At 29.6% G+C, this 54,060-nt stretch overlaps 4 protein-coding genes across 4 annotated transcripts; 3 read left to right on the top strand and 1 right to left on the bottom strand.

Annotated features, from left to right (window-relative positions):
• The first annotated feature begins 1,500 nt into the window (after positions 1 to 1,500).
• On the top strand, positions 1,501 to 6,614 carry LOC132944966 (SNW domain-containing protein 1-like). Its single transcript, XM_061014545.1, has 5 exons — positions 1,501 to 1,749; positions 2,824 to 2,977; positions 3,365 to 3,715; positions 3,782 to 4,671; positions 5,187 to 6,614. The coding sequence occupies exons 1-5, from the start codon at positions 1,736 to 1,738 to the stop codon at positions 5,383 to 5,385; spliced, it is 1,608 nt and encodes a 535-aa protein (XP_060870528.1). The 5' UTR covers positions 1,501 to 1,735; the 3' UTR covers positions 5,386 to 6,614.
• A 5,117-nt stretch (positions 6,615 to 11,731) lies between these two features.
• LOC132944967 (uncharacterized) lies at positions 11,732 to 16,126 on the top strand. Its single transcript, XM_061014546.1, has 4 exons — positions 11,732 to 12,224; positions 13,902 to 14,322; positions 14,409 to 14,905; positions 15,094 to 16,126. Exons 2-4 carry the CDS (start codon positions 13,903 to 13,905, stop codon positions 15,356 to 15,358), a joined length of 1,182 nt encoding a protein of 393 aa, XP_060870529.1. The 5' UTR covers positions 11,732 to 12,224; position 13,902; the 3' UTR covers positions 15,359 to 16,126.
• Positions 16,127 to 26,659: 10,533 nt separating this feature from the next.
• Positions 26,660 to 32,111, top strand: LOC132944965 (ring canal kelch protein-like). Its single transcript, XM_061014544.1, has 12 exons — positions 26,660 to 26,929; positions 26,990 to 27,118; positions 28,030 to 28,183; positions 28,251 to 28,479; positions 28,549 to 28,724; positions 28,797 to 28,893; positions 30,081 to 30,240; positions 30,317 to 30,429; positions 30,491 to 30,787; positions 30,856 to 30,996; positions 31,064 to 31,310; positions 31,384 to 32,111. Exons 3-12 carry the CDS (start codon positions 28,035 to 28,037, stop codon positions 31,545 to 31,547), a joined length of 1,773 nt encoding a protein of 590 aa, XP_060870527.1. The 5' UTR covers positions 26,660 to 26,929; positions 26,990 to 27,118; positions 28,030 to 28,034; the 3' UTR covers positions 31,548 to 32,111.
• A 5,143-nt stretch (positions 32,112 to 37,254) lies between these two features.
• On the bottom strand, positions 37,255 to 38,367 carry LOC132944969 (kelch-like protein 12). The gene is made up of 4 exons (XM_061014549.1): positions 38,101 to 38,367; positions 37,798 to 38,026; positions 37,600 to 37,726; positions 37,255 to 37,501 (listed from the first exon to the last, which is right to left on the bottom strand). Coding segments are annotated over exons 1-4 (498 nt in total). The 5' UTR covers positions 38,241 to 38,367; the 3' UTR covers positions 37,255 to 37,499.
• Positions 38,368 to 54,060: the final 15,693 nt, after the last annotated feature.

The raw sequence follows: 54,060 nt of genomic DNA on the forward strand, positions 1-54,060 counted from the left end.
ATTGTACAAAATTATTTATATTAACTTTTCGAATGATATAATACAGTAATAATTAGTAATATAAAATATTATTGTTAATTTTTGGAAAATTATCCATTAGTATAATAGGATCCAAAAATTGATAATGTGGAAATTATAGACACTAATAATGAACGTTTAAAAAATATTTGTTCGACCGTTTGCATGTATGGTCGTGAGTAATGTTCTATAATCTGGGGATTTTTCTTTTTCTACGATCGGATTTTTTTCTGCGGATTTTTATTCCGCAATTCGTATAAATATACAAAGCATAAAACAGTGTGTAACACTCACGTGGATCAACCGTTATTAGTATAATCATAGATCGGTCTTGTAAACGATACTTTTAAAATTGCATTTAAATACAGATACAAACACGTCCATTCAGAAAGTATTTAAAATACATTTCAAATACTTTTAAGAAAAAGTATACAGGAACAAAATATAATTACTTTTCAAATACTTTTTTTTATTTTACTTTTCCACTAGTTGGTTTGCTAAATTAATTTTTTAATTACTAATTTAAAACTGTCATGATACATTGAACATTCACCTAGGTATTACTAGTACTTTTTGTACCACTTTCGATTGTATACTGAAAAATGAAAATAAATAAAACTTGTTGTATTATAGAAATTCTTTAATAATAGGTACCTAATTAAACAGTTCTTAATGAAATATAAATGATGTGGATATTATACAGAGCTAGGGGACAGGAGTTCTCAACAATTATGAAAGAAAAATATTTTTATAATTTATAAATAAAAAAGTATAATAATTTTCAAAAAAAAAAAAAGAGACGACCGACGAATAATTTGTTTGAATTTTCAAAAGTATTTGATTTTCACGTACGAATACGTCCAAGACAGTATTTAAATACATTTACTCAAATGATTTTACACAAATACTTTACCAAGACTGTCATAGATTGAACACACACTGGCAGCACACTATTGGTGAACTGGTGAACGAAAATTTGCCATGTTGTACGCGTGTGCTAGATGGAGACAAACAAAAAAAAATTCTGGTTCTGGATCCTTGACGATTTTTTCCGGTTCGCGGTTCCTAGAAAATCTAGAATTTCCGTTTCTTTTTGGTTATTAAAAAAAATGAATACTCCGTTTCGGTTTCACGCCTATGTGTAAGAAAAATCTGGTTCCGTTTAAAAATGAAAATGAAAATATTGGTATCGTCCAATCGCCGCCGTCAATTATGGCGGGTCATTACCAACCTTCATACCTTTACATTCGCATAATGAGACTAAGTAAGTAAAAATTTACGCATCGCTGTCACTTGATGCACGACCTCGTTTCGAATCGAAATGAATCTTAAAAATACCTTTCCACAAAATTTGATTGCGCAAATAATTCGGACGAGGGGCATACCGTAGGCAACTCATCGTACGAATGGCCATTACGTGGATTTCCTTATCAAAGGCGCGGAACTTCCATTTTGTTGTTATCTATGGAAAATTGGTAAACAACATCAGCCTTGTTCATCGACGACAATCGTTGAAACTTGTGGATGTACGTAAGTCGCCACTCGCTTGTGATTGTGTCGGTGTCGTTCGCTCGTTGTACACAAATCTGTAAGTCGCCACTGCCTAAGGGTCACTATTATAGCCCTGTGAAGTGTGTGCTTCGAGTACTCACGTCGGACCGGACTGGTAACTTCGGGTTTTTTTGTTTTACAAGACATCAAACTACAACACTCCGCAATGTCACTATTTAGGTAAGCAAAACATGTTGTTGTCTATTAATTATGTATATCAGTAGACGCCACTTGGTAAGACTCGCGGATGTTATAATGTTCAGCCACTTGTTAGATTCAAAATCGTCCGCAACGGTCCAAGTACATTAAAAAAAATGTGGTTATAAAAATCGTAGAAAATAAACTTATTTGTTGGTTATTGTTTGTTACTGGATTCTAATCATGCCGCATTTACTATATATATTAAACACACAAATATTATTACATTCCAAATTTATCGCAATTGTTGTTGTGCTGATGTGAGTCTTATAAGCGACGTCTACCGTACCTAATATGTAGTGCGCAGATTTGTATGCATTTGCATATTTATTCTGGTTGATCGCTAAGTGTGTACAGAATTAATTTCATGACATAAAAATTTAAATTATGCAACTTTTATTTTTATTTTTTATAAATATACGCCAAACGGCGTTTGACATAGGTATAAACAAAAATAACAATGTATACACAATTGGTTATAACAACAAGGCATGCATAGGTTAGGTAATAATTAATATCGACAGAAAAAAACGTGTTTGATGGTATATATTTTGCATAATTCATCTTTTAGTGTATAGTTGGGTGTTTTTTGTTTTTTTAGACATTTTTAAAATAATCAACATTGTAGTATAGCATTTATATTTTTATAGTTTCTAAATAAGTGAATAGATATAGGTACTTGTAAGTATAAACGGTTTTCTCAAATATATTTGGGATTTTATTTTTTTCTTATAGATTAAAACGGGTTATAACTACCAACGAAACACAAAATATTATTTCTGTACTAAAGTAAATTTCTTTTAGGTTACAATTTATAAAGGTATTAATTGATTCCTATTTTTTCCTTATTGATTAACAATACCTACAAACACAGATATTTGAAAGCAAAGTGTTTTTAGTAGCGTTCCATAATTTTTAATGTATTATTTTAATTGAATCTTCAGAAAATAAATGTCTTTTGGCTAATTTTTGTGTGCATATTTGGTTGGTTTTTAATGTAGGTATCCAAATCTGCATTCTAGTAATATGTATATTAATTAATTTATAACTCCTCAGCGTGTTGCCAGCACCTACACAATTCCTTCAGGACTTGGAAGAAGATGACGAAACCAACGAAACACTTGCTGAGAAAACCAATACCTTTGAAGTATACGCTGTTAAAATCCCTCCATACGGGAACAGAACTGGATGGGTTCCGAGGACTGTTGAAGTAAATCTTAAAATATTGTAATGTAATTTTGCATTATAGGTACATAATAACGTGTGATCAATTCATTGATTATAAATGAGAAATAAATTCAAATAATCAATGCTCAAGTAACTAATTGCTGATAGATTTTAAAATCTTCCTTCTGCAATATATTCATTTTTTAACAAATTTGTGGTCTTAAAGCCTTGTGATATTTCAGTGAATTTATGGTAGCCGTGGTATCATACTAGGTACAATACGCTTGTTTTCAGCGAATTACAATATTTCTATATACTTTAGAATCCAATAAGATTTTTTTTGTGCTTAACAAAATATATATTTATACTTTGACAGAGAAGTGTAATTACATAGTACACTTTTGTTAAATTAACCATTCTTCTTATTTAGGATTTTGGAGATGGTGGTGCTTTTCCAGAAATCCAAGTTGCGCAATATCCATTGAATATGGGAAAAGAAAATAAAGAATCTGTTTCAAATGCTCTTGCACTGCAGTTAACTTCTGATGGTAAAGTTAAATATGATGTGATTGCTCGCCAAGGTCAGAGAAAAGATAAAGTGATTTATTCAAAACTATCTGACATGCTTCCATCTGAGGTGGTCAATGAAGATGATCCTTCCTTGCAAAAGCCTGATTCAGAAGAAGTTGCAGACATTACTGAAAAAACAAGAGCAGCACTGGAAAAGTTGACTAATTCTAAAGTTTCAGCTGCATTACCAGTACGAGCGGCCGATAAACCTGTAAGTTACAATGTTCTTAATGTTTATGAATATATTTATTTTTATTCATACAATGTTTATGTTTAGGCTCCGGTACAATGGTTCCGGTACACTCCTACCGAACAAGGGCAAGAATATAATTCCGGTTCGAAACAACGTGTTGTAAGATTGGTGGAGGCTCAAAAAGATCCAATGGAACCACCTAAATTTAAAATAAACAAAAAAATTCCCAGAGGTCCTCCATCGCCCCCTGCACCATTAATGCATTCACCAACCAGGAAGACATCTGTCAAGGAACAGAAAGAATGGAAAATTCCACCGTGTATATCCAATTGGAAGAATGCTAAAGGTTACACGATTCCATTAGATAAGAGATTAGCTGCTGATGGTCGGGGTTTACAACAAAACCATATAAATGAAAAATTTGCCAAGCTGGCCGAGGCTTTATACATAGCAGATCGTAAAGCCAGAGAAGCTGTTGAAATGAGAGCTCAGTTAGAAAAGAAAATGGCACAAAAAGAAAAGGAAAAGAAAGAGGAACATCTTAGAGCAATGGCTCAAAAAGCCAGAGAAGAAAGAGCAGGTATTCGGCTTCCTGGATCCGCAAAGAATGACGAATCTCGCGAACGTGATCAATTACGTCTGGAACGTCAAAAAGACAGAGCTCGTGATCGTAACCTTGCTAGAAATGCTGACAGCCGTAAAAACAAAGTATTGCGAGATCGAGACATCAGTGAACAAATTGCTCTTGGTCTCCCAGCGATCACTAGAAAAACTGGAGATACTCAGTACGATCAACGTTTGCTTAATACAACAGCTGGTATGGATACCGGATTTGGTGATGATGAAGAATATAATGTGTATGATAAACCTTGGCGCGGAAACAGCAATTTGGCTCAACATATTTATCGTCCATCTGCTAATATTGATAAGGAAGTATATGGAGATGATTTAGAAACAATTGCTAAGACAAATAGGTGAGTTTGGTATTATAAGGTCGGAATCATAGACCTATAAACTAATGGACAGCGCATAGAGAGATAAATCGCCAGACGGGATTGTTGAGATAGAAATAGAGGTTTTGGGTCGTTACAGTGTGCCAAAACACGTTTTTACTCTCTCATATGCTCATATGTTATGTTGTCTGGATTAAACAAGGACAGGGCGGTGTGGGAAGCGCTGTCCATTAATTTATAGGTCTGTGGTTGGAATACTTAATTTTTATTAATATTATTTATTGAATAGTGGTCTAATCAGTCCTCTAAACTGAAAAATGTATAGATGTTAGACAGTTTTGTGTGTTATATGGTACATGAATTTAAAGTATTTTACAATTTTTGATTTTAAATAGTGTAGGAAACCTTTTGTTACTCATAAATATTTTATTAAGAAATCTGATACTTTATAACTAATACCAATATTTATAATTTAACTTGTAATGTATATCTTTTATAAAAATATTTAATTAATTATGATTTTTGTTTTTAAATAGATTTGTGCCGAACAAAGAATTTAGCGGAACAGATCGTGATCCTAAAGCTAGTGGTCGGTCTGGTCCAGTTCAGTTTGAAAAACATCAACAAGAAGAGGATCCATTTGGTTTGGATCAGTTCTTGACTCAAGCTAAGCATGCATCTAAGAGGTCTCAACCACAACAACAAGATCGTGATAAACGTCGTAGAAAAGATTAATTAAGTTCTTTCCAATTTGGTTGAAAACGTTTTTCATCCATTGTTCTAGGAGTACCCATGATTTAATAAACTAGGTATGATGGCAACGAACCAATTTTTGTATTATATTTCGCAAAGATGGCAACGGTCTTTCGCCACTTTTCATTGGTTTGGATAATATTATCATAATAAGAAATTTAAAAACGGCGAAAGACCGTTTTTGTCAGTGTGATGGTCGGCAGGTGAGGAGGATGTGTATCACGATGTGTGCATCATACCTATATATATAGTTTATTATATCATGGGAGTACCTTTAGGTATGGAGCATACCATGTTTTAAGGGGTAGTGTTTAGGCATTTCATATTACATGTACAATGTACATTTTGGTTGTGTCGATGTGTGTAATCCGTTATCACACTTTTCACAACGAAATTTGAATTCACGGATTTACGATAATAATCAAAATAAACCATACAGGATGAGATTTCGTTGGAAAAAGATATATTATTATTTGTCTAATTAACTACTTTAATTAAGAGGACGCTACACCCGGATGTGTTGTCTCCGTCTTACAAATATACAACATAGAAAAAACTGTTTTGCGCGGGAAAGAACCGAGAAAGCTACAGTCATAACTAAGAAACGAGATTTTTACCTCATAAAAAGGAGAACTTTGGCTGTGAAACGTTGTTTTTATATTTTTGATATCACTTATATGAAAAAAGTTCTTACCATTTCAAAAACCATTATTGTTAGTGTTTTTTCAAACTTGAAAAACTTTTTTCATATCAATGATATAAAAAAAATAAAAACAACGTTGCACAGCCAAAATATTCCTTATTATGTGGTGAAAATCTCGTTTCTTAGTTATAACTATATCCTTTTCGGTTCTTTCCCGCGCAAACCAGTTTCTATGTTGTACATTTATAAGACAGAGACAACACATGCGAGTGTAGCGTCCTCTTAATATTCATTCATAATTTTATAGTCGCATCGTACCCGCATTATAAAACATATTAATTAAAAATTAAAAATAATTTACATAAAATAAAAATAATATAAAACTATCGATAAGTATATTAATTTGTAGTATTTATTTTTGATCACAAACCATGTGTCATTTTTAAAATTGAATAATATTCTATTTTACATAAATGTAAATTGTACTACTATAATAAATGAAAAATCAACAATTATTATTTACAAATTTATGATGAATATTAAAAATAAATACATTTTTTTTATATTATTTTAATTCTTGTTTTATCAACTTTTTTAAAAGATAATCCATGTAAAATGTTTTTAGTTGTACTTCCATGTTTGTTTTCCAAAAATGGGGTGCGTTTGAATATGAATAGTTAGAGTAGGTTAGAGTTAGAGTAGAGTAGAGTAGAGTTGATTTTGTTATCTTCGTAGATAAGCATTATTATCAGTGGAGTTAAAAGATGTCCATTTTTAATTACATAACTTTATTGTATACCTACCTATTTTTGGAGCTTCACAAAAATATTGACTGCAATTGCTATGATCTCCAAGGACATGACTTGGGCCATTTATAATATCTTTTTTTAATTCTATCAAATTATCTTCGTACGATACAGTTCCTACTTTCTAGCTGTTGTTGTCTTTATTGTATAGCTTTGGTTACCGCATAGCAAAGTCTCAATAATCGGTCATATAATTTATTTCAATAGCATCCTGGTACACATTCATCTTTTGAACTCTGATATAATTTCTGAAAAGATGATTTGTGCATTCGATTTTTTGAATTACTATATTTGAATCATAAGGATTTGCTTCACGCAATTGTTTCATAACCGAACTGTCGCCATTGCCTTAAATAAACAAAGTAAAAATAGAAGGTTGGAAAATTTAATATAAGATTCTTCTCAATTATTTCTACTTATATTTAAAAAAAAAATACTGTAAGGTTATATTAATTTGTTATAAGCATTTAAAGTTCAAATTTTGGTAAAATTTGTAAATACCCAAATATTAGGCATGTGAAATTTCTGATTTTTTTAGTTTTTTTTTTAACTACCGTCCATAAAAATGTTTTCGATATGTCAAAAAGTTTTTAATAAATGTTATGACGTTATTCACGTGTACACTAAAAATGAAAAAAAAACACAAAAATTCAGTAAAATATGAAATTAATTACAAATATTTAATCTACATACCAATGTTGATTTCTTTAGTAAAAAATTCTTTTGATTTAACCATTAAAACATTTTTTATTTCAATTTTCTATGGATTGTATATATTGTGTATCATCATAAACTTTATACGGTTTTTGGTAACATCGTGTTTTATTCCAAATAATAATAAGCACATCTACAACTTACTGACAAATCTGGTCAATCCCAGTATATACGCTCCTTCATATAGTTTATTGTCAACAAATAACTAAAACCATTAAAACAATGTTAGGAACTGAATGTTAACTATAGTCTTGAGGAAATTTGATATCACATTCAATGTCCAAAAATTAGTTTCTTCATTGAAGTTTTTAAAAGATTTGACTGGGAAAATAATACAAAATTCTTGAGTTAAATCAAGCACCCCACAATACAAATAAACATAAAATGTATATAAATATAAATATTTAATACCTTATTATTATACGTGTAGAAATTATAATTTTCAATTAACATATGTTTTAGGTTTTCTTATTTATGATATAAATAGAATTTCCAATACTTAAAATTTTCAAAATATTTTTACTTGTTTTGAGTTATTGATGGACATTTTCAAATTTTTTTTTTTTTTAAATTTCTATAAAATTGTATTTGTTGGGTCAATAAGCGAGAAACTTAGGCTCCTGTTATATTGTTACAACACCAGTTAAAAATATTAAAAATACGTTGGCACAATTTTTTGTATAAGCATTAAAAGTTTAAAATTTTACAAAATTTAAACTTAAAAAATGATTTTGTAGTTAAAAATGTTTAAAATGTTCAGCTTTTTTAGCTAGTAGCTACTATTGAAAATGCAAAACAAGATTCCACGTAAGTAGTTAATTTTGTAAAATCTTTTTGAAAAATCTAAAAATATACATAAACAAACATAGTTTTTTATGGTTATTTTAAGTTCAAGTTTAGTCGAAATTACATAAGAAATAATCAAGAATAATGATTTGTTATTTTATAATTAGTAACAACAATATGATAAGTAATAACTATATAAAATATCCTAGACTGATAAACCGTCAAAGCTCAGAATTGTTTTTTTGAATACAATGATATTATACCATATTATATATTATCATAGAATTTAAATTTAATGTCATCCATTAAAGTGACCCACTTGTACAGTAGAGAGACATCCACTTACCATCTTTTTTTATTGCTTATAAGTTATATAATTTTAGGACTTTGTGCATCCCATGAAAATTGGAAAACCCGACCCATGTTATTGTGTAGTTTGTACCATCATAAACTTTATCCGGTTTTTGGTAACATCATGTTTTGTTCCAAATAATAATAAACACATCTAAAACTTACTGACATATCTGTTCAGTCCTAGTTTGCGCTCCCTCGTGTAGTTTATTGTCAATAAATAACTAAAACCATTACAACAATATTAGGAACTGAAAGTTAATTATATGGTGCCAGTCTTGAGGAAATTTGATATCACGCTCTGCCTTGCATCCAATGTGCAAAAATTTAGTTTCTCGATTAAAGTTTGTAAAGGATATGGCTGGGAAAACAATACAAAATTCTTGAGTTAAGAAAAAATCAAAACTTTATTAACTCATCACTTAATTCTATTTTCAAGGAAATAATATTCAATTTTACACTTTTAAAGCATTATATTATATTGACAGATTTTGGTTCTACATAACTATGACCATAAGTGTTCATGTCATCTTGTTCAAACATATTTATCGGCAATGTCTTTCCATTGTTTCTGTAAAAAATAATAATTGAAATAAACAAATTAAAATAATACATGTTTTATTTAATTCAACACCTATTGTTTGTTTTTGTATATTAAACACTAATAGCAAAGAATTCTTGAGATAAACCAAGTTAGTCAAATAAAATATAATAGTAGTATTTAAAACTGTTAGTGTAAGCACAGAATATATGAAATATATATATTTCATATATTCTGTGGTGTAAGCTTACACTAAACAAAGATAAAAATGTATATCCAGTCATACTTGAACTTAAATTTCTTCTACAGAACAACTTATTAGAGACTAATATTATCCTGGGCTAAGAGTAGGTTTAACGTTTTATGTTTCTAAATGTCACTCCATCTCTTAATTGTTCGGTCTGGGATCTAGGATTCAACCCAGACTTAAGTCCTATTAGTCCTAAAATGGAAGTGCATACTATGTGGCTTTCAACACCTTAATTATCATTAAATGAGTAGTAAATTAATTAAAATTGACAATTTTAACAACATAACAGCCTCTGAAGACTGTATAATGTGCATTTATCAGAACAATATTGGAATACCACTCTGCCATTTGGGATCTTAAGAGGATGCTACCCGTGCATTTGTTGTCTCCGTCTTTGTTATCACATGTACGACATAGCTAATTTTCATTCACTATCTTTGATGTAACCTATAATCAAACTTGTATGTATGAACATTATCTGTGCTTAAGCGTCAGAGATTTTTCAATATTTTAATTTTCAAGCAAGATATGCGCATTTGAAATATTACAAATTGAAAATACTCATCTCTCTTGAAAATTAAAATATTGAAAAATCGCCAATGCCTAAGCATTAATCTTACCTAAAAGTTTGATAATAGGTAAATTCACTTTAATATCAACAAAACTAACAGCACACTATTGAAACCAGTGAATACAAATTTGCTATATCATAAGTGTGTAAGATGAAGACAACAAATGCATGGGTAGCATCCTCTTCTGCAGTTATGACTTCTTGTAAACTTGAAAGAGTTTGATGTAAATTGTTTAGGTTTACTAGCTATGTATTTAAAATTGATTGCTACTAATTTTGAACTCTCTTTTTCTTTTCTTAAATTATTCAATTATTTTGAATCTAATTATTGATTATTATAGTTATATTGTTATTAAATAAATAAATACATTTTCCTCTAATTATATAGATATAGATATAGATATCAATTAGGTAATCAATATTAATTGTATACCTATAGGTATACATATAACAAATTACTATTTTGAAATAACTAATCAAGATATCAATGCTATGTCTAAGTTTGAATTTGTTATAAATTATTTATGTTATTCATTTTACTGAATAACACTAATAATATATAAAAAATAATTTATAATGTTTACTTACACCACGGTTCATTCTATCATATAAATTTTCAATGCCGATATCGAGTGTTCTTTCAAAGAACAGAGACCCAACTGCTACCACGACAAAGAAGCGAGATGGCCTCCTCAAAACTGTTTGGTAAAATACTTTTATGACTGACATGGTGATTTTCTGAAAAATAATCTAATATTACAATAGTGATACATTTTATTTTTATTTATACAGAACTGCTTATTGAATTTATACCTAATACATATTGAACATAAAAAGTCTGAAAACAATTTAATTGATATAGGTATAGGTACATTATAGATATAAATTGTATAAAATAAAATATAAATACTTCTGATGACGGATCAATTTTAAGTCTTAATACAATGTAAGTAAAAATATTTCACTAACCACTCAACTAATAAATCATTGAGTGACCAAGTCTTATCATTAAGTGTGATTTTAAACGAATGCAACATTTTACCAAGGTACCTAAGTGACAAATTGATTAAAAATATTTTGACAGACTGCCAAAATTCTAGAAAGTACGTACTTAGGCAATACTATTTTGCATTAACTGAAAATGTCCCTAACTCATGAAACTGGCGACACATTATTTTAATAAGAGGAGAGTTCAGGATCACGTTTCCAACCTCATCAACTTTAAAGTAGATATTAAAATGAATGTTAAGCGAAGTGAAGAAACGATAGTGTCGTAGCCTCATTGTCGACCAATGTCTGTAACAACGTCCGAGTGTCCGACGACCCGGGCACACAACGGTCACCGGAGAAACTGGTCATAAGACATCGTTTCGACATACCCACACTCTTTCTCTCCCTCGTGCCCCGGGAACGTCAAGTGGACGACACCTTATTGGATGTATCGTCGGCCTCAGCGCGAAGACGCCGATACGATAAGTCGTTTTTCGGACGATGTCCGTTTGAAAAATAAAAGCGACTGTACTTACGATTGCGCTTACCTGCTATAGGTGGTCTCGACGAAGAGATCTATTGCCGTCGATCGGTCGTGAACAACAGAAAGTCGTACGCAAATTGTAAAAATTATGATGCAGATGACGATTTCGGACGTTCGGTGTTCGAGTTCGAGCAGCTGAAGGACGTGGTGATAGCAGTTATCAGCTGTGGCCTGTGGCCCACGATTAAAGATGTACATCTTAGCTGCGAGAGAAAAAGGCCACGGGACCAGTGACAGTGTGACCGGATCCGCATCCGAATTTATACCGTACGGGAATTATGATCGCGGGATTCGACGAAATGTTTTTAACGATCAGCTTAGTTACCGCCGTTATATTTTCGCGCGTGCGCCGGCGGACTTGTTTAGCGGAAAACGGTAAATCAAACAATTTAATGTTTCGCGAAAACACGATATCCCGATTTACGATCAAGCAACAATAAACGTCGACCGTCGTACCGATATTGAACAATTTGAACATATTTTAAGCGACGCTTTGTTTCGGCCATTGTCGATACACTCTCCTTTTCGCTTTCTCAGTTGTTGTACCGCACCGCCAGTCCGTCTTTCGGTGAACGATCCGATTGTTTATTTTGCACCGAAAAGAAGTAAAAAATCATCCGATCAAGTAAGCAAAACGCGTATTATAATATTGGGGTACGGTGCGGACTAAGGGGTCGGTTGCGACGCACTCCGGCGCTGGTTCGATACCTCGGTCGCGGGCGGCATTTTTCTTCTGGCAAGTCACGGTGTCCGGAGAACAAGACGTGCCGCCATCCCCCACTCGGGCATGGCAGATACCTACGGGTGCCAAAATCAAAAATTCTGCCAAAACAAACACACATGTGTACACAAATTTACAGTACCCTCCCCTACAGTACCGCAGACTAATGCCCTAGTAGTTGAAGCCTTAACCCTAATAAAGAATATTTTAATAATGTGGATTCGCTATGACACCTGACGGGTTCGTCGAAATCACACAAATTCAAATTGATGATATTTATCGTAGACAAATATAATGATCTCTTGAACATTAATTGAACGTGAAGTACTTATTGAATAAGTTCTTTTTTTGCTAATGGTATTGGGAGGATTTTACATTGTTAGGTTCCTACTGTGCCCGGCTTCGTAATTGTAAAAAAATTCGCTGATGAATCAATTTCATGGGTTTCACACATCGTTAATGTATTCCTACTCGTCAATATTTTTCTGGTCACATAGAGATTAATCGCGACAGTATCAAATGTCACAGATTCATGGTTGTTTATGCACTAGTTTGGTGTAACTGGATACTAGATTCGATAGTTGAGGGTTGCAGTTACCATAAAGTAGGTACCTGCCGACCGGGATATTTACCAATAACTTCTATGTATTGTATGTAATTGAATAAAAAAAAATATGAACAACTAGAGGAGTGGATGTACTTGCCCAACTCACTCACCAATAAAATTTTTATTTACAAATTCTATGTGGGTAATTTAAACATTTAATACATACCTGAGCAATACATAACCTATCTAGTTTCATAATTTTAATTGAAATTTCAGATATGTAATGTTGTGTATGTGTACAGTATACAGCCTATAGTTCATCTAGACATAAATCATAACCCTAAACAACGCTATCGAGATAAAATTTTGAAGTTGAAAACTCCCCCATTCAAAAAAAAGTAATAAACCTGGTTGTGCTACTGATTTAGACTTGGGCATATTAAGTTAGTCTTCCAAAAGTTTTTCATATTATAATATGTACCTAATAATTTTTTTATTATTATTGAATAACTATTGAGACACATATAAACATAGTTGAGAACCTTAAGATAGTTTCAACATTGAATCTACAAGCCAAACATATTTAAATTGGTCAAAATATTTTGAATTATATTATTGTGAACATAGGTACAGAAAATAATGTTTTTGGAAAAAAACAACAAAATAACAAAAATTATTTATTTATGTCATAAAAATTTGAACTATAAATATTTTATTGAACCTTTAAGTCTTTAGGTATTAAAATTAAAACTAAATTTAATTAAATAAAATAATTCTGATTTTGATAGTATGTAAAGAGTGATAATTTATTTATTTTAATACTTTTGTAAATTATCAGGGTAGTACCTACCTAAGACAAAATATCTTCAGTACGGCAGTACCTACTTTCTTTATCAAATGTCCAATGATTACATAACCCTTAAAAGTGTTGGTAAAAGACAGTTTTATAAAATATTTTACAACTTCTACGTCATGTTACCTACCATGATCGTATCACTGCTCTGAATATAACGGTTTTTTTTTTCATATTTCAGGATGCCAAAAATTAAGAAAAATGTTAATGATGAAAACAAATACCCAAATAAATTGACGGTCAAAAAAAGTAAACCAGTTTTCAAATTTGATATGAAAAGAATTCTAAAAGAAAGACAAGCTGAGTGTGAATTTTGGAAAAAAAATGCTGAAATTGATAAAGAGATGAAAATTGTAGATGATTTGTTTCAAAAAGAAGTGAACTATACTATTAACCAAAGTGATGATAAACTTGTATTACCGAAGTTTGGATATGTTATATTTGACCCCTCTAAGTTTAATGTAAGCTTTGAAGAGAATTCTGATATAACAGGATCATATTATTCACAACAGCTACTTCTAATGTCAATTGAGGGGAATGATCTTGAAGCCAACATAATTTTTAATAATCTGATGAATTCTAATTGGTCACCAGTATTTGAAGTATGTTTATATTAATTGTGTATACAATACTTATAATGTTTTAAATAAATATCAATATCTTTGTTTTTAATTCCAATTATTTATAGGATGTTCAACGTATTTTTTCAAACTGGGGAGCTGATTTGAATTCATTAACTAATAGTACACTATTAAAAAGTCAAATAAATGATTGCAAGAACTTTAAACGGCACAATTTTGAATTGGTAATGAATTTCATATCTTATAATATTGAGAAAAATAATAAGACATTTAGTGAAGATGAACTACTAACATTGGCACAGTATATTGCCAAAATATCCTTTGATCAGTATTGTGGACAAATGATAAATGTTATACAACAATTATTTAGTGCTTGTATTGAAACTGCATTACAAGATGACGATGATGCTTCTATTATTACATTTGCTCAAGAATTGTACTCTCAATATAATACTAAACTACTTAAAATGGTTGTTGATTTATTCCTTCCTTTAGAAGGAAAGATAATGAAAAAAGTATATACTTATATAACATTCAAGCTGTATAAGTCACTTTTAGAAAGAACCAACAACATGAGTGTATTTCCAACTAATATTAAAGAATGGCAAGTTATTTTATTTATGATTATTTTAATTTAAAACATGTTTGAAGGTATAAAATAAATACATCAAGTATACTTTTCTTTGGCAAGAACAATTTTCAATTAAACTTGTTTGTATTATACCTATTTTAATTTATTAAATCATAATACATTGTTGAATAACAAATCTAAAATTCTTACATTTTTTCCAGGTTTGTTCAAGACTTAGTGGATAAAGATTTTTTCAATAGACGACCTAAAAGAATATTACACCGTCTTATTCGGCTGTTGGAACATGTTGTAATTGTTTTTGATTTGTACAGAGATGAAAAAAAACTTAGTGAAATGTATGACTTTTTAAATGTCATGGTAAAACCAACTGGATTATCAGATTCTCTTAAACTGGTTAATATATTGGATCAATGGAGGTTACGATTATTCCGTTTACATGTAAATCGTAAGAATGCTTTATTCTAATAATCTCATGATATTATTCCTAAGTACAATAACATATTCAAGAGTCATGACTATGGTTTATTGTAGTACATCCATTATATATTATTTTCATTTATATTTGCATTATTTATTTTTATTATTAATGATTTATATTATATCGGGGAAGATATTTTTTTTATTTGTTTGAGTAACTAAACTTGGTTCCAAAGTTAACTTTAATAATGTAAAAGTAGATTTATTACAAGTCACATATATTATATTATAATGTTATTATTAACCAACTAAATTAATATATGTTTGTAAATTATTTAGTATTGTTTTTCTTAGTCATTATAATATGTTAAATAATGTTATACATAATATGTTAAAATTCTGTTGGTTGAATTTCTATTTAAAGTTAATGTACAAAATTATACTATAACAAAAGATTTGTTGTCACACACATTTTGTGCTTTGTAACTGTTTGTTAGTTCACTGTACTAAGAGTCAAATAAAACAAACTTATCGAACTCTTCTAGATCAGACGTCTTCTTATTAAGCCTTAAGTCTTGATGGTAAGTGCTGGTTTATTTTCATATGATATACTATAAATAAGGAATAGGTATTTTGTGGAATGGTGTTATTCTTATTTTACAGTATCCTTTTAAAAATTGTGTTAGTTATGTGTATAATGTCCATGAATTTCGATATGTTGATATATATTATGATTTTTTAAATACTAACACCAAAATTACATGTTTAAAGAATTGTTTTTATATTCAAATAAAAGTAGTTTAATGCCACATCATATATTAAGCTTTGATTTGAATTTCATAAAATTGATTATTTTGCTGTTAAATGAAAAAAAGTAAAAATGCTATGGATTATTAAAAAATAAGATAACAAAAATGATTTAGCTTAAATAAGGAGTGACTGTTTGATTTGTTCTTAAATATAATAATATGTTGTTTCTCTTTCAAATGATAATAGTTTTGAAAAATATTGGTAAATTCATTGGATTTAAAATCCCAAAGTCTCAATTAGAACAAAAGTAACAAAAATCTCTGTTAGTATTTTTCATCTTAAAAAAAAATCAAATATTATATTGTATTTCTGTCTTTGGCACAAAAAATGTCTTTATACTTCAAACAGCGAAACTAAAATGTTTAGATATGTAAATCATCTTGTAAGATAGTTTATTATGCTGAGATCAGCCCAGTGATATCAAGCGAATAAAAATTTAAAAAATCCATACTGATAAACCGTTTCCGCTCAGAATCGTTTTTCTTATACAATGATATTATATCATTGAATTCAAGTTTAATACAATTAATTATACATTAACTCACTTGTAACCTACTGTATAGCAGAGCGACATCCACTTCCCGGTTTTTTATTAATTCATTTTATGTTCAATATCTATTGGTTTGGATGTTTGTAAAATTTACTAGATACTCTATATTATAAATTATTATATTTCTGCATACATATCAGTAAATACAATTTTACAGTTTTAGTCCAACTTAGGCCACTATTATTCAACCATGGTCCAAGTTATAACTGGGTTAAATTTAAACAAGACTAACCTTAATAGTTAATACAATCTAGTCTTAAATATTACTATATTATGGTGTATAGGTAGGTACCTAGTGTCTATTATTTTTTTTAAATTTTAAATAGTGACCCATGTTGATTTAAGTGAATGATAATATACCTATTTATAGGTGTTTCATAAGAAATACATGGGGCAAGCAGAAAAATTAATAAAAAACATAGAAAGAATAATTTGTGCGGATCAGATGCAGCAGAAATAAATAAACCAAACCTCGAGTAAAATAATATGTAACTGAAAATTCATCTAAATTAATTAATTTTAAAGTTATTTACAATATAATTTCAGAACTGCCTCAAGTTGGCCCGTTTGATGTTAGGTATTTTATAATTTAAATTGCTAGGTAAAATATATTGGATAAACAAATTTAAATTCTTAGCGTTATATTGATACTTAGATCGATTATAATATAGGCCCACATTTCATTACCATACTACCACTAGCATACGTCCATTATACCTACCTATTGTCCTGCAGTATTGTCCATTATTACACTGATTTGAATTCAAACACGATAAATAAGCAAGAAAATACATTGATATTATTCTATAAATTGATTTTAATTCAATTTTATTTTCGATGTTTCTGAAGTTCTTGACGTCCAGCCATGGTCGAGGACATTATATTTTTACCTATCTTCCCTAGCATGGTCTAGACCAGTTGTTCTTAACGGGGGCTGTACCGCCCCCTTGGGGGCATTTCGGTCTCTCCGGGGATGGTAGTTTTGAAGGGGGCGGTGAGCTTTTTCAAACTAGGAGATTAAAAATAATACAATTTATTATTTACAATTCGTTTGAATCTGTGGAAGATCTCGAATCTCATTTACAAATGGAGTTTATCGATCTTAAACACGACTGTGAGGCACAACTTGTTAAAGCAGGTCGGTTATGAGCTTGCCTGGATCAAGCTTAAAGACACTTATCCACAACTATGGCAACAAGTTAAATTGTTGCTTCTCTCTTTCCCGTCAACTTATCTAGTTGAAAAAGGATTCAGCGTTTTTGTTCAGCTTTTGACGAAACAAAGACATCGGTTGGACATTTGCAACAGAGGTTATTTACGTTTAGCTTTGAACCAGACATCGCCACATTAGCAGCTACTCATCAGGCTCAGGGCAGTCATTGATAGGTACCTATAATTTTTATATTTTATAATTTTTTTTTTCATAGTTAATTAATCTTTTTGTATAGTAAAGTAAAATTGTTTTGTTAGGTGGTGTAAATATAACCATAACTATCTAAAAATAAGAGTTTTTACTTAAATTAATAAATGTTATAATATAGGTACTGATGAATAAATATATATATATATATATATTTATAAGAAGAAAATTTGATTTTGCATGAGGGGGGGGGGCGTTGGCAGTTAGTTATTACGATAAAGGGGGCGCTTAACTAAAAAAGGTTAAGAACCACTGGTCTAGACACATGCACACTGCAGCGTAATATTTTACTAGGAAACTAAAAAAACAATAACCTAACCAAATCTTTAAAGAATATTGTGATCATGATGTGAAATGACAAATTGTAAATTTGTTGTACATTTTTTGGAAATAATACTTTCTCAGTCAGTCTAGAATATTTGTCATTGCTTATTAATTATTATTAATACGGTATACCTAAGTTGAATTAATGTTAAAAAATAACAAATACATAACTAAAATACCTAGTTATTATCTTGGTTATTTAATATGTAATTTTATCCAAATTTTAACTTAAAATAACTTTAAAAAAAACGGTTTATATAGGTATATTTAAAAAAAAAAAGTTAGATAATACAAGTTCTCGGAGTATGCCACTTTTCTGTGAAGTGTAAAGCATAAATCAAAAATCTCAGAATCTAAAATTATTTTAAATAGGTACCATAATAATTGTAGGAATAATAATTTCAGAAAAACTATAATTAAATTAATTTAAAGAATTTTGATACTTAATAAGTGTCAGTGGCGTCGGCAGGGGGGGGGGCTAACGGGCTGAAGCCCCCCCCCATTTCCCGTATAGTTATTCCTTAAAAAATAAATAAATATTTATCAAGGTTCAACTGTCAACTATAGCAAGATGTAAATTTCATATACGTCTTATCAGAATGAATTCATTTTTGAAAAAACATTGTATTTGCATACCAATTTTCCTAAAATTATCTGTAATTTTTTCGGTAAAAGTATGAACGGCTTTGTATTAAATTATATAGCCTTAGCTATACACATTTAATATTTTATAAGTTTTGAACTACAAATTAACTGTGGTTTTGACGAAATTTGAACTTGAAATGCTTATAAAAAATAACCATGATGCCTATGTTAATATTTTTTTTTTTTTATTGAACTTAAACCCGGCGACTATGGCCATTAGCTGTTGTAGGGGTTATGAACTGTGGTAGGGGTAAGGTTGGTACGGTAGGTTGGTTTTACGATTGTTTTTTTTTTTTTTTTTTAACGGTTACGGTAGGTAGCAAACACGTGTATGTGTGGCAAGGTTTTTAACTACTATGAACCCGGGTGGTCACCCATCCGGGAGCTAGTAGCTGTGGCCGTTACTTACTCCCAGTCGCATCCCGCGACTGGTAGCAGCCAACGCGCCACGCCAAGCCACTGTTAATATCTTAGCTATAATAAAAACTTACGTACCTATTACATTTTTAAACTTTTTGACCGGATAAATTATTATTTATTGACATTTATAGAAAAAAAAATTTTAACTAATCAAATACAATCCAAGTGAGGTCGGTATAACCAAGCTGGTTACCAAACATTTTTAATTAATTTTAATTTTTTTTCTCCATTTATTTTAAAAAACAGCATTTTTTTCTACCAGAAAAGTTGAGAAGTTACAAACATTTTAAAATACCTCAAAATAGATATCAAATAAATATCTGAAATTATTAGAATGGACAAAATAAAAATTAAAGAAAAACGGGAATTTTTAAACAAAATCGGGTTTCTACAAAATCATTTTCAGTTTTCAATTTTTAAAAAATAGGTATATTAATATATATTAATAATTTTCCAAATATGATAATAAACAAATAGGTAATAATAATTTAACTTAACCGGCTACTGTATTAATAATAACAATATAAATATACTAAAAAATATCCTAGGCTGACAAACCGTCTTTCTGGTGGAAAATGAATGGTAGGTCAGTAAGTATAATATTACTTAGTATATTAGATGTAAGACATAAATCTGATAATTGCTAAATGATAATTGCAATTATTACTCATAAACATTACTAATTACTACACAATGTTAATGAAAAATGTTTTTAATGTTGTACACATAAATGACATGAGAATATCTTTAAATGTGATTTTGTATAATAAATGACAACTTAGGTAACCTGTGTATTAATGATTTTTTATAAGTATACTATACACTATACAGTATGAATAACTGTGTTAAAAATCAAAAATTAAATATTTGAATTTATATTATTTAAATATTATAATATTATTTTTTTTTTATATATATATATATATATATATATACGTATTTATTAATTTCTTATTTGACTTTTTTTTCTTGGCTTTTTTCTGACTACCGCTGCAGTCTGCAGGTATACTGTGTCCAAATCGTCCAGACATGAATACCTTCATAGAATAATTTTTACTGTTTTTTGGGGGGTGGCTCACTGCTATGGTGTTTTTTAGTGCCTCTGTCAACACCTGTTTTATCGAAGGAGCAAAGTTGTTTTAATGCGTGTTTGGGTCTTACTCTAACTTTCACTTTATCCTTAAATTCCAGTGGTAATCGTCGGGTTAGATCAAGAGGCTTGCTTTCGTCTTCAAAGGTGGTCGATGTCCCCTCACTATTGTTATCGTCGTTCAATGCTTGTTGTACTGGAGGCTCGAAAGATTTAGGAACTAACATTCGAAGCAAATATAGAATTTTTTGTGATGAAAGTTTCTTGACAAATTTACTTTGAAATACACGGCTAATCTGACTGACTTTACAGTTCGCGGCGTGAAGATCCGTCAACACGTTTGTTTGTTCACCAGTGGGCAATAATAAGTTTCATTCTTGTCGTTCCAAACGCAGTCCTGCTTATTTCGTGATTGTGTTCTAAACTTACACTCGAAATCTTGACCCGAGTAGAGTTGGAAGGCTTGAAACAGGTAATTTTAGCTTTCCACCCTATATAATTGTAGTGTAGTATAGTTCGTTTACCTGTACTTTTTGAAGGCCTGTTGTAACCATGTCGGCAAAGGATTGTAACTTGACGCTTATTGTTGTTGATAAAGTTTCAAAAATTTGTTCATAACTATTGAATATTTGGCCAACTTGAATATCGTTCTTATTATCATTCATGATGATGAAAGAATTAAAAAAACCGAACAAATAACGATGCACTATAATAGACACGCAACATTAAACACAGAAAGAACCGCGGATAATCACGGAGCATACAATACAATACTGACAATTAGTAACAATAGTGTCTGCGACTGCGAGAACTGGTTTAATATAATAATAAACTGTTGTACTTTGACAATCTCGTATCACCTTATCGAAGCAGCGATAATCTTAGTCCTATGAAATAATCAGCCAATATTACTCTAATCAAGTTGTATACCAGGCGTGTACATTTTTCAACTTGCGGGCCACATTCGAAATTTATATTTATATTAGTCCACAAAATTACGCAAATCATCTACAAAATGATGGTATAGTAAAAAGTAAAGCAAGTGGTTTTTTTAATTTTCTGTAGTTTTTTTTTTAAATGCTAAAAATCTAGCTGTCCACAAAAAATGAAAATTATCCGCAAAATGATTGTATACCAAAAAATGAAGTAGGTGAATTTTTTTAGTTTTTGCAACATTTCACCAGCATGTCATCCGTATTTTTTGATATGCTAAAAAACTTTGTACGCAAAAATTGAAAATTAGTCCGCAAAATAACGCATATATTCAAATTTGAAAAATCGGAAATGTATAATATGATGGAAATGGAGCTTACTGTGGGCAGTATATACTATATATTTCACGTTTTTTTTTTTGTTCATTGTGATAAAAATATAAAATGTACATTAGACATATTATATTTTTTCACTTATCGAATTGATTACTCTAATCGTGTGCGTTTCAACTTTCAAAGTACCTGTTGTATATAATATCTATATGATTGTCAAGGAAACTACGATCTGCTTTTTTTTTTTAAATTTTTATTTTTATTACGAATGTACGGTACCTGGCACCTGCATACAACGTTTTATACGTAGGTATCATAGTATTAATATATATCAATATATTATATATTAACTATTAACATATATTATCTATGGTAGGTATGGTACCTGCATATAAACACATCCATTTATTATAGGTGAATGTTAACCACGGGCTACGTGCGATTATCAAAAAATATGTAAAGATAATATTATAATTATTTAAATACTCTTAAAATATTCGTACCTACGTAAATAGGGAAATGCGAGAAAATTCCAATAGAATAATAATTATATTATTAAATATATTAAGGTCGTAATATCTAAATTCCTATACGCTCAAAAGCGAAAAAACAACATCCACGCGGACACGATGACGTGCTGTATCAAAATAATTAATTTTTTCTTGCGATAAATTATTTACCGGGCCTTGATTTGATTTATAAAATATTATAGGGGTTCGATTAAATATTGTTATTGATTCTAACCATTCGCTTATCAATTATAGATTGCCGTTTCGTTCAATGACTTGCATTCTATACTTTATTGGTCAATATAACATTTTTGTAGTAATATAATTTATAATATATTAAATTATAAATTGCTTAATAAATTAAAAACCTGTTAAATGACTATACCAATAGTTCGCGATAAATGAATCGTGTCCTATACAATGGTGGAAAACGTGAAATTATATTTCTCGAATCGCGTGCCACAGGCATGACAAGATATGTAGTATGTATATTGTATAATATCATCCATTTCCCAGATATAGGTAAATCATCAAACCATAAAAAATACGTCGTTATAACAATATTCAAAATTTTGTTTTTAAAAGTCGAAAATAACTTGAATATATTGGATGATAACTTCACGTCGAGTGTTACTGCCGGGTAACTACTCCCCTCACGTTTTTTCAAAGTCGATTGTAATCCAGCTCATATGCTTATTGTAACTATTATTTACAGATTGTATATATCCAAATAAATGTTAAAAAAAAAAAAAAATATTGGATGAAACTACAAATACCTCGAATAACTGGGCGTCAACTTTCTCGTAGTAATACGCCAGGTGAATCACCATTCACCGCACAGTGGCGCCGAAGTCCACAATTTTACCTACGACGTTAGATACCTCCACATAAAATTTTGACACCCACCGATTTCTTATAATTACTTAACCATACACCAAGCATAGTTTTTATGTTATCTATCAAACAAATTTTCTTAAAATAACTAAAGAATGACATCACCTATGACAATTGTCATATAGATAAATATATATTTTGGCACCACTGAATCACCGGAACAGTATTATAAACGAACGATATTTATACCATTTACTGATTATTTTAAAAATCAATTAATAAAACGATTTCCTAAACACATTAAAATAATTTATGTATTACAAAAGTTGATTCCAAATCTACTCAACAAACTTAAAACTAGTTAAAATGATTTTTAAAAATGTTTTACCCAGTCAATATACATTTGAATCAGAATTTAAAGTATGGATAGAAAAATAGAAAAAAGTTCCTCAGAATGAATGTCTAACGCCGGGCTATTGATAATTTGAATAAAGTATCCGTTGATTTTTTTTTTATATTTTATGGTACCTACCTAATTGATGACAATGTTAGTAAATTTAGTCTTTATTCTAGCATAGTCATCAGAAAGAACAATTTCGGCATTAAAACAATTGAAGTCGTATACTTGAAAAATAGTACAAGCATTGATTACAGAACAGACTTGTATCGAATTTTTAATGTTTCTAAAATAAAATTTTTTTGACATTTATAAATTTTATAAATTGTATTATGTATAGAAAATTATAAAATAAGCATTTGGTGTAAATTTCAAGTATCTACTGTTATTTATTTTTGAATTACAATAAAATAAGAAATTCGTTCCATGCGAAATCGAATATCCGATGTTGTATAATTATGAACTTCAAACGCTCATAAAAATGTAATTTAACTTTCCGTTAGACAGTTTTTTTAAAGGTAGACAAACTTATAATGAATCTTGTATTAAATTTTCAAACCTTAGATAGGTATACAAAGATAATTAATTTCAAACTCAAAATAATTTGAAAATGTTCTTAATTTTTAAGAATTTCGTCAAAATTCTAACTTCAGACGCTCATAAAAAATTATTGTGAATTTACGTTCAACTTTTCTTTTAATTTCCACGAACATCTACTTATGAGGAACCTTGTATTACATTTAAAAATGTTTTGACAGAGCGAAACATTTTTTAGCAACATTACTTAAAATAAAATTAATAATAATCATTAATTTCATACGCCTATAAAAAGCTCAACGCATGATATAGAAAATTCTAATATAAACATTCAGTAAATGTATCTATACGGTAATTTATTTTAGAGTTACAACAAAAACCAAAATCGATTTTGTCGTAAATAGATTTTGCGTAAAAATTCCTGTTTTCCTTAATTTTTTTTTTTGTTCTTCCGGGTGATTTTGAAAATTATTAGGAATTCTAAAAAATTAACCTACTGAATGCACCAACTAGATTCACTTTCCCATCGGAGAAGATACTGAAAATCGAAGAATTATTATTTTCAACTACTTATTGTGTACACAGACACAAAAAGAAACACATTATTGTAAAACCAATATACACTCATCTCTCTGCTCAGAATATAAAATGTAATCAAAAGGTTAATATAGGTTTTTTCAAAAATATATTAGTTTTTTTTTAAGATTTAGCAATTAAATGCTTAAATTTAAAAAAAAAACATTTATAAAATAAAATCGTATATCATGTCAAAATTTTATCGTGTACAGAAAATGCTAGTATAAACATTCAGTGAAATTTTCAAGTATCTAGAGTAATTTGTTTTTTAATTACAACAAAATAAGAAAATCGTTATATGAGAAATCGTGTGAATATCAAATGTTGTAAAAATATGAATTTACAACGCTCATTAATATTTAATTTGACTTTCTTGTAGACATTTTTTTTTTGATAAAAGTAGACAAACTTATGAGGAATCTTGTATTACATTTTCAAATCTTAAATTTAAAAAAAAAATTTTCCATGAATTTCTTCTTTAATTAAAAAAAAAAAAAAATAATTTGCAAAATGTCTGTAATTTTTACGTATTTTGTCAATATTTGAACTTGAGATGCTTATAAAAAAAAATTGTAACTGGATTTTTAATTTTTTTTATTTGCCTTTGAAACAATAACTTAGGAGCCTTCTATTCAATTTTTAAGCTTTTTTAATCAACAAATAAAATTATATTGATATTTATAGAAAAAAAATTAAAAAAATGGAAACTGAAAATGTCCGTTAACAGCTCAAAATAAGTCAAAATATTTGGAAAATGTTATGGTGTATAGAAAATGCTAATTTTTTATTTTCCGTTTTTTCTTAATTTTTCTTTTGTTTTTCACGTCGCGTTTGAGAAATGTTTGACCCCCCAAAGTACCAACTAGATTCATTTTCCTATCAGAAAAGTTACTGTTGAAGAAAATCCAAGCACTTTTACTGTCCTAAAAGGTGATGACAGACACAAAAAAAAAAAACACATATCATTGTAAAATCAATACCTACATTCATCGCTCCGCAGAGAATCTAAAATTAAATGAATATGAACAAAGGCTAAAAAATATAAGTTAAAAAATAATAAAAGAATCAGAAATCTAATGTTTTTTACAAAATGCATAATTTTTTGTCGGAGTTTTTAGCCATTTTATTAATTAATAACTATATTTTATTTAATACTTATTTTTTTTAAATGTTCAGGGCCGGATAGGTTAGGCGAGCTACCGAGAAAATCTCGGTGGGCCGCTTAAAGTTTGGGCCAGTCGTATGAGTGATTGAGTGAAAATAAATTCATGTTTTAAATACGATTGGCCGCCTATAATAGCTAATAATAATTTTAGACGTAATTTTGAGCCAGTGAATGGGCCGCTTAGAAGTGTAAATTCCGATACATACCAATCCGGCCCTGTAAATGTTTATTGTTTCAAGTAGTTCAGTTGATCAAACATTTTATTAGGTACATAGGTATACATTTATAATCTATTATATTTATGTAAATAAAAACTATTTTATATTTTATTTAAAAAAAATCATTTTATATTAAATAATAAATAAAATTGGGTAAATTATTAAATTTAATATAGTCAATAATAAACTTTAAAAAAAATGGAGGGAAAATGTCGGCATCAAAAATATATCCGGAGGAAAATGTCTTATACTAGTCTGAAAACAGTCTGGGAAGGGGGGGGGGGGGAGGGAAACGTCCATTTACCATTTGCCTAGATGGTAGTAGCCAGTAGGTACATTGGACATTTGGACGTTGATTCGTTATGACCGCGGACCACGAATTAAAATAATTTATACGTATTATTATTCGTGACACGGACTTAGATTTACTAATGAGTCATGACTGATAAAACCGACATTTAATAGTAATATTATAAACAATGTCACATCATATTAAGTGGTACTATTGTACCAAGTACCCAAGTACTAACCTAATTACTGATATTGACTATAAATACTATGTAATCAACGCTATACTAACATACACTACTATAACTTATAAATAAATGAGTTCGATAATCTCTTACTACGTAAACAACGTAACATAATATTATTTTAAATACCTGTATAAAGGGTGGGATGCACGACAACATTAAAACGTACCTAATATTTTTGTATATTTTTCTTCGGCCTAGCAAGACGGCAGCAAGAGCCAAGAAGACACCATCAAATCTATCTCCGAGGCACAGACGCGACACCGCCACAGTCAGTACCATAGTCCGTGTGCTGTGGGAATGAAAATTCGGCATCAGTTAGATAGGTATTTTGTATATTAAATTGCGTTGTACAATATATTAGACAGATCAATTTAAATTTTTAGCGTTATATGGGTACCTACATTGATTACCATACGCATATTATTGTCCTGCAGTATTGTCCTGCAGTATTGTCCTGCAGTATTGTCCATTATTGCAACGGATTGTATTCAACTACAAATTACAATACATAGGTAAGTAAGTCCAATATTATTTTTATTTTTACAAGATGTTTACAATCTGTTCAAAGAACAATAAGCAAGTTTGATAAAAGAATATATAACATGAGTAGTATGACGGAAGACGCCACCCAATGATGGCACTACCTACCTATTTTGAGTAGAAAATACAATATACCTAGTCTATAAATTAATTTAAATTCAATAATATTTGTGCCGAGTCTAAACGCCTGACAATGGTTGAGCATACATTATCTTACCTACAATGATTTGGCGTCTAGACACAGACTGCACACAGTGTAATATTTTACTAACAATAAAAATATACCAAATGCTTTAGACTTTAAATAATATTGTGACCAAAATGTGAAGTGGCAAATAATAAAGGTGAAGTACATTTTTTTGGGCAATAATACTTAATAAAAACACATAATAGGTATAGAATCAGTAAATTTTATTATTTAAATAAATTCTTTATAGACAATGAGTACATAACTATCCATACAAAATTATTAAAAGTAATATTGTAAAGAACAATTAATAATAAAAATAATAACATACCTTGTTTTTATTTATATTGTATCGCCTGCTTGCTGCAATAGATATTTAGGTACATAAACTAAATAGAAGAAGTATATAATTGTGGCCTGACAATCATTTTAAAATGGCCTGTAAAAGTTTTAGAGCCAACAATAATTAAAGAACTGAAAGTACACGCCATTATACATAAAATCTACAATCTAGGAACAATCAACATTATTAATTGCTTATTATTATTTATTTCAACAATTATTTAATTTTCTTATAACTTAGTAATTTTTTAACAGCAGTATTTTGTTGATTTTTACTGCTTCTATGCTTAAATGTATTATTAAGTTTTAATCATGATACAAAAATGTATCACAATTTTTTAAATAATTTCAAAGGTGTAATGTCAGTAAAAGAAATGGATGCCTCACAGACTTCATCGTGTGAAAATGATCTAAAGCCAGTTTTGAAAACCAATAAATGTGCACAAACACATTTCAGAAATAACCTTCACTCTGTTAGAATACTAGAAGAATTACAATCTCAACGCAAGTATGTTGTCAATGATTTTAGTTTCATTCAAAATAAATATTAGTACCTAACACATTTTTGTTTTTAGAAATGAAATTTTATGTGATATCAGATTTGTAACAGATGATGGATGTATAACGTTTGGTCATAAAAATGTTCTAACGGCAGCTAGTCCATATTTCCGAGCGATGTTAAATAATTTTGATAAGAACAATAAAGATCTTGTTAATATAAGAGAATTAGACTCTATCATTTTACAACTATTAATAGATTATATTTATACTGGTGAATTTATAGTGACAAATGAAAATGTACAGGTAAAATTAACAATTCAATTTGTCATTGACTAATATAAAATTGTTTTAAATGTATTGTTGATTTTCAAGGTTTTATTACCAGCTGCTAACATCTTACAGTTAGATTATGTAAGTGCTGCATGTGCTGAGTTTTTACAAAAACAACTGGATGCATCGAATTGTCTTGGTATCAGAGCGTTTGCTGACTTGCATAACTGTACGGAATTGTTGTCAAGTTCTGATGCATTAATAAAAAAACAGTTTCTGTATGATATATATAACTTCATTCTCTATATTTTTCAGTGATAAGTTATCCATATAATGACAATTAATTTCAGGGACGTGGTTAAAACGAGTGAGTTCCTATCTTTACCTTTTGAAGATGTGGTTAAGATTATTTCCTATAATGACCTTGCTGTTCCATTTGAAGAAAAAGTAAGCAAACCCAAATCATAATATTATTGTATGGAAAATCAACTTAATACAAGAGCTAACATACACATGCAATATAATATTGTACTATCTAGTAATGATTTTTATGTGGTGTAACTATTCTTGAATAATCATAATTTCATCCATGAAAAAAAATTGTTATCCTGTGAATTAATTATGTCAATAATTATTGATAGATAAATATAGATATCGCATAGTTATAGAAAAATAAGGTTCACTGCTACGGCCTATAGCCCTGAATGTTTATGTAAATCCATGAGTATCAAATCTCTATTAACTATGAATCTAAAAATAATAAAACAGAAAAAATCAACTAAAAGATGACAAGGGTAAAAATCACAAATATCAGTTTTAGGACGATATTATCAAATTAAAATATCAAAAATATAAATTGTAAATAATAACAATAATAATTAACCACAAATATTGTATAGTTTATGCTATACCTAGCTGTTAAAGAATTTGGTATGTCTATCCTTAAATATTATTTAAATATTATTATACTTAAAATCACAAAATCAATTTTTTTTTCAAAATAATGTGAAAATAATAATCTTGACGTCTATTGTTATTGGCAATAAAACCAATGTATAAAAAAAAATATTTTGCAATATAATAATATTACATAATGCTGAAATAAATTACAACTGTAGTTGTTGTGTACATTTAAAATTATATTTTTATTGTTTTTTTCATGAACATTTTTACTTGCAATTTTTTACCCTAATTAACCCAACTAACCTAACTAACTATAGTTACAGCGGAAAAATATTTCTATTTCACCCAACTAAGAACAATAAACAATAATCTGTAGCTATAGGCATGTACAGACTAACCATAGATAAACAAAACCTTTCAGAATAAAGCAGCACATTTTTAACAATTGCCCAAAATGTCCTCATAATCCACTTAAAACAATTATTACACATATTTTAATAATAATGATACATGTTTAATGATTATTAAAAACATTAAAAATATGCTTCGACTGATGCAAAGTAAACTTGTATACCAATTCAAACATCTTTACATTTTTTAAATCGAACAACTAGGAGTACCTTAACTTCTGCCAGTCGCATAGGTTGTTATTCTTATGTTCCTCGTGTGTTAGACAAAGACAGAAAATCACCGCATTCGATGCCCTTAACATTAATTATTTGTTATTATAGGTATTTCAAGGTGTTATTAAATGGGTAAAAAATAGTTTGGATTTGAGAAAAAATTATTTACCAGAATTAATGGAACATATACGTTTGCCAATATTAGCATCCAGGCCTGATATATTATTTAATATAATAAACGAACCTCTTCTAAAGAATAATCCTAAATGTTTGTTATTTCTATAAATACTAGTATGCATTCATTATTAATTCATTTATTTTATTAATTATTATTATGTTTTTAGGTAAAGATCATATAATTGAAGCATTAAGTTTTAATCTACAAAAATCATTTCATAATTTTGCCATTCCACAATCAATACGATGTAAACCTAGACAGTTAAATGGTTCTCAAAAAGTATGATTCCGAGTAGATTAAGTTATCGTCACAATTATTTTGTCAATTTATATTCTATTAGGTTATTCTAATGTTCAATCGGTCTAAAACATTGCCAATGTGTTATACAGAATGGTATGACCCAGCAACCAATCTACGAGAGAAGGCACCAGGGATAAGTAATTGTCGTCAGTTAGCTGGTCTCGGCGTGATAAAAGAACAGTTGGTTTTTGCTGTAGGAGGTGTAGATCAAAAAAGTTCTAAATCTGTTATTATGCTAGATGTATCTCAACAATCTCCATTTTGGGTTCCAATGGTTGATATGTTAGTTAGACGACATAGATTAGGGGTTGGCGTATTAGATAATTGTATATATGCAGTAAGTTAAACAAATATTTTAATTATTATTTTATACTGTATAATATATATATAATTTTGTAATTATAGGTTGGTGGACGTTTATTCAACCTTATATTGAAGAGTGTAGAGGTATTCGATGTTAGTATTCAAAAATGGCGAATGATGTCTAATATGACAATTGAGAGATATGATTTGGGTGTTGGTGTTCTCAATAATCGTTTATATGCGGTGATTAATATTATATTATTTCTTTATTTTTATTTTGTAATACATTTCATTTAGTTAAATTGTGTAGGTTGGAGGTGTTAATAGTGAAGTTTTGAAATCTGTGGAATATTATGATCCCAGTCTTGACAAATGGATGCCAGTTGCAGAAATGTCTGTATGTCGTCAAGGTGTTAGTGTAGGAGTCTTGGACGGTCTTTTGTATGCTATTGGTGGCTATGATACAAGAGGGATTCTTAAAAGTGTTGAGGTTTATAGACCAAGTGACGGAGTTTGGTCTTTTATAGCTGATATGCAATTCCCTCGATACAGGCCTGGTGACTAAAATAATAATTTTTTTTTGAGTGTTAACTTTAAAAATATATTGAATTTAAATTACATTTGTTATAGGAGTAGCTGTATTAGATGGTTTATTGTATGTCATGGGTGGAGAATTTAATGGTACTGTAGAAATTTACAACCCAATCACCAAAACTTGGACCATGGATAGACTGCAGTCAAAACATGAATTTTTTGGTGGAGTAGTTGTCAATAGACCATCACATCATAAATAATCAGCATAAAACAGAATGTTCTCACTGTTGTTAATAATTTGAACATATTTATAAATAATTCATGATGATACGTGTATTGTTCTATACATTTTTGTTTTTGTGAATGTTTTATAATTTAAATTTGCAAATTAATTAAATAAGCTATACAGTTAATTAGGTTGCACTGTTGCAGTATACCAGCAAAGAATTATATTATTTACATTACAATATTTTATAGATTCTGAGTGGAGTAATCAATGTATTGATTTTACAATGACCTATGTTTTTTTTTTGTGTATATCTGTAAACAAGAATTAATTAGAAAAACCATTTAGATTTTCAATTTTAGAGCTGTTTTCTGTAAGGAAATTTATTATAATCTGTACTTTTTAAATCAACTTTAAAAATTGAAAATTTCTAGGAAAAACATAACAAAAAAATGTGATAAGTGGGTATTGTTTTGTTTCACAATAGGTGCTTAGAAGGGTCACCGTAATGTATTGTTTAAATTAGAATTTATTGATAAAAATCATTGTATACGAAAGGATACTGAGCAAAGACAGTCTGCCTATATTACTAAGTATATTTTATGATATTGCTATTAAAGTAAATTTTAAAAAACTATACCAGAAAACTAAAGCTACTGTCATCAGTATTGAGGGAAGTTTCTTGAAGCAAATTGGATACTCCATGTACTTTATTATTGGAGGGGAGTGATGTCCAAATGTCATTATATACTTTTTACATGAGGCAAATTAAACTAATGGCTATGCGTTTTCATATTTTGATATTATATAAGAAAACTTACTTTGTAGAAAAAAAAAAAATTAAAATAAGTAACTGAAACATTAAAGAAAAACCAAGCCTGAGCATAAATGAGTTAAAAAGTTAAATTAGTTTTAATTTTTAACATTTAACTGTAGCATTGACATCATTTTTAATTTAACTGATTTTTACAATTAAGATTTATATAACAAGTTACTTTTAATCAAATCCAAGCTACGTTAATTTATAAACAATTGAATAATAAATATAATAACATTTTTATAACTGGCTAATATATATATATTATATATTAAAAAAAATAATTAATTAACCAAGTTTCCATATAACTTTATTCAGTTAAAAAAAAATAGGATAACTTTTAACTTTAAACTTTTTAAAATGTTACACAATTAAAATTTATCACTAACTTGCCCAAAAAATTTAATTTTTATATATTTTATTTAAATCGAAATAATAAATACATCGTATAAGTTTATGACAATAGAATAGTATAATAATATGAAAATATATGGACAGAAGACATTTCTATGATATATAACTATATAAATGATTTGTTTGATCATTATGACTAAGGCCCGGATTTTTATGCAAATGCATATTCTTCTACATTTGACTTCAAATAATTCTGATTAATATCTTGACGTTTTGTAATACGTAGATTTTGATAATAATTTTTTTTTGCATATTTTTGTTTAATAATGGATATTAAATGGATATTAAAAATACTAAATAAAATATTTTACATTTTACTCAAAGTTTGATAATATATATTCGTACATGTCGACATATCTGACCGGATTTTTATGCAAATGGATATTCTTCTACAGTTCACCTAGAAATTATTTTGATTCAAAATGTTGACGATTTTTAATGTGTACCTTCAATGATTACCTTTTTTATTGCATATTTTTGCATATTTGAGTAAAAATGACTATAAATTGCATATTTCTATATAGTTGAATAGAAGTTTCATTTTTTATAGATAGTCAATAAAATTTTTATTTTTTCTTTAATTCACAAATTTTTTTTTTCAAATTGAATTTCCCGCTCAGATAATTGATGAAGCAAGTACGAGGCAACACTCCTGTCCCGAAATATAAATCTATGCTACGTGACAATCCCAGAAATTTCCACATTTTGTAACTTCATATTGGTAGTTGGTACCTACTCGTCGCTAAATTACTATTACATTTCCATTTCTCATTAATTTTGCATTGACATTTTAACAATTGTAAGAAATACACTGATATTTCAATGGAATTTTTTTTTCACCTAATATATTTTGTAATTGTTTTAGTTTTTTTTATTACGCAACAAAGGATTTTGCATATTTTTAAAAATATTTTTGAATTTTTGAGTGCATAAATATGTGCATATTTAACAATAATTTTTGCATAAAAATCCGGGCCCTGTATAGGCTTATAGTGACGATAATAGACGTCAGACAAAAAAAATATACTCATCATTGTAAAATCAATACATTCTTTTCTCCGTCCGGCGTCCAGAATCTAAAATTATTAGACAACTTATTACTATTTTGTGTCGATTTTGGCATGCCGGTCACTCGGTAAGACACACATACAAAAATATTTCACTAGTAAATTAACGAGTTTTTGTCAATCGATTTTTGATATTTTGTTGTAATTAAAAAACGAATAACCCTGCCTGAAAGGGTAACTCTGGGCACTTGAATTTTTCCCCTAATGTTAAAATGCCAACTTCCCATACATTGCAAAATTTTCAAATTATTTTGACTCTTTTTGAACTATTTATTATAGCCATGAGAAGTTTTTAAAATTTTTAAAATCTATTGTAATAGTATATTGTGCGGCAAGAGCGGAAATTGCCTTCCCGCACGAGCCACACATACTATTTTTTGTCACGCCTCTGCATTCATCAATCACGGCAAAGGTAATGCAGGGATCTATGCAACAACTAGTCCATAATTCTACCATTCTACGTCAACAATACTTCACGAAATAAACGATTTGGTTTTACTTATTTAAGCGTCGCGCATGGAGGTTATAGTCTTGTAATATGAATATAAATAATAAATATGTAACCAAATGTTTACGTTTTGTGAGGACCGTGGTATAGATTTCAGCGACTGGTTATACAGGGGATACGCACTGATACGTGCGGCCAGCACTTTTTGGGATTTCCACTTTACCGCACGGCACTTTTTGGGTTTTCCACTTTACCGACCGGCACTTTTTGGGATTTCCACTTTTCCACCCGGCACTTCTAGGGATTCCCACTTTACCGCCCGCTGGACGGAAAAAGAACGCTTTCCAACTCTTCAACGGCTATCAAAAACCAAACTTTCGGTGCAAGCGTGACAATAATTAAAAATTTAAACAAACAAAATAGATATTAAAGAAAAACTGAGATTTTTACGCAAAACCAGTTTTCGAAAAAAATCGATTTTGTTTTTTGTGCAACTCTAAAAAAAATACTGAATATAGTCATATAGATGACATTTTCGCTGAATGTTTATATTAGCATTTTCTATACTGTAACCAAACAATCTAAAAAATATAAAAACACAGTTATTGCGTTGACGTACATTTTCAAAGTTTGACAAAATTACAAAATCACAAAATTACCAAGCTTAACCAAGCAAATAAGTAGTTATTTCGCTGTGATTTAAAAATATTATTCGCGGGTGTATTAAACTTCTAGAGTATATTATTAATATATTTTAAACACACGCAGTGAAATTTCCAAATGTAATTTTTTGGCAAAAATTAATTTAACCAACTTAACTGTTATACTACCTATGATAATAAAATAAATGAAATTACTTTAATCACAATAATATCATCAAAATAATTACTTAGTAATATTATAGGCTGACAGTCCGTTTTCGCTCAGGATCGTTTCGCGTGCAATAAATATATTATTATAGCCAATTATTAACCTAACCGTCAAGGTTAGCGGTGAAAACTAGAGAGCCTATATAAGAATATTAATAATAATATATTATACGTATATAATATTCTTATATAGGCTGTCTATCGCAAACTATACCCGGGTCTTATAGGTACTTTTAAGCATAAAACTTCTTTACTTAAACTAAATACTGTTAAGGGGGTCGGAGTCGGTGCGTTTCTTGGTACAAAAACACGTCTTACGGGAAAAACTCCCATGCACTGTAGAATATATTCGGATTTCGTTGATTTTTTTTTTTATTTGAAAGTAGAGAACATATATTTTGTAGATCGGATTAAAGCCCGATTTTGAAAAATATAATCATAGAAGCTGGAATATGCATTTGAAAAATGCGCAATATGTATATGTTCTTTTACAAACGTATTTTTCCACTACTATTTAAAGTAAAATAAAAATTCGAGTTTTAATCCGACCTGAAAAAACTTCTGATCTTTCAGATAAAAAAAAATAAATGACCAAAATCCGACATATCAACGAGGCGTGAGAGTTTTTCCCGTAAAAGCATTTTTGTTCATCAAAATAGTGCTTCGATAATAGTCATCGAAGTCAACCACTGACATGTGAATGCGTGTGCGTAAATATCTCTGTCTGAGAGTGTAATATTATAGCTCACTCAACTAATATCGATTTACATACTTACACACATGCACGTTCCGCGCAAGGCCGATACAACATGTGAATTTAATTGCCCAAATTTTACTCCTCAATAAATGACAGGCACCGACACCTTTGTAACTAATAAATTATTATTTTAGATTCTGAGCGAAGCGATAAATGTATTGATTTTTCAATGATGTGTTTTTTTTTAAATTTTATTTTTCTGTCTGTCATCACCTTTTAGGACAGTAAAAGTGCTTGGATTTTCTTCAACAGTAACTTTTCTGATAGGAAAGTGAATCTAGTTGGTACTTTGGGGGGTCAAAAGTAAAAATGTTCTAGTAGTTTTCACAAGCGACGTGAAAAACAAAAGAAAAATTAAGGAAAAACGGGAATTTTTACGCAAAATCTGTTTTCGAGAAAAATGATTTTGGTTTTTGGTGTAACTCTAAAATAAATGACCGTAGGAACACTACTTGAAAATTTCACTGAATGTTTATATTAGCATTTTCTATACACCATGAAATTTTGAAAATATTTTGACTCTTTTTGAGCTGTTTACGGACATTGTCAGTTTTCAATTTTTTTAGTTTTTTTTTTCTATAACTATCAATAAAATTTTATCTGTTGAGTAAAAAAGCTTGACAATTTAATATAAGTCTCCTGATATATCGTTCTTATAGCAATTGAAAAATATTAAAAATACATAAGCACAATTTTTTTTTATAAGCATTTAAAGTTCAAATGTTGACAAAATTTATCAAATTTATAATTTAATAATTATTTTGTAGTTGAAAATGTATAAAATGTTCAACTTTTATAGCTAAGGATTGAAAATTTAAAACAAGGCTCCACGTAAATAGGTTATATATAAATTACTTTATTCACAATAATAATATCATCAAATATACTTGGTAATATCATAGGCTGACTGACTGTTTTCCTTATACAATATTATATCATTGAATTCAAATTTAACACCATCTATTACAGTGCCCCACTTGTAACCTACTGTACAGCAGAGCGACATCCACTTGCCCACTTTTTTTGTTATGTTTTCCTAGAAATTTTGAAAAGTTCTAGGAATTTTCAATTTTTAAAGTTGATTTAAAAAGTACAGATTATAATAAATTTCCTTACAGAAAACAGCTCTAAAATTGAAAATCTAAATGGTTTTTCTAATTAATTCTTGTTTACAGATATACACAAAAAAAAAACATAGGTCATTGTAAAATCAATACATTGATTACTCCACTCAGAATCTATAAAATATTGTAATGTAAATAATATAATTCTTTGCTGGTATACTGCAACAGTGCAACCTAATTAACTGTATAGCTTATTTAATTAATTTGCAAATTTAAATTATAAAACATTCACAAAAACAAAAATGTATAGAACAATACACGTATCATCATGAATTATTTATAAATATGTTCAAATTATTAACAACAGTGAGAACATTCTGTTTTATGCTGATTATTTATGATGTGATGGTCTATTGAAAACTACTCCACCAAAAATTTCATGTTTTGACAATATTTTCATGGTCCAAGTTTTGGTAATTGGGTTGTAAATTTTTACAGTACCATTAAATTTTCCGCCCATAACATACAATAAACCATCTAAAACAGCTAATCCTATAACAAATGTAATTTAAATTCAATATATTTTTAAAGTTGACACTTAAAAAAAATTTTTTTTATTAATGCATAAGAACTTGATAACAATTTCGTACAGTTATGTAAGTCAGCTAACGCTCTGACACCAAGACAATTCGATGCATCCAGTGGTTTTTGTAAAAACTTTGCACACGCAGCACTTACAAAATCTAACTGCAAGATGTTTGCAGCTGGTAATAAGTCCTTGAAAATCAACAATAATAAATTTAAAATAATTAAATTTAGTCTATGACTAATCAAATTATTGATTGTACCTGTACATTTTCTTTTGTCACTATAATCTCTCCAGTATAAATATAATCTACTAATAGTTGTAAGACGGTGGAGTCTAATTCTCTTATATTAACAACATCTTTATTGCTTTCATCAAAATTACTTAACATTGCACGGAAATATGAACTAGCTACCATTAGAACAATTTTATGTCCGTATACTATAGTACCGTCATCTGTTTCAAATCTAACATCACATAGAACTTCATTTCTAAAAAGTAAAAACAAAAATGTGTTAGGTACTAATATTTCTTTTGAATGAAGCTAAATTCATTGACCACATACTTGCGTTGAGATTGTAATTCTTCTAGTATTCTAACAGAGTGAAGGTTATTTATGATAAGTGTTGGTGTTGGTGCACATTTATTGTTTTTCAAAACTGGCTTTGGATCATTTTCACACGATGAAGTTTGTACGGCATCCATTTCTTTTACTGAAGTTACAACTTTGAAATTATTTTAAAAATTAGGATACTGTCTGTTTCAATCAGTTAAATGTAAAATGATTTTAATAATTTTTCTAGTCACATTATTATCAATTTTGTGTTGTCCACTCTAACCTCACATTAGGTAATGTAACAATTTCGTTATCAATAGAGTATTTGTAATCCACAATAATTTATTCTCTACATAGTGTTATAATCATGAAGATTTTAATATCTCTATTCTCTAATCATAGAAAAAAGATTAAAGTTTTTGAGTTAATACCACGAATTAAGGTATATCATAATTCGTGGTTAATACAGATGTTTTTACAGAAAATATTGTGCGACCCACAAATAATATACCAATAATTCTATGATAAAAACCAATGGGTAAATACCTGACAGAAATTTTGTACACCAGATTACTGATTTCAATGATTATCCATGATTTACTACAAAGATTACCTATGATTACCTATGATTACCCATGAATACCCATGATTACGATCACCTTGTTCACTGATTACCCTCAAGGTGTTTACCCCTCGATAAAAACGAACATATTTTATGTTATAGGTAGGTATTATTATAATATAATAAATATAAAAAAATGTGTCTTTACCTGGTAAATTTAAAGTTGGCACAGCATTGTTATTCAGTCTCTGTAATCCAAAGCTTTTATAACAAGGATCAAAATGATGTACGTGTCCCCAACCCCCCATCCAAAGAAAATCTCGAAAATTTCTATCCAAATATTTTGTACGTCATTTGTATGAATTTGTATGACCATTTTTGGAATTTGTACGACACCAGAATTCGAGCAATATCGGAAATATGGAAGGGGGGCTGGAGACACATGTCTCCAGCCCCCCCCTAATATAAGTAATTAAGTATTCATACATTTTATACTGTAAGATTCAAGAACGCTATTTGTATGAATTTGTATGACCATTTTCGGAATTTGTATGCGACCCCCTCCCGAGTTATAATCGAAAAACCAATTTTCCCGTGTCCCCCGCCCACCATCATCGGAATTTTCAACTTTTTCCTACGCGAAACAATTAAACGCTATTTGTATGAATTTGTATGACCATTTTTAGAATTTGTTTGCGACCCCCTCCCGAGTTACAATCGAAAAACCAATTTTCCCGTGTCCCCCGCCCCCCATCATCGGAATTTTCTACTTTTTCCAACGCGAAACAATTAAACGCTATTTGTATGAATTTGTATGACCATTTTTGGAATTTGTATGCGACCCCCTCCCGAGTTATAATCGAAAAACCAATTTTCCCGTGTCCCCCGCCCCCCATCATCGGAATTTTCTACTTTTTCCAACGCGAAACAATTAAACGCTATTTGTATGAATTTGTATGACCATTTTTAGAATTTGTATGCAACCCCCTCCCGAGTTACAATCGAAAAACCAATTTTCCCGTGTCCCCCGCCCCCCATCATCGGAATTTTCTACTTTTTCCAACGCGAAACAATTAAACGCTATTTGTATGAATTTGTATGACCATTTTTGGAATTTGTATGCGACCCCCTCCCGAGTTATAATCGAAAAACCAATTTTCCCGTGTCCCCCGCCCCCCATCATCGGAATTTTCAACTTTTTCCTACGCGAAACAATTAAACGCTATTTGTATGAATTTGTATGACCATTTTTAGAATTTGTATGCGACCCCCTCCCGAGTTGTAATCGAAAGCATACACACGAATAGCATACACAATATATCGTGCATAACCTAATTACTTGAAATACAACAATATTTATATTAGTAAAATTCGTTTGTGACGTTTATGACCCATTCCGCGTAATATGTAATGAATCGAATATCTTGGATTGTCATTATTTAATTATGATTGATATACATCTCAATTTTAAGACCTATGCATTTCTACTATATGGAAATAAGATTTGTCTTTTCCAAGATAAATCTTGTTATACTTGAACTAATATGTTGTTATAATCACTTACCTGTGTATCTAAAATAGTTTATACATTTTCGGGAATTTTGTCAAATTTTAACTTCTTAATTTTATGAAAATATTTTTACAATTTAAATCCATGAATGGCTCACTACACACACTAAAAGAAAAGTATAAATGGATTTTTGTATTAATTTTCCAAGCTTTTTGATATGAGATCATTTTAGTTTTCGAGTGTAGTGGTGAATGACTTTATAATGACTTTTATCTTTTATGATAAAAAAAAATCTATACTCAATAAAAAAAAAACCTTGATTGAATAAAAAAAATCTAAATGAAAATAAAAATGATTAAAAAATGTAGTAATGTTTAGTTAATTATTTGTTCTACTAATTAACACATAATTTTATTAATTATTTTTAAATATTATATAATTTGTTTTAACGGGTTAATTTAATTTTTAATTTTTAAATATTATAGTTTTATTAATTATTAATATACATAATTTGTTTTAATTATACTTTTAATCATTTACTATTTTTATTAATAATGTTAATAAGTTTTTTTAATTAATTGTTTTATTTACCTGTGTTTTTCACCAATTTTTTTTTATATAATTATAAATATAATATTATTAGGTATAAGTCAGTATAAGTAGGTACCTACGTTTTACGTTGTTGACAATAATATTGTGACATTAAAATATTATTAATTTTATATTTTCTACCCGCTAAAATGGTCAAAACAAGAATCCAAAAATACCACTGAAAAGTAACTGTAGATTCTAATATTCTATTAAATAACGTTATACAAAAATATCGAAAATAAAACAATTTTATTATAAATAAATTTCTAAAGTTTTAAATCAGTAAAGGGAAAAACGGGACAAAATGCGTTCCGCATAACTTTTGTCTGGACAACAGATTACGAAAATTACGAAACGTATTTATTTTTCACACAATGTACCCGTACTATCAATTACCATACATTTTGTTATCATAAAACTATCATACAATAATTATTATTTTTATTTCTAATAACAGTTTGGGTAAAATTTTATTACTTATTCTAAATTAAATAAATAAAAAAAATATCTTATAATATAATAGCCCATTATAGGTAGGTATAATCCAAAACGTCGGGGACTCCGGAGGGGGGTTGGGTCACTGATTCCAATATAACTTCATTATTATTATTTGGTACATGCACGACAATTTTTTTCACTAAAACTACAAATATTACTAATTTATGGTAAGTATTAAAAAATACTTACTTCTGTTATCATCATCGTCATTCATCACTACCCTCTCTTTAAATTGCATTACAGCTGCAACAATTTCACTAGGCTCTATTGCAGGTTTTCTTCCAACCATTTTGAAAATGCACTTTAATGTAGCCGTTAAAAAAATAGCTCAGACAGTCACAATATTCAAATAGTATAAACTACAGAAAAGAGTAGTTATACGATTGACTGGTTAACTGTAATTTAACTGGTTTAAGCAAAATGAAATAAACCCGAAACGAAAATTAATTAAATGGATATAAAAATAGACACAATGTTGTAAAGCAAGAATCTAAAAATAATATTTACGACAAAAATATACTAATATCAATATACTATAATAAATCTTATTAACGTTTAATTTTCCAACACAAACATCACGTAGGTATTCTACTAATATAGATATTGTTGTACTTCAAGTAAGAAAGTTATGCACGTTCTACTGTGTATATAGTTAAAAACAACTGGGTAAGTTAACTATAGTTTTTAACTTATATAATTTAAGTAAAGTATTATTTTTTCAATTAAATTAAAAGTTATGTTATTACACATCTTTAATACATAAATTAAGTTAAATTTAAAAAAAAATGCATTGAAAAGGTATTAATATTTAAAATAAGTGATAATCACTTGGATAATAATATACCTATGGATATATAGGATACATATTATATTATTATGGATGTAATTTAAAACCTGTATGGTTGTACCGTACTATCATTTTAGAATTATATTAATATTCACCGCGATGGGTTCATTTAAATTTAAATTTAAGTATAAAGGGTGATTAATGCTTATATTGTATTGTTTAACATTTATAATGGAAAAAAATAAATTAATCGAACATTCAAAAATTATAAAAAAACTACTATACTTCTACATGTACTCCAGACATGTGTCTCCAGCCCCCCTTCCATATTTCCGATATTGCTCGAATTCTGGTGTCGTACAAATTCCAGAAATGATCATACAAATTCATACAAATGGCGTTTAATTGTTACGCGTAGGTAAAACTAGAATATTCCAAATAGGAGGGGCAGGGGAAATGGGAAAATTGGTTTTTCTATTATAACTCGGGAGGGGGTCGCATACAAATTCCGAAAATGGTCACACAAATTCATACAAATAGTGTTTAATTGTTTCGCGTAGGAAAAAGTAGAAAATTCCGATGATGGTGGGCGGGGGACAGGGGAAAATTGGTTTTTCGATTATAACTCGGGAGGGGGTCGCATACAAATTCCGAAAATGGTCATATAAATTCATACAAATAGCGTTTAATTGTTTCGCGTAGGAAAAAGTTGAAAATTCCGATGATGGGGGGCGGGGGACACGGGAAAATTGGTTTTTTGATTATAACTCGGGAGGGGGTCGCATACAAATTCCGAAAATGGTCATACAAATTCATACAAATAGCGTTCTTGAATCTTGCAGTATAAAATGTATGAATACTTAATTACTTATATTAGGGGGGGGGGAGGCTGGAGACATGTGTCTCCAGCCCCCCTTCCATATTTCCAATATTGCTCGAATTCTGGTGTCGTACAAATTCCAAAAATGGTCATACAAATTCATACAAATGACGTACAAAATATTTGGATAGACATTTTCGAGATTTTCTTTGGATGGGGGGTTGGGGACACGTGCGTATCAAAATGTTTGTCACACATTACAAATGATTTATAAACATCATCAACAGTTTTGTTCAATAATTTGTTGTTGCCAGACCTCTGTACCCAAATGTTAAGCCCGAGTGTATCATTAGGGAAACGATGTCGTCGTGTTACTTTATCAGTGAATTTTTTACAATTTAAATTACAAAAATTAAAAATGTGGCTCGGCCGTTCCCTTGTATATATTACGGAAAATCCGAATATTTTTTCACAATGAAAATCATGATAATTGTCGATGCGTATTGTTGGAATTAGAAACGGTAGTTTTTGACAAAAAAAGACGTGGTAGTGAGGCCCCTTAAAGAACTGATAATACACGCTATTATAATACAATCTAGGAACACAGTGGCGTCATTTGGGGGGGGGGTGGCAAGGTGGGCATTTGCCCCTGTCTGATTTTAAAAGCAGCCCTATGGGCCGGCGTCCAGTTGTTGCCGTTTTACTATTATTATATTTTATTAGTGCAAAAACGTGCCTATATTAATGTTATAATAATATTTTTAGTCAAACATTTGCTGTCTGGGAATTTTATGATATTTTCAGAAAATATTATAGTATGTACTAAGAAATTATTGTCACAATGATACATTTTTACTAATTGATAGTTGGAATATATTTAGACGTATGCGGGGACGTACACATTGTATGTATGGGTATGTATTTATGTATGTTTGTTTGTGTGAGTGTGTTTTGTGAAGGAAAATGAACAGTTAGTATCATAATCTCGTATAGTTTAATTTCTAAAATCTAAAATGATTACAAATTCTAAAAACAACAACCGATTGACGCTCTTATCATTGATCACGGACTTCATAACTTGCGACAGTCGTGTATGATTCAACTATTCTGCGTATTGTGTTAATTTAGTTGAGTACCTAAATTAAAATTAATTTTTTTCGTGACGCATGTTTACATTAATCTTTTAATTTGGGTAAAATATGATCTAAAAAGAATAGATGGGTGGTTAGGTGGTGCGACTAAAAATATAAAATTATCGCAAACTGCTCGAAAAGTATCGAAAATAATTTCTAGCATGTTAATAAACAGACAAAACTTGAGCCGGTAAGCAAGCAATAAAAAAAAAATATATTATAATTTAAGATAATATTTATTTGTAAATATATCATATACTTATATAAGATATATATATATATATACTTATATACTTATAATGAATCAGGTAAAATTGATTTATAGATAATGCAGTTAATAGATTTTCCAAAATAAAAAAAAGAAGATATCTTAATAAACTACTAATATTTTTGCGGTTTTTTTTTACCCATTCGGGCTGGTCTAAACCTTTGCCCCCTTCTATTGAAAACTGAAATGACGTCACTGTAGGAACAATCAACACGATGAATTGCTTATTATTATTTATGTCAACAATTGTTTATCTTTCTTAAAACTTGGTAATTTCTTAAGGGTTCCGGTGACCCGGTGCCAGTTTTTCAAATTTTCCGCAATTCTATAATATTATTTGAAAATTAAATTTTATATTTTAGTCGTCACCTCAATATTATAAGACTTTTCCACTAATCCCGATACCTATTTAGGGGGGGAGGGTTGATAGGGTGTATTATATCGAAAAAAATTACTTTTCGGGAATAACTCTCAAGCTTTGTAGAATTGTCGGATTTTGATGACTATTTTTTTATCTGAAAGAAGATAGCCCGATCTCTGATTTTGTATTTTATTTCAAATAATTGTATTAAAAAAATTGTAAAAAAATAATGCAAATTACTATTATAAATAAGGGAATTTCAAATAATCACAATCTTCATGTAAAAATTAACTGCACATGATAAAATCTGACAAATATTAAAACAAGGTTTTTCTTATTTTTATGGAATAGGCGGCCTAGTGATGGGCACTGGGTAAATACCCGATGGGTAAGTAATGTATTTCGGGTATATACCTGGGTAAATACCCATGACATAAATACCTTTCCAAAATCGGGTATTTATTTTTTTTTACTTATCGCACCGGCGGCCGTCACACTGCATTGATAAATTATGTTGAAAATCAAATAGATTTAATTTTTTCATAATCAATGCTAAATCCTTTATTTTCTGTAGCTGAAGAAATTAAAATTGTAGCTGATATTAAAAAAAGAAAACTATTTATATTAGGTATAGTTCATTTAGCTACTGAATTACTAGATCCGAAAACTCAGTAAACTAAGTAAACTAAGTAGTAATGAAAGAATAGATGCTTTAGAATTCATTTATGAATTAGGAATTTCAATAGGAGTAAATATTATGGAAGACCTGTCAAATTATCAATCAAAAAATGACAAATTTGCGAAAAAATTTATTTGGGAAATTTCACTTTTATCTAAACCCTTAAAATGGTGGCAGTTTCTCAATCATATATCACCACTATCTAAAGTTGCTGTTAGAATTTTGTCTGCTCCTTGCACTTCAGCTGTTACGGAGAGAACGTTTAGTACATTTTCTTGGATACACAATAAAAAGAGAAATAAATTAATATCTTCCTCAGATGAAGATGATTAAAGAGTAAAGATTAAATAGTTGTATACTTATTACTTATAATATATTATATAATATAATTTGACTACAAAGCATTACTTTTTTTTATGTTTTAGAGTGAGAATTGTATTGACTTTATTTTACATTATGTTTTGACATTTTATGTCTTGGTTTTGGCACATTAAAATAAAAAACCAACAAGTTACAAGTTACAACTTAAGAAAAATAAGATTAGATATTTATCTATCTATTTTAATATTAATCAAACCATTGCATTATTTATTTTTTATTTAAAGAATTTTGTTGATTTTGTTATGTTTTATTTTTTTATAGCATGATAATGTATGTATGTTATAAAAATTATAATTTGTTTTTATTTTATTTCAAATAATTAAAGCTCTAACACTACATAAGTTTTTAGCCTGATTTTATCTTAATGTTTAGTTACATTATATTGGTAAAAGGTTTTACAATTGATTTAACATTGAAGAAATAAAATAAAAAAAACGCAATTAAAAATAAATACCCAAAATACCGGGTATTTTTTTTAAATACCGGGTAAATAAATACCTTGGTACTAACCCATCACTAGGAATAGCTAAAATACGACACTATCAGATACCACGTAGGTACCCAATTCTCCCATTCGGTGCCTAGATTAGGTTATTGAAATGTCTTTATTTAATTAACTGGATTCAGGTTCAAGCAATAATTGTATTTTTACAATGCAAAAAAGCAGTTTGTGATTTAATGCATAAAAACATAATCTTTATTAATTTAGACACTACCTAATTACCTAAATAAGGACTAGTATATTAATAAAAAACGAGTACTGATATTTTTTTATTTTTTTATATACATAAAAATGGAGCGTGAAAAATTTACGTTACCTCATCAATCGAGAACGGCTTGTTCCGATTTGGCTCAAATTTTTTTTAAGATGTTCGTAATTGCTAGGATAAGGTTTTTGCGAAAGAAAATTATAGGAAAATTTATCGGAAAAGTACGAAATCTGGATGTAAAAAATACAACAGTGGCGCAACAGTGTATTATATATTGGTTGCTATTGGTTTATCAATAATCGGGCACAGCATTAATAAAAAGTGTTTGTTGATTTGTATTATTATTTTTTGTCAATATATCTATACTATTTTATAAAGAGGAGTCGTTACCGTAGTTGAGGGTAATCTCTGGAACTACTGGACCGATTTCGAAAATTCTTTCACCAATAGAAAGCCTCATTCTTTATGAGTGTAAAAGGCTAATTTAAAAAGGGGATTGATCACCCCCGGTAGGTGATCAAACCGGAATTTTGAGATTTACGATAGAAATTGTTGTTCATTAATGGTTGCTATGGGTTATAGGAGTTGAGAATAATATTTATTTATTATTATTTTTTTTTAATTTTAATATTAACGGAGCGTTTTAATATTAATATTAATGGTGTTTGGCTCTTTTGCTCATAATCAAAACATAATGCAACGAGTACAATTTGGTGCTTCTAACTCAGTATCTACCGAGGACTGTATGAACAGCATAAGCTTCATCTAACTATTTTCTACATATACCAACATAATATATTTTGAAAAAATAAGAAAATCAAATATAAAAATATTATATAGTTCCAATTATTATTTAACTTCAAAAGTGGTTCTTTATCAACAGTACACTCAAAATATTCATGGGAAAACCGAAAGTTTTCCATTAAGTCTGATAAATGTTTATTCAGATTTTCTCTATCATACTTGATCCATTTCATTAGAGATTTATACACCTATTAATAATTGAAAAATTATTTAGTTTCGGTAAAACCGTTTCGAAGGAGTTCAATAACAAACACGGTGGCACGAAGTTTTTATATTATATTAGATCTACTTGATATGCTGTCGCACAATGTCTGCGATCCGACGTGGTCGGATTGGGTACCAGGGTGGCTGAATTGCACATACTGCTGCGAGGATTTGAACAATCACAATTTTTAAAGGGTTGTCATTTTTTAAGGGCAACGAAGTGCACAGGGTCAGCTAGTATATATATAAAAATGAATGTTTGTGTGTAGATTAGACCTCTGGGAAGAAGACAGGCTAATTTAAAAATGGTTAAATTTGTTTTTTTTTATTCATCTGATATTAGTACGGTATATTATTATATTATTAGTAGTTATATTTATATTTCAAATCGAAAGCCCACCAAAAATTCACCGTCTCAAGAGAGGAAGCCCCCACGACCGAATCAAATGTCCAACCACTAATCACTGACACATCGAATACATCAAGCCAGAAAAATTCTAGTTCTTAACTTAATTAATAATTAATACTTAGTATTTTTATATCGCACTTATGTAAGTAAGAAAATTGTATGTATATATTATAAATAGGCCTAGATAGCTACTCTAGCTAGGAATGCCTTAATATAAATAATAATAAAAAAAAAAAGGTGGGTAAGTGGATGTCGCTTTGCTGTACAGTAGGTTAACTTTAAATGCTCATAAATAAAAACTGTGACTAAGGATTTTTAATTTTTTTCATCTGCCTTTGAAACAATAACCTAGGAGCCTTCTATTAAATTTTCAAGCTTTTTTACTCAACAGATAAAATTTTATTGATATTTAAAGAAAAAAAAATTTAAAAAAATGGAAATTATGTGGCGACCCCTGCCTTAAAATATGGCGTTACTTTTGCGTCGATGAGACTGTAGGTTCAAGACGTTTTGCTAAGCTGATATTTTGTTTTTCATAGACGACGGTACTAAAAAAGTTACTATAGGTATTATATAATATGTATAACAATCGGCAGTATTTTGATTTCTAAATCAGTAAACTCTTAAATATTGTCATGTGCGTACCTATATAATCGAAGTCAGTGGAAATAAGGAAAACAAGGAGTTCTACTTTTCCTTACTTACTTATTACTTATCCACTTATATTTTTAATTTTTCATAACATAGAAAACTATTAATAGTGTCATCCTCCGTAATTACTGATTAAGAAATCAAATGAATACTGCAGACTGCCGACGACCCATTCTCGTTTTTACTATCAAAATTATAACCTAAGAAAATCTAGGAAAATAGTTTTTAATAAGTCGTATAATTTGTGACAGCTCTCTGTTATTAAGAAAATGCTGACTGATAGTTACGAAAAATTCAAAGGGTGAGGGGGAGTGACGACCCACCATACCCCCATTGCCGCCAGCCCTGTCGACTATGGAAAACAAAATATCAGCTATTTTATTTTACTAACCTAACTATGTGCATAGAACTGTTCAAAATGTTTTAGTTCAATTTTTTAAAATTTTTTTTATAATGTTTTTAATATAATATTTATCAAATTTTAATTATTAAGGGAAATTATACAGATATAATATTATAACCTATTATATAGAAAAACCAGGTATTTTTATAGGTACTTCACATAGTTTGTTTTAAGAAATTTATTACGGGTCGACATTTTTACAGTCGGCATAAATTATAATATTTCAGTCGACAAATACCTACTTGATCTGGTAGCTGTTTGTGGACAACAAGTACGACGATTAGAAAGTTTAGAAAGTTTTAAGCAGTTTATTTAAATTATTTTTCCAAATGTATATAGGGCATGGGACGTAATTTATACATATTGAGATTTTCATAACAATAATATTTTGTGAATGCAGTTCTATAAAAAACAAAGACTTTATAAATTAAGCGATAATATCGTTTGTTATAATAATATATTAACTGGCTTAATTGTTTAAACATCAAAACATAACATGATATAAATTATACATGCTACGGATTACATATAAACAAAGTGCTCATAATATTTTTTTGAAAGTTGAACCTTCATTTTGTTGAACCTTCGCTGAAAAATATATTGCTTAAAAGAATTTTCGTACAGAATATCGTTTTCTTGCATCAATTTAGCTGCAATGTCATTCTTTTTATCAAGATGGACAAACCCAACCACCAATAAACGTGATCCAAGAAATATAGAAGAAGTCATGGAGGTAAACAAAATATAATACATATTATGTAGATTATTATTATTTGCATATGACATATTCGACTTTAGATAACGTGGGAAATGTTATAGATAAAGTTAGTAAAATTAAAACAAATAAATAAATATGATACTTAAGATAACTAGTCAACTATTTAAAAACAAGTAATAAAATATATAAAATGTTAGTATGGTAGGTTATAGTAGGTATAGTAAATTATAATAAATTATAATAACATCAATACTAATAGCAATAAAAATCACAGACGAGTATTTAGTTCTTCAAGCCATTTTATAGCTGTTGGTCCACCCTCGTGTAGTTTTGTTAATCCTTTTTTGAACATTGTAATGGGGCACGACTCAACCATATGTTTGATTGTCTGCGTTTCTCCACATTCGCAAAGTGGAGAGTCTACCATTCCCCATTTGTGAAGTAGGTAGTTGCATCTTCCTTGTTCCGTTCTTATGTAGATTAATATTATAATAATGAAAAAGCTCGGCGTATCTTAGCTACTTAGCGTAGCCAAGTTTGAGGCAACCTGTAGATATAACGGATACGAGGGTGATTAAATTTCTTTAAATCTGTATTAAAATATATTATGATTCAGTATTAAATAAAAAAATTTTTTATTTTTTGTTCAAATAGTTATTTCCGTATTTTTTAATTTGTAAGTTACAATACAAACCAAGTAGTACATATTATATTATAAAAATACTTATTTATATTAATAGGACGAAACTGATGAGTTTTTCTACGCAGAAACTAGTAATTCTACTAGGAATGAAAGCTTGAATAAAACAACACAGACGAAATCAATAGAAGGTTATAGTCTTGCACATAATTAAATTATATTGTTGAGTATTATTTTTTAAATATTTCATATAATTCCATTCTTTCTAGAACTGCAGTCTATGAACGCTGTAGATAAAAAGGCATTCGAAGATATACAAGTATGAAACGAATAACGACTTAAGAACAATCGATTAATATCGCGGTACTGATAAACGGTTTTGATTTGATTTTCAGCATAATTTCAAAGTATGTGAAATGAATTGCCTGGCATTAAAACATCACGTGGCCGACGCCATATACACTTTGAAACAAACGGTCGACGAGCAGCGCCTATCTTTCAACAGGTTGAGATTGGAAGTATCTCACGTTAAAAAAGATTTAAACCATTTGGTAGAAAGCGTCGACCAGATGAAAAACGCAGAGACGACGTCCGCAGAAAGTAATATTATATAATATATCGACCTGACTATATCCATAACAGTGTAACACATAAGTCGTTTCCGTTCGTTTAGGAAACACAGAAAACTCGGAGGAAAAAACAGACGGCTGCAAGCTTCGCAGACTGAAAATGCGGGTCTCAATTCTCGAAAGTAAAATATAGAAAAATATCGGTTAATAGATAATAAAAATTACTAATGCCGTGTGCCCGTGTAGGAGATGTGACAAAACACTCATCAGAAATTGTTGGAATGAACAACACGATGATGTTACGGAGCTTGGTCTCGGGCACGACGGCCGCCGCTGCTGTGACGTCGGCTGGGGTAAACAGTTTCGAGCGAAACACGCCGAATGCGTTATACCACCAACCTACCGCGCCGACGTCCGGCTTTACACCAGCTTCAGGGCCGCCACCGGCACTTCCGGTCCCGAGGCCACCGCCCTCTCCTCCAACAGTAACCGCTGCATATTTCGGGCCACCTCCGCCGATGACGACCGGCACGGCGGTGTTCCCCAGTAACCCCGTGCAGAAGCCGCGCACTCCCGAGGTGGCCGGAGCTCGGGGAGCCGTGAGGAAAGCGGTGAAAACCTTCTGCCGCCGTATACCCAAACTTGAGGATTTTTTCAGCGATGGTATTTTGCGCCAATTTAATTACTTATAATTTGCACCACCAATAGGTACATTGAAGCGCGTATGTAATTTGCACCAACATTTTAAGCGCGTATGTAATTTGTGCCACCTCTAAATATTTATTTTGGTAATTTGCAGTACGACGGAAAACGAAATGGAATATGTAATCTGCGACACACTTTCAATTTTAATAGTTAGAATTTATTAGCAGGTAAATTTACTGCCATCGCATCGAAAATACGATAATATCAATGCGTGCTGGACATAATATAATTGTTGTGTTCTACTAATAATATAAGTAGAGGAGAGATCGAATACGTCTAATCTAATAAAAATTATCAACTGTCAAAATATCGAACAATAACGAACAGCAGTATATTATCCAAGCCTAACCCATAATCATTAAATATTTTCGCCATAAATAAGTTATTTCTTAATTAAAATCAATTAAGGTTATGCTCATATATTGGTTATTTCATGTATGCAACAATATTTATGATTTTTATTATTTTAAACCAAATGAATGGGTATTTTTAAATATATTTAAAAAAAAATAATAATAATACTTAACTTAAGTTAATAAGTTAATTGAAAATGTTCATAATTTTCTTTTACTTTTAACTTTAAACTTTTTAAAATGTTTACTATCAATTAAACTTAACTCAGTAAAAAAATTATCATGAACTTGCCCAGGCTTGAGTATATTATGATATTTATAGTAGTCAAATATTAAAAATATATTTATTTAATATACATAGCGAGTACTTATATACATTTATTTATAATTATTATATTATTACTGATTTTCTATTAAAATGAACTTGATTGTTTAGTGTCGCAAATTATAATTTTTGTAAGTAAACGATGGCGCCGATTACTTAATGCCCTTTTATTAAGTTTTGTGTGGCGCAAACTACAACCTTAAAAAATTGCACAAATTACCAAAATTAATTTTTAGATGTGGCGCAAATTACATAAATATTTTGTTGGAGAGGTTGTTTTTGGCATAAATTACATACGCCTGAGATTTTGAAGTCCGTCGTCCTCAAGCCTGTAGCGCGGCGGACTTGAGGATCTCTTTCGTTATCTGTATAATATGCGGTAGGTAGTAGGTACGTTGACGTGACTTTTCCGTCCGGCCTTAGTAATGTATTAGTTATGTTCAGTTGAACCATGTAATAATTTGTATTCCATTTGTATTAATTGTATTTGTGTGCATAAAATAAACGCGTTTACTAAAAAACCTGCTGGCGTATTTGTTTTAAAATGTAGGCTTTCAAATTACCCTTACAATATTGTTACGAGTTATTAAAGTCTCACTATAAGACTATAATCATTTTTTAAGTCCTGAAAACCTAAATGCATAATAGGTGTAACCAATACTCAATATGTGGCGATACCGGTGCGCTACTGTGATAATAATATAGTAGGTAATCACGAGTTTGGCTGCAGGCCATTAATATTATATTATGTATTCGCGAGCATAATACACATGTACAGCTACGACCGCGGTCTCGCCGTTATTTAAACAAAGCTCTCGTATACGGGGTGTTTCAAATGCTGCACGCCGAAAGACTGCGAGGTCTCGGTCAAGTGGCATTTACAACACCCCATCATTAACCCATATCAATATGACGATGTCACTATGTTAGCACACTATTGGTTTTCTCTCGCTGACCCATGCGCAACACAGCAAATTTGTGTTTACCAGAATCAACCCTGTGTAAATGTTGTTAAGTACATATAATATTGGAGCGACTTCACCTATTATCAAACTCTTAGCTAAGAACATTACCCGTATCCCTGCGTTGGCTTTTCATCGGTGTTGTAATTCTTATACAATTTGAACGGTCATAACTCGCATAATATTATATAAACTAAAATATCATAAAATAGCCAATGCCATATGGACACAACTGTTGTTCTTAACTTAAAATTTAGCAACAGGTGAATTCACTATAATATTAAATGTAATAAAACAGAGATCGTTCTGCTTAACGTAAAATATTTGCTATGTTGCGTGTGGATCAGAGAGAAAGAAAACCAATAGTGTGCTAACATAGTGACATCTTCATAATGATATGGGTTAATGATGGGGTGTTTTAAATGCCGCGTGACCGAGACCGCGCAGTATTGTCTCCGTTGTAATATTATGTAAAACTTAATACGTCTCTTGTTTTTAGATATCCCATATGCTGTGAAGTCCATTATCTTCATGATTCTACTTGTGATAGTCGTTTATCTGGAAAATAATAAAATAAGTGAGTTTTCCCAACCGTTCTAAGGAGACGAAATTAATAAATAAAATAAAAATTAGATTACCAGAGACAACTTGGATATTGCAAAGAGATAGACGGTTTTAAGTGTGAAAACGGCGGAATCAGGATGTACACCGAGGAAAATGGATTATCGTGCTGGTGCACTTCAGACTACGTCGGCGAACGCTGCCGTGAGTTTTATAGCGCAGTGGTTTATTAAATTATATAATATTATTATTATACATTCGGGTAGGTTTGTTATATTATCGCAACATTTGTACCGATAATTTTACTGATTTACTGGGTATCGAATAGAAAACTAATAAATATCGTTGCCTACAAAATGCAACAA

The sequence above is a fragment of the Metopolophium dirhodum genome, chromosome 5 (assembly GCF_019925205.1).
Source record: "Metopolophium dirhodum isolate CAU chromosome 5, ASM1992520v1, whole genome shotgun sequence".
In the NCBI taxonomy this organism is placed as follows: Eukaryota; Metazoa; Arthropoda; class Insecta; order Hemiptera; family Aphididae; genus Metopolophium; species Metopolophium dirhodum.

What these genes read in the sequence shown, in the direction of transcription:
- LOC132944966 (XM_061014545.1), top strand. An exon ending in TACGAGCGGCCGATAAACCT is followed by an intron (nt 3,716 to 3,781) that starts GTAAGTTACAAT and finishes GTTTATGTTTAG; the next exon opens with GCTCCGGTACAATGGTTCCG. An exon ending in ACAATTGCTAAGACAAATAG is followed by an intron (nt 4,672 to 5,186) that starts GTGAGTTTGGTA and finishes GTTTTTAAATAG; the next exon opens with ATTTGTGCCGAACAAAGAAT.
- LOC132944967 (XM_061014546.1), top strand. Translation starts at nt 13,903, where the DNA reads ATGCCAAAAATTAAGAAAAATGTTAATGATGAAAACAAATACCCAAAT. An exon ending in ATTGGTCACCAGTATTTGAA is followed by an intron (nt 14,323 to 14,408) that starts GTATGTTTATAT and finishes AATTATTTATAG; the next exon opens with GATGTTCAACGTATTTTTTC. An exon ending in CCAACTAATATTAAAGAATG is followed by an intron (nt 14,906 to 15,093) that starts GCAAGTTATTTT and finishes CATTTTTTCCAG; the next exon opens with GTTTGTTCAAGACTTAGTGG.
- LOC132944965 (XM_061014544.1), top strand. Translation starts at nt 28,035, where the DNA reads ATGTCAGTAAAAGAAATGGATGCCTCACAGACTTCATCGTGTGAAAAT. An exon ending in TCTAAAGAATAATCCTAAAT is followed by an intron (nt 30,241 to 30,316) that starts GTTTGTTATTTC and finishes TTATGTTTTTAG; the next exon opens with GTAAAGATCATATAATTGAA. An exon ending in TCAATAATCGTTTATATGCG is followed by an intron (nt 30,997 to 31,063) that starts GTGATTAATATT and finishes TAAATTGTGTAG; the next exon opens with GTTGGAGGTGTTAATAGTGA.
- LOC132944969 (XM_061014549.1), bottom strand. Translation starts at nt 38,240, where the DNA reads ATGGATGCCGTACAAACTTCATCGTGTGAAAATGATCCAAAGCCAGTT. An exon ending in GAATTACAATCTCAACGCAA is followed by an intron (nt 38,027 to 38,100) that starts GTATGTGGTCAA and finishes TTTACTTTTTAG; the next exon opens with AAATGAAGTTCTATGTGATG. An exon ending in TGACAAAAGAAAATGTACAG is followed by an intron (nt 37,727 to 37,797) that starts GTACAATCAATA and finishes TTGATTTTCAAG; the next exon opens with GACTTATTACCAGCTGCAAA.